This window comes from Hipposideros armiger, unplaced genomic scaffold (genome assembly GCF_001890085.2).
Source record: "Hipposideros armiger isolate ML-2016 unplaced genomic scaffold, ASM189008v1 scaffold_65, whole genome shotgun sequence".
NCBI lineage: Eukaryota > Metazoa > Chordata > Mammalia > Chiroptera > Hipposideridae > Hipposideros > Hipposideros armiger.
The window spans coordinates 2,727,461-2,799,549 of NW_017731415.1; the positions used below are offsets into that span (position 1 = coordinate 2,727,461).

Sequence of the window (72,089 nt, forward strand, 5' to 3'; positions counted from 1 at the left end):
ATTACCTTGATTGCAGTGATGCTAACATGGGTAGTATGCATATGTCCAAACTCATCAAAATATAATTTTTTGTATGTTAAGCATATGCCAATAAAGCTGAAAAAAGAAAATAATATTTTAAAAATTAAAAATAAAACAACCAGTTATATCCAATAGCACATTTTAGGTCTTAATAAAAGATTAATACTATTATTAAGTTGATAATATGTGTATGTGTTATGCCAGTTTAGAAATAAAAATGTTAAATCAGATTTCTTGCTTCTACAAATATTTTCTTTTCCCTGCAAACTGTTCTTCATTCTTCTTTCCAAAGCAAAAATCTCAGAAAATTACCCCTAATGTACCCTGGGTCAACATTAGTGTATCATGGTACATTAGGTGCCAATGATTAAACTGACACCATCTGGACTGAAACACGTTGTCTTTGCCTCATGTGAAAAGAGCAAAGACAGCAGAAGTCACATTTAGTGTGCTGGAAACTTCTAAGTATCCATCCACAGAAGGCTGCCGAGGTTGAAAACAGTAGAATCCTAATAGTCAGACAGCTGAGAGTCCTGGAATTAACCAGTAAGCCAAATGGAGGAAATGGACAGAGAACACAGCTTGCAGTCTCAGGAGACATCACTTCCCTCTAGGTGAGAAGTAGGAGAGCTGCGTTTCTCTTCTGCCGCTTGGCACAGACAGCCCCCAAACAGGGTTTGTGAGACATGGGGCTAAGTGGTGACCTGAATCTAGAACTTGCTTTGGGATTATTATCAGACTATTACTCCAGGCCCCAGTGGCCTTCATCCAGTGTGTAGCAACTTCTACTTCCCTGTCTTGGGTTGTTGAAATGATTTTAAACATTTCATATTGAATGTCATAAATAAATATCTTCTTTTTAGTGTTTATTTTGTAAGTGCAGAGTGTCCCACTGCATATGAAATCTCTGACTTCCAACAACTTAACTTCTGAGTCATCAGAATCTTGTATCATTCTGAGCAGTTGACTTCCCCATGAGACTCATGCGGCCTGTGCTCCAGCACTAACATTTTTGAGCGTTGCCTGAGTTTTGTACAGCGAGTAAAAATACACATCAAATCATAGACAGGTCTTAGAGTCGCAGGATGGAGGAAACACTAAACATTCCTTTTCCAAGTAGCCATTTTTAAAGTCCTAGGACTGAAAGATAATTTTAGCTGTTGGTATCCACATTCTTCTCTTGTATTATATTCAACAGAGTAAGAAATAACAGGGTTTTGATGATCACCTATCCCTCTGACAATTAATTTATCTTTATCTTGTCTATAGCTCTGTCGCCAAATGTCTAGACACTTGGCTATATCAATTAATATTGCCACATAATGCTATGTAAAAACCATCCCAAAACTTAAGTACCTCAAAACAATAACCATCACGATTTCTTAAAACTTTATAGGTCATCTGGGCCCTTCTCCTCTCCCAGCTTGGCTGACATTGATTAGCCTCACCCTTCAGTCTGCTGGGTAGGTTGGCTGGGGACCCCTGGTCTAGAATGGCCTCTCTCCCATGACCAGTGTTTCATCTGAGATAACGAGGTTGAGTGTTCTGCTCCATGTGTCTCATTGTCTAGAAAACGAGCCTGGGAGAAGGTGGAAGAAAGAGGGCGGAAGTCCACAAGACCTTTGAAGGGCTAAACTTGGAACTAGCATTCTTTAGCATCCATTACCTTCCATTACCTAAAGCATGTCACAAGTCAGTCCAATTTCAAGGACTGGAGGAAAAGACTTCACCTCTTTATAAAAGATGCAAACAGATTTATTGTAAAGGGCATGGTTACCATAAACTATCGATATGTGCTACAATTGGTAAAGTTATTCTTCTGTGTACTGGAAACCTTTACAGTTGTCTTTTTATTTAGATGTTGAAATCATTTTTCATTACTCAACTTTTAGCGTATCTTGACTTTGTCAGTGACTTTCAAGAATGGGACTTACAAATCCCCAAGGCTCATAGTTTGTTAGACCCCAGAGTGGAGCACCCTGATAGTGCTGAATAAGATACAGATCATGCTCAATGGATCAGACTGACAGGGCCTTGAAAGAGAGAACTTGTAAATCAAACCAACAGCTTCAACTCCTGCACTTGAGCATGAGTGCTCATAGTGATTTAAAGAAACGGTACAGCCTAACTTGGTCTTTCTGTGTTCTTGGTCTTCTCTTTCAATCACTATATAAAGAGGGTGCCAAAAAAATGTGTCCATGTTTTAAGAAAGGAAAAAACTGTATTAAAACTGTAATACTCAATATATACCAATAGCAAAAAATGAATACAAGTCACATTTGACTTCTGCAATTACAACAGGTGCTAAAAGTGGTTACCATCAGCATAATTGTAATACAGTTTTTTTTCCTTTCTTAAAATGTCTATACATTTTTTTGGCACTGTGTGTGTGTGTGTGTGTGTGTGTGTGTGTAATAAAATATACTTATATTATAAATAAGTATTTATAATAAATATATTAATTTGAAGGTTTAGATACAGTATAGAGGGGTGTTTGTGGAAGACTCTCCCATCTCTTATCTGGTTGAGAACAGCTGTAGAAACATTGTGAGTTGTAAAATCTATAAAGTAAATATATAAAAGCTATATAAGTGTATTTAGATGAGACATCCTCCTTATAGATATATAAGCACATATGTATGTTTACATATGTTGTGTTTGTATGTTATATTTGCATATGTATGTATGTTTTTAGGTATAGAGGGTGCCCAAAAAATGTATACACATTTTAAGAAAGGAAAACTGTATTAAAATTGTAATACTCAATATATACTGATAACAAAAGATGAATACAAGCTACATTTGACTTCTGCAGTTATAAGAGGTGCTCAAAGTGGTTACCATTAGCGCCAGACACTTCTGATTACGGCAAACTACTGCTTGAGCAACATTGGCCAAAGTGTCCACTTGTGTACATTTTTTGGCACCCTTGGTATATTCATGCACATGTATATTTGCATGTACCATAAATTCATCTCTATAAATTACCTACAATGGCAGTAGATACTGCTAGATATGAGTTTCAGGCTGAAATTCTGCTGAGATAAAAGCTATTTGTAAGATGTAAAAATCAGCATTACAGTGTGTCCTAAGTCCAGAAAAGGTGATCAGGGAAGCCCCACAGGTAAATAAGGCAAATCTTGCCCTAACCTGAGTCCAACACTTGGTATTGAAGACTTGGACCAATCACTTTATCATCATACCAATGTCCAATTGAGTGGATTAAAAATTAAAACAAGCCATCAAGATGAAAAACATGTATGTGCCCCTCGAACTTGGAATTCTATAAGAAGCTTGGACCTACCCCATCACCAGGAATAGGGTCCTCCATCTGAAAGCCACAAGTGAAGGAGTTTATAGGAGAGGACGGATGACAACCACTTGTGAAGAAGCCCACCAGTCTCTGTGTTTGTTCTCCACTGTCCCTAATAGCCCTGGGGCAAAGTTGTGTAGTGTGAAAAATGGTAATTTTGAAAATCAAACCCCAAACAGGAGGCTATATATTTATACATAAGGATGTATTATATGTGTTTCTATCCTTTATGAGGTGAATTTTTATGCACAGCAGTAGACATAAGAAACTCACCAAAATATTGCTTCCTGCTGACCTGCTAGTTGGTGAAGCTGAGCTCTTTGGAAATTTAAAAAACGAAATAATTTGCAGACTAAATAGCAAGGGCTTCATGTGATTCTCAAGTACAACTTTTCAATTTACAAGTCTTTCATCTGTCCTTACTTTTCATCTGCCCTCTTCCCTTCAACATTATTTGAACCACAGCATTTCCATTAGCATGAAGATTCAGAAGAATTGCTTGAAGGCTTCCTAAAGGAGTACAGAACCATCTATTTAGATATTTTAAGGTACTTTTAATTATAGGATAATAGTCTCTGGATGCCTGCCATATGTCATATGGATTGGCGAATTTCAGTCAGCTCAGGAGCAACCTGAAGTAACAGTAAGAGTAGGAGTAGGAGAAGGAGTAGGAGTAGTAATAGTAGTATTAGTAACAACAATACTACTACTACTGCTAATACTGTAGTAATAATACTGGCCATGGTGTTGATCACTTTACATACACTGTCCCACTGAATCCTTTTGACAGCCTATAAGATAGTTCTTTTAAAAGATGAAGAAACTGGCTCAGATTTTCCTAAACTGCACAGCCAACACATGGCTGAGGGGCAGGATTAAACCCAAGTCCATCTGACTCCAAAGTTCATGCTCATAACTCCTCTATGTTGTTCAAAGAGAGACTAACATGCTCATTTGCATGTTGCGCAATTGCTAGGCTGAACCCACTGGACCAAGATTTTTGGTGCTTTTCCTACAGATGCTGAAGCCCCTACTCGTAGGGAACCAGCATTGCAAAGGGCAGGCCAAAACACTGATTATGGGGGACCATACACCCAACTTGAAGCAGCATGATACAGCTTAGATCTCAGCTTGGCAGAAAGACACGTTAGGTAGAGTATGTGGTGATTTGAGATAGGCTGACCCTGAGAAGAAAGCATTTTGACAGCTACTAGGACAAAGGAGCAGAACAAAGTGCCAGGTGACATGCAGCAGTAGGCACAGCTGGTTATCGAGCACATGGCACAGAGAGGTCAGGTGCTGCACTCATGGCCTTGGGCTTCATCCGCACTCAGATAATTCTAAGTAACAACACCCCTAAAGTGTCAACTTCTAGTTGAGCTCATCTATATTATACATGCATTACTAATAGTAGTTATTTGTTCTTTACAGAGCAGATGGGTGTGTAGAACAGAGAATAGCCAATCTTTTAAAATTCTTTTTAATTAAATAATTTCTGCATGCTTTATGTTAAATTCAATACGTTTCAGCCACGACTCTGACTTTGAAGACTGTAGAATCTAGTGGGGAGAAAGGCACATCAACAGCTACTGGGATTTATTAAAAAATGTGTTAAAACATGTTTTATTTAAGTAGAAGAATGTTAGACATATTATAGCTGAATTTAAAAAAATACTTTCTTGAATTATGATTAACATACAAATAGCTGTACATATTTAATGGATGCAAGTTGATGAGTTTGGAGACACGTATACACCCAGGAAGCTATTACCACAATCTATGCATAAACCCACCTTTCACCTCCAAAAGTTTTTCCAAAGACTTGTGATATTGGGCCCCTGCTGATAGATTATGAACTGTGTTTATTATCGTGGGACACAAGGCACCAATCACAGCCCATGGTGGGCTTGCATTGATTCATTCATTTAATAAGCCAATATTTCTCGATGCCTCTGTTAAGTGTCAGCTACCATGTTCATCACTGGCATATACTTACAGTCCATGAAGAGTGTTAGGAGCAGACATTTTTAAAATGCAGAAATTTATTTTTAATTATAAATATGATTCGTGCTACAAAGAAGAAGTTCCTGTAAGGAAGAAGGTGGGAGTCTTCCAGGCAGAGGAATAGAACATGCAAAGTCCTGAAGGAGAAAGCTGGGGCTTCTGATGAATAAAAATACGGCTGGGTAAGAACAGAGGGAAAGAAGAGAGGCCCCAGAGAAGGCTGGAGAGATGAATCATGAAAGACATTGTCAACCATAGTTCCCATTTCATACTTTATTCTAAGGGTACTGAGAAGTCACATGAAGGACTTTAAGCTGGGATGTGATGTCATAATAAGTCAGAAATTCTTCTAAGCACTTCATATATGTTGACTCTGCAACCCTACCAGGTGGATATTTGAATGATCCCTCTTTTACAGATGGGAAAGCTCAGTCTTAGAAAATTTCAGTCACAGATGCCAGGCAACCAGCAAAAAACTGAACTGGGAGTCACACATAGGTAGCCTGGCCCCAGAACCCAGAGCTGAGACTGCCTGTAATGATGAGCTTTGTGTTTCAGAGGAGAGTGGATTGGTAAGTGTGTTCCATACATCAGTCATATCAGTTCACGTGACACCATATTGTTGACGTGAATGAGCAAGAGTAGACGAAGATTTCAAGAAGGAATCACTGGTCATCTATCTGCCTTGGGCACGTATAGCTGTAGGAGGTCTTTTGACAAATGTGGACATCATGGGCAGAAGTACTTTCTGTACCTCGAAGACATTTTGCACTTAAGAGGAGCTGCAAAAATGGGAGGCAGTCCATATTTCATCCACTTCCATTAAGCTGTCTTATACCTTCCCAGTATCTCCTGCCTCACAGCAAGCCTTGGAGTAATAATAAGATCTACTTTATCTGCCTCACCCGGGAAGAGCACAATGATAATACCAACATGGGTCAGTGAAGCGACGTCCTCCACAACTAGACTGAAGAACATAAAGACAGCAACGTGTCTGTTCCTCTTCCCCGATTCCCCAGCGCTGTTCCCCTCCCTCAATTCCCCAATAAAATCTTTAAAAAAAAAAAAAGATCTACTTTACTTAGTGAAAGTTCCCCCCTCTCACCTGCCCAACCATCCTGTATTCTGCTCCTGATATCACAGTCTAATCATTTTAATGTGAGATGCACAAGGTCAAACCCAGACCTTGGGCCCTTGGGTGGTTGTGAATCATTTGACAACTACAGCCAACCTTTAATGATGGCTAGAAAGCATTGAGAGTTTTGAGCTTTTCTTCCCCATAAATGATATGTGCAATTCAGTAGCGATATGCAAATGTGCCTCATATGCAAATGTGCCTTTTCTGAAATTCTAGGTAAAATTCTGCCCCACCCAGTTCCTGAGAATGAGAATAAAGGGAATACAGGAGAAAAAGCTAATTATTTAATTTTGTTCTGCATATGTATGTATATGGAAAATTCAGAACTATAGACATAGAACTCTATGGATATAAGTGTATTTTAATTAAGCATTTTAAGCTATTGAAAGTGATTGCCTTTCAAAATTTATTTTTTAAATAAGTAATATATCCACAGTACAAACACAAACACAATTTTCCATGTATCCCACTAAAATTTATATACATATTTATACACATACATGTATAGACATATATACATAAACAGACTTCTGGTGCCCTATTCTTTAGGTAGAATAAGTTGAAGCATATTCAAGACTAACAAGTTTCTTAGGACATGCACCATTTTCAGGACTAGAGCATGTGTGAGCTGCATTTACAATTCTATAGCTAATGAACCTTGATAATATTTTGACTGTTACTCAACAGCTGGGAAATTTTTCTCTGATGCTATGAAGTCATCATTCTCGCCATTACTGTTAGTAGATAATTGGCTTTCTCCAATGAGGCAAAATTCACTACTCCATAGGGTGGTGGGCTCAGGAGACAGGATGCAAACGAATAGCATTAATTTACTTTCTTTACTTCTAGTGTGCTCACTGTAGCACAGCTTCGCTCCTTTGTTGCCGAATGAGGGAATTGAAGGCTCCATCTTGCCCATCAAGTCATTTTTCATGTTATTCAAGCATCCATGATGAGAAATGAGCTGGGAGAGGAGTGTAGCGTAAAGTTTTAGAGCATGTGTTTTGGAATGACACAAACCTAGTTTTGAATCTTACTATTACTCATTAGCTTTGGGCGAGTCACTTATCCTGTAAAATGGACTTGCCATACATACGAAAGGTCAGACAATTAACTTCGTGAACTTTCCACCCTGTGTTTACACAGATGAAAGTCCGCAAAGTTAATTATCTGACCTTCATACATCATGAAGTTTTCTTAAGGGTTAAATAAGAAAATGTATTTAATTTCTCATCCCAGCACCTGACAACTTGCCAGGCACTATTATCATTGATATTATATCAACAATACATCACTATCATGATCATCATTTATAATGAGGAAAAGGTTAGGCCCTGTTCTCTCCCTCCAGCAATCAGCTCAGTATCTCCTGTCTCCTGTCCAAGACTTTTGAAGGGATATGCCAAGTTAGGGCTGTTATTGCTATTTTAATTATTTAACATTCACAGAGCACTGAGATAGTAAAGCATTTGTGAGAGCACAGAAGGAGGGGGAAGCCTCTCCCACTTTGAGTTGAGCTGGGAGTGTGGAGCTGGCTGGATATGTGGCTAAGAACAGCACAGCCAGAAAAGACCATCTGGACCAGTGCAATCAGGGCTCCCAGGAAACCTGTGGGGCCTCTGACTAAACCAAGTTATTTGGCTTCTAATCAACTTAACATTGAAATTCTCCAAGCCCTCCTGTCTAAGACACTAATTCCTCCTAAAGAGGCATGTGATATATACTCATAGGAGCCCACATCAATCAGGCTGCTAATTTTTCTTCTGCCTCACCTCTCTTCTGTCAGCCAAATTGATCCAATGGAAAACAGAGAGTTTTCCCTTATAATAAAGCAAGACCTGAATTTGAATACACACCACTGCCAAACCTTCACTTTATGAGGCCTACACATTTGGGGGTTATGGCTTTGCCACTCTGATAATACTCCTGGAATAGGCACCAGCTTCCCTTTCTTATTAGGAAAGTGGGCAAACTTTTTTTGAATGAACTGTGCCTTATAGAAACACCCAGTCTTTAAATTCCAACCCTTCTAAAACTTACCTGATGGCCAAGGTGTCCTGAATTCCAAGCTAACATTAGTACAGAAGCTGTCTCCTCCAACATGTTAGTGATAGGATCCTCTTCTAAGTCACAGAAAGCATCCTGTAACTGCCATCTTTACCCCATTACCATTTTCAGCCAGGTAAAAGGAATTCAGAGAAGTCTAGCTGTGTTCACACTCCCACAAGTTAAGCGAGATCTTCCTATTAAAACCCTGCATTATTCCACATGTAAGTGAGATCACATGGTGTTTGTCTTTCTCAGTCTGACTTATTTCACTTAGCATAATATTCTCTAGGTCCATCCATGTTGTTGCAAATAATGAGATTTCGTTCTTTTTTATGGCACAGTTAAACTCCATTTATAAATGCACTATGGTTTCTTTATCCAATCATCTATTGATGGGCATTTTGGTTGATTCCATGTCTTGGCTATTGTGAACAAAATAGTCACTGGGGATGTGAAATACAGTTTGGGGAATATAATCAATATGTTGTAAAGATTATGTAGGGTGTCAGATGGGTACTGGACTTATTAGGGGGAATCACTTCATAGACTGTGTAGCGGCCTGACCACTGTGCTATCCACCTGAAGCTGAAGTAGAATAATATTGAATGTCAACCATAATAAAAAATATATATATATATATATATATATTTATTTATATGTACAGTATAGGGCATAGAGTCAATGGTATTGTAACAGGTATATATGATGTCAGAGGGATAGTAGACTTGGGGGGAGTTATCACTTTGTGAGGGATGTAAATGTCTAATCATTGTTATTTTTATACCTGAAACTAATATAAAAAATTAATTTAACCCTGCATTATAAAGTTTGCCTGCGGTGCTGGGGAAAACTTGAGGTCCGACCCTCTGCCTCATTTTTCACTGAATTACCGTGAGCTCCCCAGATAACAGTGCCAGGCATACAAAAGCTGCTCGGTCAATGTTTGCTGAACTGAGCACCAGAGGAATTATTTCTCAGCTTCCATGGCTTTGGATTTGCAACCTCACAGTCAAGTAGTCTTACAGGGAGACCTCAATAAGCAATTCTCCACAATTCAGACGAGCAAATAGTCAGTGTATAGATGAGCGTGTGTTTTAGATGTGTTGGCGGTTGGAGAGGAGGAGCAGCTCTATACATCCTGTGGAAAGAGGTAGATCTCTTATATAATTTTTACAATATAGTGCCACGCGGTAATCTCTGCAGTCAGTAATAATGACTGCTGATTATGATGGTTTACAGTTCACAGAGTGCTTTTGACTATGCTGTCCCTTTTGATCTTCATAACAATTAACAATTGAAGGCAGCAAGACAGGTCAAGATGCTGAGTCTCATCTTACTTGTGGGGAGACAAACTCTAAAGTCAGTCATGAGTAATTTACAATGACAATTGGCTATGTGGACATAGCCTGTTAACACTTTCTGCCACCTATTCCCATCTGCCTCATTTCCATAAGGGCTCAAGCAGGGATCTGTGAGCCACACCTATATTTTAAAAGTTGACATATTCTGTAATTATTCAGCAAACTACCACCTGATCACTTAGATCAGTGGTTCTCAACCTTCCACAGGGGTCGCCTAAGACCATCGGAAAACACATATTTTCGATGGTCTTAGGAACCGAGACACTGCTCCTCTGTCTCCAGGCCCACCTGCAGATAAGCCCACATATGAGTACCCGGTGACCCTTGTGAAAGGGTCGTTCGACCCCCAAAGGGGTCGCAACCCACAGGTTGAGAATCACTGACTTAGATGCTAGGCACAATAATGGCTTCTGGGAGAGGATAAAAAATTAAATGAGATAAAGACCATTGCTTTTGAGGGACTCAAAACCTAATTGGCAAAGTCAAAATTGTAAATAACTATTTTTGTGGAATATGACAAATGCCTACAAAGTGTGGAATAAGCAAAGAAGATGGAGGAACTAACTCTTCTGAGGGAAGGAAGTCAAAGAAGCTTCAGAAAGAGTCAATCTTTGACAAGACCTTGGAGGATGAATAGGAGATTTTGTTTGCACACCGACTTCTCATCCACAAACATGCCCGGCTCTTCCTTTCTTGGGCTTCCTTTCATGCTGCCCTCCCTGCCCCTCCACCAGTTTGCATGGCTGGTTCCTTTCTAACGTTCAGGTGCAGCCCAAATATCATCTATTCATAACCGCTTCCCTTGATTCCCTGCCAGTCATTACCATGTCATCTGGATTCATTTTCTTCTTCCCACTACCTGAAAATGTATTATTTGGGTCTCTATTTATTTGTTTATTGCCCATGTCCCCCCGCTAGAATGTGAGTGTCATCATCACTCCTGGATCCCCATGTCGACCACAGAACCTGGCACTTACTGGACAACCATTAAATGCTCATTAAATAAACAAGTGGATGAAAAAGTGAAGGCAGTTTCAGAGTGACTTAAATGCTGCCCTACATTGGCATTGGTATTTAAAACACCCCAATTTCTGTTGGGCTTTGCTAAGTGTGGAGGGAAATGGCCATCTAGTATTACACTTGCATCACATTATTTCAATGTCCTCCAGCCAAGATATGTGTAACTGATGAATCAGTTTTCCTCGATCATCCTCAGCCTCTTTCCCTTCTCTCAGCCCTGTCTCATTCTCCATGCCATGTCATCACTTTCCTAGTTTATCCCATTTCTACACACAATAGAAAAGGAACTTACATGTATCCCATTATCTGGGCAAATGCCCTAGCACACTAGACACTATGCTAAGCCTTTTATACGCATTATCTCAATGCAATTTGCTATAGACACCCTCCAAATGTTGCCAGGCCCTACCAATTTGCATTATAACTGCCCCACTTTTTTTTTAACTACTTTTTTCCCCCTTCTATCTTTTCCACTTTCTATTTATTTCTACCAACTTTTGAAAATAATTGTATATATTCAATAGAATGAATCTAATTTTTAAAAGTCCTCTGATATGGGCCAGAAAATTTGTCATGGTGTATTTGACCATTTCACACTTCAAATAAGTCCAGTAATCTTTATGTTTTAAATAAAAACCCCGTATCTTCTATGATGCCATTGGTGTGGTTCACGAGTTCATGTTTTATAAAAGCAGGGATCTAGCTCAGAGAGAATGAAACTTTATGTTCTCAGTCCATGGAACGTGCAACCCACAGGGCCAAGGGTGTCCCATTAATTATCTAATAATTACAACAATCTTGAGATATAGGTGTCATCATCCCCATTTTATTGTGAGAAACTTTGCTTCATAATGTGGTAAAAACCATACAGCTAGAAATATGTGCTGGGTTAGAACCAGGGGCTGAGTGAATCTAAGGCTAGAATTTAAATGCAGATATTGAGTGTTTACAGTGAAACATAGGGAAGAGAGTTAAAAGGCCTCACTATCTTAATAATAACTGTTAAGGTCAGCTAGACACGAGTATCTTACTCCATATAAGGTAACTCACTGAATACTATTTTATACTAGTCCATATGCTAGGTGCTATTGTTCAAAGATAAATAGGGATGGAAACAGATTTTCTTGTTTATCATGGCTGAATAATATTCTGTTATATATATACACATACTACATTTATATACAGAGGGCACCAAAAGAATGTATACACATTTTAAGAAAGGAAAAAATGGTATTAAAATTGTAATACAATGAATGACGCTAGCATTTTTTTTATTACACATTGCTACCGTAATTCAATTTCAAAAAGTAATACATAGATAATATCTCTTAAAATGTGTACATTTGGGGGGGCACCCCTGGTATAGCTACACTATATATATATATATATATATATATATATATATATATATATATATATATACACACACACGCCACATTTTCTTTATCCATTCATTTGGTGATGGACATAAAGGTTACTGTCATGTCTTGGCTATTGTGAATAACACTGCTATGAATGTGGTCGCATAAATATCTCTCTGAGATCCTTTTTTTCATTTCCTGTGGGTGTATACTCAGAAGTGGAATTTTTGGATCATATGGTAGTGCTGTTTTTGTTTTTTGAGGAACCTCCATACTGTTTTACATAATGACAGTGCAAACCTACATTCCCACCAACAGTGTATAAATGTTCCCTGGTTCCCTTTTCTCCACATCCTTGCCAATTCTTGTTGTCTTTGTCTTTTGATAACGGTCATTCTAACAGGTGTGAGGTGATTTCTCATTATGGTTTTGATTTGCATTTCCCTGATGATTAGTGAAGTTGAACATCCATCTTTTCATATACCTGTTGGATATTCACATGTCTTCTTTTGAGGCCTTTTTTCCATTTTTTTAATTGTGTAATTTGATTTTTGCTATTACATTGGGTTCCTTATGTATTTTGGATATTAATCCTTTATCAGATGTATGGTTTGCAAATATTTTCCCCTATTGTTTCCTTTGCTGTGCAGAAGCATTTTAGTTTGATGCAATCCCACGTGTCTATTTTTGCTTTAGCTCCCTGTGCTTTTGGGGCTATATCCAAGAAATTCATTGCCCAGACTAATGTCAAGAGCTTTTTTATTATGTTTTACAGTTTTAGGTCTTACCTTTAAGTCTTTGGAGTTGATTTCTGTACATAGAGTGAGGAAGGGTCCAGTTTCAGCTTTCTGCATGTGGATCTCCAGTTTTCCCAGCACCATTTATTAATCAGACTGTTGTTTTCCAATTGTGTGTTTTTGGCACCTTGTCAAAGATCAGCTGACCATAAATGCATGGATTTATTTTGGGGATCTGTATTCTGTTGTAGTGGTCTGTATGTTTGTTTTTATACCTATACCATACTATTTTGATTACTGTAACTTTGTGATGTATTTTGAAATCAGGAAGTGTGATGTCTACAGCTTTGTTCTTCTTGCTCAAATTCACTTCAGCTTTTCAGTGTCTTTTGTGGTTTCTTATAAATTTTAGGATTGTTTTTCTTATTTCTGTGAAAAATGCCATTGGAATTTTGATAGAAATTGCATTAAATCTCTACATACCTTTGGATAGTATAGACATTTTAGCAATATTATTTCTTCCAATCTATGAACATAGGCTATCTTAAATGTGTTTGTGTCTTCTTCAGTTTTTTTCATCAATATCTTATAGTTTTCAGTGTACAGGTTTTTTACCTCCTTGGTTAAATTGATTCCTAAGTATTTTATTCTAACCTTTCCAGCAATAACATTCCAAGCCCCTCTAACCTTCAAGTCATTGGCCAGTATTTGCTCTTGTACATGAGAGGCACATATATCTTAGTAACTGGAGAAAGAAGTGAAGTGAAATATTCCAGGTTCTGGAACAATCAGTAAAATTTCATGGGGAAATGTGACCAAGTTCATGATTTGATTGCACCTAAGCAATGCCTTTATGAAATATGTTTTTAAAGGGAGAAGCAATGCAAATGTATTTACTCCTCAGAGTTGATGCCTAGCACATGAGTATTAGGAGTTTTTTTCAGAACCTACAGTGTTTGGTTATTCAGACATTTCTTAATCCTATTATAAATAAAAGTCTTACAGACTAATATAAACTTACTTAAAGCAGCAGTATACCTTTCTGACTCTGTGTCTGATATGTAGTTGATCAATAAATATTAAGAAAATGAGTTGAAAATGAATTACATGAATTAATGGGAAATCTCAGGGTAGAGGACTAGAGGTTTTCTTCAAAACCTATATATTGAAGCATCTCTCCTATTGTGCAGATTTTTATACTCAGGTAAAATATGCTCCATATTTTGGGTATAAGTGGTCATTTCTAGGGTATTTAAAAGCTATCAAAATAGTAATGATGATGATAAGAAGGAAGAGAAGAAGAAGAAAAATAATTGCATGTCCTCCTTAGGTGTGCTTGATCATAGTGCCTCCCTCACAATCTTTTATTTAGTTATCATTAAACATGATCTAATCTAAGGCCCTAAAAAAATCTTCTTGGTTTTATGTTTATAAATGATTGGAGGTTGAATGGAAAGAAGATCTGCTTCTTGTTTAGTGATTCAGAGCTTACTGAGCCGGGGAAATCTGAACTATTCATACAAGGTGCTGAACTATATGAGAAAGTGGAAACCAGTAAAGGAGCCTTCATCTTTCTGGGCCATTAATTATTCATAGAAAGTATTGCTCTAATAAAATGTCAATATAAGGCACTCAGATTTTTCTGATTGTGGACTTCTGCCGTGTCAGAGAAAAATTTGAAGTGGAGAATGGGACAGGAAAAGAAATTCTTGTTAATAAAGCCCATATATATGCCAAATAAAGTGCCCTAATCATCTCTGAAAAAAATAGGGGAAGGGGAGGAAAAGGAACGGGGCATTCGTTTCTTAAGTTCCTACTGATTCCCATTTGAAGAATGAAGTTCAACTTCAAACAAGACCCCAAAGGCACATCTGGTCCTGATTCTATTGTACAGGGTAACTCACCATGGTTTACAATATCTTCAGGACAGCTGGTGCCCTTTCTTCTTCTGGAATACCCCAAAACACTCCACAACTCTATAGACCTAGGGAAATACCATTTGATGGTAGCATTGGACTGTGAACAAAAACCACATGGTTTTAACAGATGCAAGTGGGACAATTATGTCTTTAGCAAATGGTTACCCCTTTGAAGAAAGGAGATATAGGGCAATTATATTGATGCATTGTCTCTCAGGGCTTGACTGACACACCTCAAAGGGGTACAGTTCAGCTTGACATCACTTCCTGGCCTTTCTGGTTGAAGAGGCACAGGTTTGTTGTTTACAACCATCGAGGGCTACCGCTGCCTTGGACCTCCATCCTCTTCCCCCATTGGGGGTTCACACCAACGACCAGGGTGAAGTCATAAGCGCCCCTGATTCTTAGATCACCTTCAATTTCTCTTAATCCAATCTGCTCCCCAAATGGTTTCTTCCCTCCAAGAAAAGATTGAGAGTGGAGGAGTGCGTTCTCGTTACAGTCCTGATTGGTGTTATGCAAAACATTTTCTATCATGATTTTAGTGATAAGATGATGACTTACCCCAAACTCCCTCTTTTTCCTGACTTTGTTTTAAACAACGCATTTTAACATTTTAAAATAATTTAAACAGGTGCCTAGGAACAGAATGACAAACGTTAAGTGTGAAATCTGAAAGTTAGGAAACTGAACCACATATGGTCACCTTTTTCTTTTTTCTTAACATCCGCCTGTGCTGGACTATTAAGTGGTTTCATCACTGTCATGCCAAGCAGTACTTGTAAAACTTTGGGGGGGGGGGGTTGGGCATTCAAAGGCAACATTTGCTTGGTGCCTTCCATGATTTTTGTAATTAGTCATTTCAACAGCTTGCCCTGTGAACCCAAAACAGGAATGCAGGGAGAGGAGCTGAGAAAAATCATTTTCTGAAGGCACTTTAAAGCTAATAGTGGAAAAGGAGCCTTGTCTCTTTACAGTCGAGCTCTCTGACTCATATTTCATTGTGTGGGGATGGAGCTGGACAGCAACGTTCTCCAAGAACCTATAAAATGTATATGCCCAGAAGCACTTTTTTTTTTGACACTGTAGTGCTAAAGGCCTTTGTTGGCTTGCAAAACTTAACAGATAAGTAAATGATCCAGATATGCCAATGACAATTGAGAGAGCAGGAGAAGGAAAGTAAGTTGTGGCTACATATGAGCAGGGGAAGAAAGGGGGAGGTAGAGAGATAAGGAAGGGGTGGGGGAAGGAGAGAAATCAGAAAGTGATATTTCACAGAAACAGGCTAAGAATCCTGGGAGATCTACGACTCTACCTTGATTGAACTGGACAGTTATACTTTGTTAATAGATGCACTTTGAGTGACTAATTCAGCTTTTGCTTCACAGGTAAAAGTAGAAGTTTCAGAGCATGTCAGAAAGAGACTCAGCTATTTTAATGAATTCATGACTCCATCACTAGGTAATGCTCTCTCCCGATAACTGCCTTCATCTCATCAAGCCTCCAAGTGAGAGAAAGGGCTGTTTAATTCTCACCATAATTCTGTCACTCTCTGATGAGAATAATGTTGATGACTCAAAACCTTTTAAATGTTGGGATGATATAAATCTCTGTGTTTGTCCAACACATACATACGCACACACTTTGTTTATAATAATAAATAATAGTTAATATTTCCTAAGTGCTAACTACATGCTATGCACAAGCCCAGCCTCTCTAAGTGTCCCAATGTATTACATTCTCATACATCTGAATAAGGAGGTTGTACTGATCAGGAAACAGAGGGACAGTGCATGTAAGTAACTGGCTCGAGGTCATAGAGCTAATAAGCGGCAGAGCTAAGATTCATGCTCAGGCAATCTACCGAACTGATGTTCAAAGTACAAACATTCTTTCCTTCGTGTCCTTCAGCGTTCCCATTTCACATCTGTAACCAAACATATGGAACACATAAATTTATTTTATGGGTCCTAGCATCCCTGTAGAGCCCGAGATAAATGCTGACTGGGTGCTGGATGGAGAGAGGCATATTAAGGATGGAGGGGGGCAGTCAAGTTGGTTGATTTCAGTTCACTGAAGAATGAAGTGTGTTGCTTTGAAAGACATGAAAGATCCTTAATGTTTTGAAAGCTGGAGAGAATACAGTGCCACACAGTAAAAAATTCGACTGTACTCTTCTAGTAACTTCCATGACCTAGAGTTCTGACCATGCCGAGGAAGGGCAAAGGGAGACGCCGACCTTCAAAACTGATGCCTGGCACATAAAGTCCCTGGGTGACAGCTGCTCTTTCATCTTAAATCGTTAAAATCTAAAATCCCTATCGCAGATTGTTTTGTCATTTGTCACAAAAACATCTACCTTCCCGAGTTTCCAGTCTAGCCAACTAAAGAAGTCGAATTTCAGGGCAATAACAAACATGGAGCTTGGGGGCAACTCCTTTGGTTGACCTCTAAATCACCCTCCCTCATGATAATTGGCATCCAGTGTATTTCTGACATAAAATTAAAGATAAACATTACTTCAGAAAGAAAGCAGAGCAAATGATTACACTAGAACTTATGTATTTGCCAGGTCATCTGGTCTTCAGGGCTCTGTCCTGCAAAAAAATATGGAAAAGCACAACTGTTCAGTGGCCTTTGGGACGGGAGAAAATGACTTGGTGTGAACTGTCCTTTCCATTTTGAGAGCCACCTGAGGCAGGAGGCATTAGGAACCTGCGTGGCTCTAATTCTGGTTGCTGAAACGTGCTTATAGCGGTGGCGGACAAGTCTATTCGTCTCCACTGAGCAGGGCGAGCTGTCAGCAGAATGCTAAGTAGCTATTTCAATGGTGCTGATTGATTTGCAGAGATAGCACAGATGTGACCTCCTCCGTCAAAGTCAGTGTTTTCTTGGCCCTCAGAATTTCAGAAAAATACAAATGCAAATGAAAAATAATGACAAGGTCCACATATCGCTCCAGAGTCATTTGCCTTCACAATTACTAATGCCTGCTAGGTTTCCTGAGGGTTGCTGACAATGACATAGAAACCATTGAAGACATAACTCCTGTCCTCTATAATATTAATAATATTAAAGTAGCACAAATTGTATAGTTTTAAAAGCCACAGAGTTGAAAGTTTCTTTTGCCACACATATTCTGCTTTTTTAATTAAAAGCTAACAGACAAACAGAGGATGCCTTACACATAGTCTTCTTTTTATCTAAAATGCCCTTTTCTTTATCCACATGGAGAACCTCCATATATAATAAAAAAGCCAGCATGGTTGTCACCTCAATGACATGAAGCCTCAGTGGCCATGCCCACACTACCAGCCTCATCACTTCCTCTGTGCTCCTGTCATACCCGATCCGCAACATTGCAACATTGCAATTCAAGATGGTATTGTAGTTATCTGGGTACGTGTCTGAATCCCCCTCTCAGTAGGGGACAACCTTTGTATGAGGTTCTTCTAGGCTCTGGCTGTTCTTTAGAATCATCTTGGTATGTTTAAAAAAATACAGACACTCAGGTTCCAAACCAGGCCCATTGGCTCAGGACTTCCAGGGTGTAGAACTGCACATCTTTATTTTAGTTCACTCTCCACAGGTGATAATTGACTTTCATTCAGAGCTTAGAAGCTCTCATTGTGCCTAGTTCCTCTTTATCGCTCCAATGCCAAGTACAATGCTCACATGAAGCTTGTGTACTGAGTGAATTACTTGCATCCACCTTACGTCTCTATGTAGGTAAATATCTCAGTTCTCTGTGTACCCACCAACTTGCTGGGGTCAATTCAGATGGTTTGTAGGTTCCTCTTGAAGATCTCGGGGTTTCTACAACCACATTCTTCCATTGGTCCCAGTGCCTTAGCACTCTTGTAGGTGGAAATATTTTCTCTTGAACAGCAGTAATTGCACAAAGTTTTGCAATAAACAGGTTAGAATTTAAAAGTAGGAAGGATTTATTACCAAAGTATGACAAGGAAAAAAGATTAGTTGTAAAAGGCCTCTCTGTATATTCACACACATGCCCAAATTCAGACTAGAAAAAAAAATCCCAAGAAGTTATTTATCCTAAGGTCTACGACCAAAATTTGAACTGCCCGATTGTCATTTACACACTCAAATAACATATTCAAAACTCACTATATCCTTCCTAAATGGCTCCTTCTCCTTGTTAGAGGTAAAGACTGATGTTTAGATGCTCGTAAGATGGTATTATATGATCAAGGATTCAGGATAAGGAAATCTGGCCTTGCCACTTGCTCCTCTCCCCCATGAAGAGAAATAGCGATACAAAGAATAATAGCAGAAAACAACTCGAAATATCATATCACTAATATCTGAGTCAGGTTCCAATAACCCAGTGAAATACTGCTTGGACTGGAGGCTGAAGCGAACCGTTCTATTTCTTTTCTATTTCCATCTAAATCTTGAGAGCAGCAAATTCAGTTCTCCCCATGCAGAGAGGGAGTAAGATGTGAGATGGATGGTAAGACCTTCAGAGAAGGCCTTGGCCTAACTTACCACTCACCTCTGTGCTCAGAAGAGCTGGAAAAGAAAAGGAGAGAATGAGGCTCGGACCTGGATCAAGGTGACACACTCTGCCTAGGTTTATCTACCAAAGGGACACAAAGAGAGAAAAAAATCAATCAATAATAATAATAATAATAATAATAATAATAATAATAGCATGTGTTTCTGGTTATAACACCGTACCCCTGTCTAGGAATGAAACAGAGCCCAAAGAATGTCCTAGTCTCACACAAATCATATTAAATACTCCTTGATGGAGGATATGGGAAGTGAGCAGAAGTGGACCTGGAATGAAAGGAGCAGCCTGAAGTTACTTCTTCTCCTGTCTTCTAGTCAAAAGGCAGCCATCTCAACCTCCAAGTCTTCATATCCCAATGATCCACAACAACGAATGACGCAACCCAAAATGTCAATAATACCAAAGATAAGAAACCCTGGATTGAAAAGAACATGTATTGAGCACTCACTTATATCACACACCCACAGAAAAAAAGATTCTTTACGTTTATTATCTCATGTATTGTAACCGTAACCCCTGGATGAAAATATAATCCCAGTTTTTGGAGGAGGAATTTAAAACTCAGAGAAACTGAGAAACAGTTCAAGGTCGCAGATCTGGGAGGGAGCTGAGAGGCATTGAAACCATGGTTTTTAATTCCCTCTCATGTTCATTTCTCTACCACAGAGTTCCCTATTTCCACCATGTCACTCATGTCTGCCTTTCATATCCCCATTGTCAATGGCATAACTCAGATTCTCTGGGGGCAAGGTCTTTTGTCAGGCCAGCCCACAACCATTTCACGTTTTCTCTTTCCTTAGCCAGACTCTTGTGTAGAGATGGTACAAGCTGAGTGCTACCAGCATAGTATATGTGAATAAAGCACTGCCAGTCATTTACCTTTTTTTTTTTTTAAGCTGGGGAACAGTGTGTTTTTCCAGGACCCATCAGCTCCAAGTCAAGTAGTTGTTTCAATCTAGTTGAGGAGGGCTCAGTTCAGTGGCTCATGTGGGGGTCGAACCGGCAACCTTGGTGTCATGAGCCTGCACTCTAACCACCTGATCTAACCGGCAGCCCCCAGTCACTTATTTTATTTTTTATTTTTAAAAATTTATTGTATTTTTTTATTGTTAGTTTCAGGTGTACAGAACAATGCAATAGTTATCCTTTTCACCCTCACAAAGTAACAACCTCCCTCCCCCCATCTACTGTCCTCCCACCCCCGATATCATGCTTATCTATTACAATTCCATTGACTCCATTCCCACTCTCTACTCCATGTCCCGTGACTATATGTATATATAATTATAGTTGACATACATTATTATTCAACATCAGCTTCAGAAATACAGTGTGGTGGTCAGGCCTCTACACTGACTATGAAGTGTCTCCCTAACAAGACATGAGTCCATCTGGCCCCCTAAGAAATATTTACAACATTATTGATTATATTCCCCAGACTGTCTTTTCTATCCTTGAGACCCCAGTCACTTACTTTTAAACTCAGCAATTTATTCATCGCATTCTTTTGAGAAATTAGACTTATATTTTGCATGCAGTTCTGAAATAATGGCCATTGGTCATGCAGCACACTTGGTCAAAAAGAAACAGCCAAAATAATAAAAGTGTTCAAAGATAAAGCATAGATAGGATTTTTGATAAAGTAGATTTGGGTTTCAACTCCTTTCCAACTTGGACTTGCTTATCTCTCCTGATTCATGTCCTTTAACTCATCCCCTCGCTTAGTACCCTCCAGCCACAAGGGTCTTCCTCAGTTCCTGAAACACACTCCGTTCTTTCTTCAGGGTGTCCACTCATGATCTTGCTTCTTGAAGAACCAGCTTGCTCCTACAGCTCATTTTATCATCACCTGTCCTTTCTTTTCAGGTCTCAACTCGGGTGCTGTTTCTTCAGAGAGGGTCTCCATTAACCTCCCCCAATCTAAATCAGCCTCTCTTCTCTCTTTATCACTTGTCACTATTTGTATCCATTCTTGGCAGTGTTTGTTAGTGTAATCCCTGTGTCCCCCACCAAAGGAAAAGGGCTCTGTAAGGGCAAAGGGTATATCAGCTTGGTTCACCAATGCTCAGCCCATAGCTTGCATCAAAAAACAGTTTCGAATGAATGAACAAATGATATCGTCTAAGTTATTTAACCTCTATGAGGCTTATGTCCTTAGCTACACCATGATGGTTTTAATTCCAACTTCTCAAAGTTATCTTTAGAGTGAAATGAACTGCCCTATTTAAATAGCCCAGTATAACAACTGGACAGTGGTTGGTGCTCCATAAATGTTATTCAAGACCTGGGAGTTCTTATCGTAATTCTTGGACTAGATTATTTTCCATGTGACTTGGGATAGGTTCTCTGCCTCTCTGTGCCTCCTCATTTTCTTTTATTATTAGGTCATACCATAGGAAAACACTCAAAAAGCAGTAGTTTCATAGTTTTTCCTTTGTCCATGACTTTATACAGAGACATAAACTATAATTCAATAGTTTCAGACTTATTACAACATAATTTGTATGCAAGATAGAGACAGGACATTTCTCCATTTAGTGAACAGCAATGTTGATAGGGAGTCAAAAGTTACTACCCTAAATCCTATTACATCTTGGTCAGTAAGTCAAGTTCTAATGGGGTGTGATGCCTCCAGATTCTTTTTACCCCTGACTTAGCTCTTCTTATTTTCACCTTTCAGGTTTGGGGAGAATTTTGTGACTCTTTTCTTTGCCACTGATTCCTGATCAGAATTTCCTGAGTTCATCTTTACCCACTCAACCTTGGGCTGCACTATTGAAGGGTGATGGGATTTTTATTGTGTTTACAAACAGCTGTTATTTCAGCCCCTGTCGGGAGTGACCTATACACACATTCCTATAATTGAACACAGCTGCTGATGAGTTGCTAATCCAGTGGATGGATGAATCAAAATGCATCTTCGTTCATGGTGGATGGAGGTAAATAAAGAAGGATAAAAATGTGCATTGTACCATATCATGAATTTCTCAGACTTCTTCCTTCGGTTTCTTATTTCTTAGGTTCCAGAAACTGCAGAATAGCATGCAGTGGCCCATCGAACTCAGGAAGCTGACGGTGTGACTGAACTAGTTCTGGGGGTCTTCACAGAAAAGGCAGCCAGGGTCCTGTTCGGCTGGAGATTCCGTCTGAATGGTGAGTGAGTGCACAGGGAAGCTATTACTAAGGGCTTTAGCAATCTCTCTCCGAATGAGCTGGCTGTCCCGGCTGGCTGCTGTTGAAAAAGAACCACAGTGAGATGAGCACTGATGGCACACACATGGGCAACTAAGTACCTTGTGGGGAGGGGCCCAGGCAGAGTTCTCGAAGGAGCCAGGTTGGCTCTGACAAGCAGCAACACCCACACAGACAAGGCAGGGGCAATGCTAGTGCAGCAAAGAGCCCTGTCCCTATGGGACCTCTTCCTGCACACAGTTCTGTCTGGGGCCTGGCACTCCTAGGACGCAGAGTATAGAAGGGGAGATAAGCCCTGGAAAAAGCCAAGACAGAACTGTTATTTCTTGTACAGCCTTGCTCACCAGTCCCCAGGGATTTCTGGGTCACAGCCCTTGTTTCTAATTAGAATTTATATCAAGGCTAGTGACAGGAAGAAGAAGCATTTAGAGCTCCCCAGGTTTTTCGTAGTGCAGCAACCCTCACTGCCACCATTTCTCTAGTCCCAAAAGGTATCAGGAGGCTGTGACGTTGCCTCCATAGTAACCTGATGACTAGGTTTTTCCATGTGCAGTGAAATATTGGTGTAGTGGATGGTGTGTATTCTCTGTAGCCAGATCTGAGCCTCTCAGCGAAGATGAGGGTGTCTGAGAAAGCAAAAGTCCTCAAATGACTGTCACCGGTGTTCCTGTACCCTGCCTCTGAGTAGCTTCTTGAGATTTTTTTTAGCAGCCTAACATATCGTGCTTCACCTGAGCTGTCTCCCGGGGCAGTTTCCCAGCCCTAGGACAAATCGGGGACAAAATCACCTTCTACTTGAGAAAGGAGTTTTTACAATAAACCCAATATCCTAAGAATCATCGCACATGGTTACAGAATTTCTAACCATCCAGTAAAAAAGACACCATTAATTTTTATAGCATAGTTTTTAGCTTGTTAAAACCTTATGGGTGGAACCTGAATCTTCCTCATTTTTCTATCTTCAGTGATAGGCAAAGCATCTTATACACAGGAGATACTCAATGAAGATTTATTGTTGAAATCATCCCTATTACTTAACTAACTGATTGGGCACCAAGTCAAACAAGCAAAATCTAATTTTTAGAGTCTAAGGTCTTGAAGTTTGGGTGGCATTTTATCCCTTTATTCTACTCTCTACCCTCTTCATGAGGCCTCCAGAGATGTCATCAGTATCATTGTTGCCATGACGACATTGACAAGGGGGATGGTGTTCGAAGGCTCTTGGTAATATAATACAAAACATTTTACAGTTTTGAAAGGCCCCAGACACTAAAGGCAGCTCCACGAAAAGGAGGAAAAATTACTGATTTTACAGAACAAGGACTGAATTTTGTCCAGGGCATTTATAAAACTCACTAACCTGCAGCAACATGAGCGGAGACAATCACTTGGTTCATCGTTAGAGACCAGACGTGCAAGCTGTGCACAGACACCACCCCATCCACTGCTAACATGAGCTCTTTCATAGTGTTGTAGTTCAGGCTCTTTGGCACACCTGACAAAAGGGAGGGGAGGGCTATTGTTATTCAGCTGAATGTAGCTCATCAAGATGGCTAACTGGAGCTGCAAAGCCCTCATCCAAATATCAACTTGCCGTCTTCCATTTATGCTTTCTTATTTCAAATGCTTACAAATCAGATTCACCTCCTTCAAAGGGTTTTCCATCAATTAAAAGTTCATGAAACATTTTTTGCAGATTTTACTGTGCAATAGTCAACAGCAGTGATCATTTTTCATTTTCAGGGTGTAGTAGTAAAGCAATTGTGCTTTTCCCAATTATCTTTGCATACACCCTGGATGCAAAATGAAGTAACATGGGGTTTGGTATCAAATAATCCCAGGTTAGCATGGTGGCTATCATTATTTCAAATTTACCCAAATCTTGGATCTTCTCTGATTCTTAGCACATTTGTAATAAAATAGGGGTGGTAAGAACAATATGTATGTAGCCCACAGGGTTCTTTGAGGAGAAAATAACTGTGCTTTGTAAACTGTAATGCTATACAAATGTTAGTTATCCATCAGGTCACTTAGTGAACGGTATTAATAGGTGCTCCTAAGATTGTGCTACCATCTTCTTATTTGGTTTATAAATTTTCTATTAATTTAGGTACATTAGTTAGGGTTTAATGTCCAGGTTACAGAATGTAATAGTTTGACCATCATCCTTGTTTCTAAAGGAACAATATGGAGCATAGAGAAAGGCGGGGAGTCTGGCAGCCAATCAGCTATTTATTCTTTGAGGCCAAAGGAACTGGGGTGTTTCTAGCCTGGAGAAGGGAAGGCTAAGGGAAGTAGGACCACTTTTTTCAAACACTGCAAAGATTGTCATATAGAATATGAGAGGATATGAAAGTGTGAATTTGCTTGTTTTGGCTAGCTAGCTACAGAAGGAGCCAATGGTTCATTAGAATTGTAAAAGACAGGGTTGTTGTTGTTGTTTTATAGAATTTTTTTTTAATCAACTCAACCAACACAGCAATGGTAAAGCCATTAGATGCAATAGTTAAATCCCTATTAACTGAGAGTGATCCAAAGAGAATGATGTAGAAGAGATTTCTAAGAATGACCACCTTTTAGCCTCTACTTCAATCATGTGTGTGTGTGTATGTGTGTGTGTGTGTGTGTGTGTGTGTGTGTGTGTGTGTACCAAAACACCTGGTGTGTTTGTAAAAAATAAATATGCCTTGGCTCCATTCCTGTCTTCCTGAAGAAAATTTCTATGGATGAGGCTCTGAAATCTACATGCTTTCAGAGTGGCTCTCAACCTTAGTGTCACTGGAGAAGATTTTAGAAATCCCAATGACCAGGTTACACCCAAGACCGATGATGAAGTCAGACTCTAAGGATAAGACCCAGCAATCAGTATTTTCATAGCTCGTTTGGTGATTCTAACACACAGCCAGAGGTTGATAACCATTGCATTAATATTTACAAGCCAATGGGTAGTGGTTCTACTTTACAGTGGTTCTCAAGCTTGGCAACATGTTAAAAAACATCAAAGCCATTCCCACCCCTGTCAATTAAATCAGGATCTCTTGGTAAGGGGCCTGGTCATAAATATTTTTTGAAAGCTTCCCAGATGATTGTCATGAGCAGAGAGTCGAAGCATTTACTTAAAGGAACAGGGCATCCTTAATCCCCCTTGTTTTAGGATTTAAGAAACATGCCCTTGGGGATTTCCTCCTTGGGGCTAATTAAAAATTCTGTAATTTTGAGTTTCATTTAACCCACTTCATATTGTTTCACAGGGATAACAAATTGCTGATCAACATGATCTTTTATTCTGTGAGCTGCACAAAGCTCATGATACTAGAAACAAATTAAAGTTTTCGTCTCAGATTTGCCATAGAATGTATATGAGTCATGGCTGAAGTTGTTATATTGTAATACTAATAACATACCTTTATTGAGAACATACCATAAGTCAAGTTTTGTGCTAAGCACTTTGTACTTTATTTATAGTGATTATCTTATTTTAATATTTGTAAGAACTTTAAGAGCTAGTTATCACTGTTACAGTCAGAGAGGTTAACAAGCATTGCCACGGTCACATAAATAAGTGAAATGTCAGAACCTGAAGTTCATGCTCTGAGTGTGAGGTGTTATGCAAATGCTAGCCTCTGCGTATTGCAACCCAAAGTTAACAATTATGCCGAGTGTGTCACCTCTGAGGAGTTTCATTTGACCCTTTGAAGACCTGCTGTCATTCATCCAGGACCCTTGAGATGAAGTCATAATCCCATTACCCTTTGTATCTCTTGCCTCATTTATTTCTTTACTTTTATGGAGAATACAAGTCTGCTAGAGAATATGTTCCCATTGACCTCAGTGCCCCATCACATTCTAGAAACCTTTTTGTTTTTCCTAAGGGAAAGTCTACAAAAATATTAATGCATTGAGCAAAATACTCAAATTAGTATTTAAAAAATAATTTTCCACATTAATAAACATATGAAACAAATCGATATCATTCATAGTTAAAGAATTACATATGGAACCAATAAGATAAAATACTTCACCTATCAGATTAGAAAAGAATAAGCAATTTGATAATACTCAATGATGATGAAGATGTGAGGAAATGGACACTGTCATATGCTAGTGGCCTGAAAGAAATCGATATGGTATCTTTGGTAGAAATGACAATAACTATCAAATTTTAAAATTCACATCACTTTTGAAATAGCAGTATCATTTTTAGGAATTATTCCATAGATATAGAAGTGCTAAAAATATATATGTATAAGAACGGTAGTTACTCCATTCTTTATAATGTCCACCAATAAGCAAGTACACGCATACAGTGGAATACTTGTAGCTATGTAAAAGAATGACGTGTTTCTATGTGTGTAATAATATGGAAAGATCTCCAAGTGAAAAAAGCAAGGTACCAGACAAAATATATATCAATCCAGAATCCCATTTATATAAAAATATTCATTCATACACATACACTATATATCACATACACACACATATATCATATATTGTAGTATACATGTGTTATATATACACATGTAAATATATAAATATACATATATATAAATGCATAGATATTTTTTGAAACATATGTGTCAACTTATTAGTAGGTGTTACCCCTGATGAATATGACTCAGAATTCAAAGATGGAAAAATGCGGAGACTTTTAAAGTTCATTTTCTCCCTTTCTGTATTATTTAAAAATTTTACCCAAAACGAGTATTTTTTATGGTGACCTAATTTGAAAACCTAGTTTAAAAAGTAAGCATCTTCCTCCAGTTTCAATAATTAGCTGTTCTTTTTTAACATAAAATAAGAAAGATAGTCACCAGAGAAAATCTGTACTGAGAGACAGAAAAAGTGGAATATAGTTATCTCAAATTGTGCACCAATTTGTCTTTTGTCCCCCTTTAAGTCAATAAGTTTCATAACAACTACAGCTGCAGCTCAGCCCTTGGCCCCCAGGAAAGGAAAGGGATGCGTTTGTGACTTGACAAACCAAATATAGTCACCTTCAGAGTGGGGAAGTTCGCTTGTTACTCAGTGACATTTGACTCCATTTTGTTTCACTATTGTCAACACTGTCATCTGCCAACAATTACAGTGCCCAGTGAGAACAAAACCCTTAAATGTGTACTTAGCAGTGACCACTAAGGACATGTGAGCTGTTTTGAAGGCTACTACACTCTGAGACAATGTCTACCTTATATCAAAATGTGCTAGACAAAAAAGAAAAGTTCAGCCAATACCCAAATATTTTCAATCTTCGGAATGTTTGATATGATGCAAACTTCTAGTCGTGATTGAGTTTTCTCAGTGCCATTCCCAGCGCCCTCATGTAGGAGTCTCTTGACTGGCATGAAAAGACTAGCCGAGTGGTGCTTCAGGTGTGGCCCCCAGACCAGCAGCATCACCATCTTGTTAGAAATTCACATTCTTGGGCCCCACCCCAGCCTACTGTCCCAGGAACCATATGGGTGGGCCCAGCGATCTCGGTTGTAACAAACCTTCCAAGTGAAGCTGATGCTGGCCTGGTCTAACCAGGATTTTAGGAAAGTCCTTCAGAATAGTTTCAATGCTGCCTGAAGGATAGATTTGTGCAGTCTTTCTTAGGCCTTTTCCATATTTGTAGGGATAAACTAATATTTTTGCAATATCTTCCCCCATGTCTACCTTTAGTGTTTGTACGCATTGTTCTTTTACACTGAGCCATATCATTTAATAGTTGCTGGAGGAAAAATAGAGGCCAAAAACGATAATATTTGGTTTTGCAAAAATTCCCCATCGCTTTAAATTTTCTCTGTGATGCAAATTACTAGTGAGCGTGCCTGAGGCCATTCTTTTTTTGTGGTTATAGGGAAGAGAAAACATGGCTCCTACGAATAATAGTAAAATCACTCCTACCTTCCATGAGTAAGATGGAGAAGTCCTTTAAGACAGTGATGGTGCTGGCCAAAACCAGGATAGAAAAGACAAATGTACAGATTGGGTCAGCCATTTTATATTCTGGCTAGAAAATACAAGGACTTTCGTTAATTGAATGTATGCCTCCTTTGCAGAAAGTCTCATTAATAAAATAAGTAAATGTTTCTGTTTCTTTCCCTCTCCATCACCCTTTCAGCCTCCTGACACTTGACATTCAACTCAGAGGCAAGACCTCCCGAATACTCACTCCTTTTAAGCTTTAAACTACCAGTGACTGAAGAAGAGCAACTATAAGGCATGCCCTCCTCATAATTTAGGAGGGAAAGGGAAACATATCCTTGAGTGTTTTCTTAAGAGGCCTGATTTAACTTCTCTGGAATTAATAGAAATACAGAGTATGTGATGAAAATATGCACTAATTTGCATAATATTCAGTGCCTTTTCAGACTTAATTGTAATGAGAAGAAAGCTTGTCATCTGTTCAGAGGTGGCGTATGACCGAGGTGCAGCTGGAGCTTGGCAGACTGGGGTGCAGCTTGGTCTTGGCAGACTGGGGTTAGTTTGGTTTTTTCCCTCCCAAGTATGACACATATTCGAGGTAGCCATCTTTGATGCAGCCCTAAGAGTACGAGGTGAGGCTTCGTGGTGCTTGCACCTCTCACCACTGGAGCCCTTAGCCTCAGAGTGAAACATCTATTCTGCTTCTGATGAAGTTTTGTGCCACACAGGTCTGTGCCTCATTGTCTCTAAGTAGCTTTGCATCAACCTAACCTTTACAAGGGGAGTCTCAAACTCCACTAACCCATACAATTTTGAACTATTTTATCTTAAACTTAAAGCTTTCAGTGAGCATTTGCTCACAACCAAATTCAGAGAATGTCTTTGTAATTTATATCTACATTTTTATTTTTTAGTAAAAGTAACATAGAATCCCTGCTAACTGGACAACCATGATGCAAACAGACATCGCTAAGTGCTCTTGTCCATTACCCTTCTACCGCCACCCCAATCCTCCTCTGTTAGTTCTCAGCATCACTATTTAGAGATCTGTAGTGAATATTTGTTTAGGGCCAGAGGCCTACCCAGGATTTATTCCCACTTTGCATTAACACTGACTTTTTAGAGAGAACTTACATCTCCCCGATTGTGGGTGATATTGGTGGGATAATCAAGCAGATGCTGTACCCTCCGCCAACCAAACAGCAGGTAAAAGACCCAAGTTAGTTCAATTAGACCCCTTTTTCCAGAAATGTGAATCTTCAGCATAGTGACAAGAACAGGAAAAAAATTAGTTGAGTCACATTCATTTTAGCTTGGTGTTTAGGATAGAAGTTGGATAGTTTCTGAAATCTAGATACCAAAACTCACTCTTATTTCTACCTTGATTTCTGTCTGAAAGTATGCCCAATAAATTTCAGCCAATAAATTCTTTTATTGCTTAAATGAGCTTTTCATTGCTTACAACCCAAGAACCTTAAGGTATTCATCGTTCTATTCTGATTCGTCTTGACCCCATGACAAAAGGAACTACTTTCTTGAAGCACTGGCAGCCCTACAGTTAAGCACACAGCTTTTAAGAATTTGGAAAGTCTAAGGTTTCAGACTTTGAATGTCTGTTTGTTTAAACCTTAGGAGGTAGTTTGTGTAGGAAAATGTAGGCAGTCCAGCCTTGTTTATTTAGGTTAATATTGGAGTGTGTCAGCTTCTGTGCTACCTAATTCACAGAATTACTATGACAGTGAATAAACTCAAATATGCTCACCTTAAAGTAGATAACAAGTGCACTGGTTAACACACTGATGCTCTGAAATAGATCTCCAAGGGCATGCACAAACGCTGCTCTCACGCTGGCGTTAGCTTGCCCTTCCTTGTGATTATGGCCAGGGCATCTCTGGTGCAAAATCACACTTAGTCTGAAAGAGAAAATATTCTCAGCACACGTGAGATTAACCCTGAAAAAGCTGTGCAGCATAATGGAGGAGGTGACAATAGCATGTGTTATTCGAAATGGCAGATAGTTGAACTATTGATGCTTTAAAATGTACTATCTTGGACTAATGTTGAATACAAGTGTATCATAGAATTAAAAATTTTTCACACAAGGATAGACAAGGAAGATTCACCTCAATTTTCTCTTCCACCCACCTAATGTTACTCTTTTCTACAGTAAAACTGGAAAGCATCACTTCTTAGGTGAAAGCTAACCATTTGACAGTAAGGAGGGGAAATATTTATTGAGGGTCTATTGAATGTCAGGCACTGAGCTAGACTTAAAGCTGAGCTTTGATGAGAGCTTAATTAAATGTATTGGTTTCAAGTGCAAAAAGCAGCAGAAAGGGATAAAACAAAATAAGAAGTAGTGAATTTTATCTGGATGGGACTTTTAAACGTTTATTTTACTTAATTTTATTCATTTCCGTGAGGATATGAAACTTGAATAATTTCCTGATGGCCAAAGGTGTGCTTATATTTACATGGCTATTCATCAAGAGACTAAAATATACTAATGTATTAAAAATGTATATGTGTATATATATATATATATATATATATATATATATATATATATATATATCTCTGTCTATATATATCTATATATATATATATGATATATTGCAAAACTTAACAGCTCCTATCCAAGTCAAAGAGATCAATAGTAGGCACTATGAATTATGTACCTAATTTATTTATCTATAACTTTAAGAGGTATTAGACCAAGGGTAAAATGAGAACCTTTTTACTGACGGCCAACAAGAGGTGTTTTGCCTAGAAACCCTTCCTGTACATTGTGCAACAAAGATTTTTTAAAAATTATTGTTCGGTACCATGTATTGCAGTCTATTTTCAGTGAGGCGTCTGTTAAATCTCAGGCCATCCCCACGAAGTAGATTGAGCTATCCACCAAGATTTGATTATTACATAATGTACTGTTTTTAGATTGTCAGTGGTTGGGCAGAAATTCACCCTCAATTAGGAGTTACATTTATATATAGTATAATAGGGAGCTCGGATTGAGGTAGAGAAACAAAGCAATTGAGTAGGATTTGAAAGGTTATGTGGGAGGTAAAAAGGCTAGGAGAGGAGGGGATGTTTCAGGCAGAGGAAAACTTAGCATGACGTAGCCTTAGGCTCTGTCAATCATCTTCATCCTAGAATCCCTTCGCAACCGCTATTAGCACCTCGCAGCGCTTGAAACCTGTAATCCCAGTTCTGGAAGAAAAGGTTATAGTCACTCAGTATCCTTATCCATAAATAACTACCTACTTGCACAGGGAAGTGAACACTTTCCAATTCCCATGTCTTTCTAAGCACCAGCAAAGTTCAAAGTTCAGGTCAAATTGCTCATGACAATAAAGTCAAAGTTCAAAAGCAGTTAGTAAAAAAGAAAATGTGGATATCTACTTAGAAAGTCAGACTCCATCATCGAGGGTCCAGATGTCTATGGCATTTAGCTAGATGTATCCTTCATCTTCGTCTAACATTGACACAACTTATGTGACATAGGACTCTCCAGAAATTATTAATATTTTTGTTTTTCCTGCTGCCTTGTGGACATATTATTCTCCTTATGCAAAGATGATGCTATTGACCCCCAGTCAGCAGGACATGCGCTCCGGCTTGTCTCCTAGTGGTGATAGGTTAGCATCGATGTCCCAGTGTCAGTGTGAAACACATTTTCAATGTATCTAGGTGGAAATAGGCACCTAGTCAGTGAAAGCAGATGAAATTCCACTCTTCTAATTGTTTAGCTCAGACATTTTTGAGCAACAGTTTGTAAACTAAGGTGGGAGGAATGGAGGCAGGCACAAGGTGAAAGTATCCGAGTGACCTGCGGAGCTTTTTCAGGATGTACATGCTCAGATTTTCCTCTAATTCCAGAGATTCCATTGTGCCCTCTCTTAAAAAAAAAAATTTAAAATGCCATTCTGCTATCATCATCTTCTTCATTTTCATGTAAAAACCTACTGCATAGTGTATATCATGTTGCATTGCAAGATAGATAGATGATATGTAGATAGTGTGTGAGTTTCCTATTGACGCTGTAGCAAATTACCACAGAACCTTTGTGGCTTAGAACAATAAAAGTGTGTATCTTATAGTCCTGGAGGTCAGAAGTCTAAAATGGGTGTGCAGGATTGCATTCCTAATAGAGGTTCTAGGAGAGAATTCATTTTCTTATTTTTTCCAGCTACTAGAGGTCACTTACATTCCTTGGCTCTAGGCCCCTTTCTCCATCTTCAAAGCCAGCAATGCAGCATCTTCTCTCTAACCCCATGCTTCCCTTTTATAAGGACCTTTGTGGTCACATCAAACCTATTTAGGTAATCCAGGATAATTTTCCAATCTCAAGGTCCATTCTTAACTTAATCACATTCCCAAAGTTCCTTTTACCATGTTAATTAACATATTCAGAAGTTCCAAGGATTAGAATGAGGGAATCTTTGAAGGCCTGTTATTCTATCTATCAGATATTAGGTAGGCAAGTATGTAGGTAGTAGGTAGATAGAAAGATGATAGCTAGCTAGCTAGCTAGCTAGCTAGATAGATAGATGGAATACAGTGTTAAGCAGGGTTGCCCAGAATTAGACTATCAAATAGGAAGGAGCGAATTAACCTAAAAGTATCAAAAGCCCTGGCCTGAAAACCCCATTGTCATGGGCAATAAAGTGGTTCATTTGGGGAAGAGCAGACCAATATGGCAATAATCACACATCTAGTAGGACTTGATGACATGTTCCATAAGAATGATTTAAGACTTCTTGAATGAGAGAATGGACCAATAGGTAGAAAATTAAGACAGAGTTTAGCTAACACAGGAAGAATTTTCATGCAATCAGAATGATGCAAAAATAAGAAAGAATGCTTTTGAGAGAAATAAATTCCCTGTTACTCTATTAAAATATATGAAACTAATGACCATTTTATGGGGATGTTGCAAAAAGAGTTAAAAAGTAGAAAGAGAGCTGAAGTAAATAAAATTTAAGATCCTTCCCAACCCAGCTCGCTGGGAACCCATAATATGTTCATGTAATAAAAACTGAGAAAGGGTAAGTCACATCCCACATGGAACCATATTGTGCATGAGAGAGCAGAATGGCTAGGAGGTCGATTCTGAGTCTGGTGGGTCTGGATTCAAATCCTGGCTGTACACTACCTCACTGGCAATTTATTTAACCTCACTGAGCTTCAGTTTCCTAACCTGTAAAGTGGGAATGTTGTGAATATTGAGCTTGATACTGTAGATCAAAAGATCTTAGCACAGCCTCGGGCACATAGGAAGCATTCAAAATGACAGCAATTAGAGCCGATATTAAAGCACTGTTTCCTTTAACCTAGCACAACCAGCCTTATTTTCGGTCTTAGGGTCATTTGAACACTGTGAGGTCCCTACCATCTTTCCAAGTAGAGGAATTAAACAACAACGAACACATCTATGTCCAGACAGAGTAACAGACAAGCTCTATAGTCAGGGTGTAGGGTGACTTACACAATGTTGGCTGCCACTGCACAGCCCGAAACGATGATCATCATGGTTGCCTGGATCTGGTAATCAGGGTGCAGCAGGCGCTCACACGCCAGGTACACCAACACACCGGTCACCACCCAGATGCATAGGATGGATAGCAGAGCACCAAGGATCTCTAAGGATTCAAGCACACAGACAGCTGTTACACAAAGAATTCGTGAATCACCTTGACCTCCTCAGGAGTAATAAGACATAATGTCCCTTTCCCACCTCTCTAAGAAAAAGAGGCTTCAACCTTTCAAACTAGTTCATTCAGTGATTCACAAAGCAAACGTGGGGAAGGATTTCAGCACGAAGATAAGGTGCTCTGATATTGCATTCATGAAGCATCAGCACCTGACTTCATTATGCTCCAGGTTACTCAGTAATTCCCAGCAAATTTTGAAAGCATATTAATTACTGCCTACCCTTGTTGTTTTCCTTGGGGACTTTAAGTTAAGCAGGTGCTAATGTGATCGAAGCTTATTGGGAGAAGAAATAATGAGGCACAAAGAGTAAAAGGTATTTAGAAACTTAATTTTGCCATAAAATGTTTACAACTTGCCCGTACCTGTGCGAGCACCTTCTGTGGATTAAAATAGTAAAAAGGGAAGGCTTCAGAGGGTACTTGATGAAAAATGAGTTTCATTTGCTAACCCAACCTACTATAAACACAGAGCGAAGCTCAGAGGTAGATCAGCACTCCAACTGCAGTTTTAAGAGCAACAGTAAGGAAAAGACGCATCAGAATGAAGACCTTTACATTAATATTTAAAGATAAGATAGTGTTCGATCTGCCTGCTGAGTAAACCACGTTTGCTTACTCAGGAGTTCTTTAACACCTCACCCTGATCTGTAACACAACCTTATAGATGGGTTCTAAAAGCCTACGGGGTCTAGAAACATTCTGTGAGTGATGGTCAGGCACATTCCATAATGTTGACCTTCACCTCCTTTGAAGCAGAGCAAGGAAACATATTGTTTCCCAGACTTTAGTCATTTACATACAACGGCCATGATTTTTGCCATATCCACATGCCACCTGTCTTAGTAGACACTTAGTATTCTCCTTAAATAAATTAACTTTGTATACTTAGCTTCTTCCTAAATGAGGTTATCCATGAAAGTATGTGTTTGACGTGCTAGTTGATTCCCACCTCTATGTCTATAGTGGAGTTGCCTAATAGGGTAGCCATCAATCACATGAGACTGTTTAAATTTAAATTAAGTAACATTAAAAATGTAGCATTCAGCACGTTGAAAGTGTCCATAGCCACAGAATACTCTGTACATTATAGAGTGTCTCCCTTGAAGCAGAGTTCTATTGAACAGCACTGGTCTTCTAGCATAGAGTGTTTAAGGGCTTCCGTGGCCAGGATGAGAACATACAAAGCAGTATTCTAAATTCTGAGTCCTCCCTGTGTTTACAGAACATCCTGTGTTGACAAAACAGCTTTGACCAATGGTATCAGAAGGGGTAAAGTACAAGTAATAATTTATACAGGCAAAGGACAGGTGCTCAGCCAAAAGTACACATTTTCCAAGTGTAGCTCTGTTAAGGGACTGAAAAAGCATCTTCGGACCCCATTGTCACAAACTCTTTTTACTGATGTTCATTGCCTCATGTCTATCTCACTTGAATGTTAAAGGAAAGGCAGTTCAAACCACCCACGATGATAAGCTGTTTGGTATCAAATTAGAACTTCCTATCATTCTATGCTTGAAACACCACAGCTCACAGTTGTCAATCTACAAGCTGGGGTCTGTCTAGCAGCACCTTTTAGTGAAGCCTGGTCGTGTTAGCATGTTGCCCACCCCTGCTCCACCCTCAGTTCTCCGTCTCTTTCTATTCCTGACTCCCCCGTGGGAAGTTCTTCCACCTCTACAACTTTCTTATACCTTAATTTGTAAAACAATGGGAACTTTACCCCATATTCTCTCTCAGATGCAGGGTAACTGAATGAATAATATCATGGCTGTCACCACACACTGAGACCATTGGGCTGGGGTGGTTGCCAAAGTGATGCGTGAGTTCCTGTTATCCCATTGGAGAGGAGGTAGCATGATTAACCTGGTTTTTCACTGAATTAACATTGTGAGCATATTCCTGCATGCACGTCTGTTTTTTATCCCATGCACCAGAGAGATGTGCCTTTGAGGGATTTTTGAACAAAGCTTTGCTTTGTCCCTTTGGTTTTTATTCTTGATTTGACTCTGAGGTACGACTGTGCCACGAATGCTCCATCGGTGAATTGTACCTGCTCGGTGCCATCCAAATGTCAGCCGCTTGGAGGGGGGCTTGGAGGACAACCACAAGGAGAAGAGGCTGAGCAGGAAACTGGTCAGGTCAACGAGGAGGTGGGCAGCATCTGTGACAACAGCAAGACTTCCAGCAATGTGGCCACCTAGGGGGTGCAGAATATTACACAGGTTAGGGCCCCAGTGCGACTAAATTCCTATGCACACCAACAAGAGTTGGTGAAAACGCCATAGACACAGAGCTTTAGAAGATAATTAACATGGATGTAATCCACCTCTTCTTCCCAGTTTCACAAGCAGAGAAACTGACACCCAGAGAGTGGGTAGGATTTGAACAGGTGGAAATGAATTTTGAGGGTGAGGCTATTCCTAGGGGAGCACAGGTACAGAGATTGGAAAGTGCGGGCACACTTGGAGAACATCCCTGTTAGACAGGGGCATAAGGATTCAAAAAGGGCAATATGAAAAGATCAGGCTGGAGAGGTGTAGGCCCGATTCACAGGGTCTCACTCTCCAATCTGAGGACCGTGGCTTTTGTCTGTAAACTAGATGACAACCTGGCCTGCTGATGAGTTTTTATTTTATTTTATTTTATTTTATTTTACTTATAATTTTACCATAGGCTTTACCACTTCCTTCTGCTCTACTAATGTATATTATCCACCTGAGCTTGAGATCCCTATTATATATAGTGGGGAGCAGTAAGGAGAAAGGGCAGGTACCTTCCGATGGGATTCTTCGGTGAACAATAATCCAATAATGCAAGCATAAGAAGAGAACACAAGCCATGGATTCCTGCCTGACTTGTCTCTCCATGTGCTGGGCTCCCTCCGTGTCTCTCTAGTTCTCCTTTGAGAAAAGACCTCCAGCCTCCAAAATTGAAGTCAAAGGAAAACTGTGTCGCTCCCTTCTTGAACAGGGCTTGTTGTCTGAGAGCAACAACCTTTATTGCTCTCACTACATCTTCCCAGCACAGAGCTTTCACTGACTGATCTGTCCTCCCAGCAGCTGTTTATTGCCTTCCGTGCTAAAAAGCCATGGAGACTGTCAGTCATCAGCCCCTCCATCATCAGACTCACCTTGTCGACTGATGATTACAAAAATTTACGTCTATGGCTCATAATTGCAATAGTCCCCACATACTGCTGGCTCTAGCTGTAGTTAATAAGTAGTTTGTCAAAGTTTAATGGTCTGAAGCAAAGTGGTCTTCAAGCTTGTTACTAAGCTGTCAGTGCAAAAATCGGAATGATTCATTAGCCAAAAAGTAACATTTTGCTAACAAATCAGCTCTCCTTCCAATCACCCTCTAATGTTGCTCTATCCGCCAAACGAGGGCCTGATAATTAAGCTGTGTTAATAATGCATTATTTCTTGCCTGGAAAATGACTCCATGCAGATAAACAACATGCCACAATCTCAGCAATGAATTATGGTTGTGATTCTATGTGCTGGGCTAAAATCATAGCCTAAGGCAAGGAAATGAAGTCTTCCAGGGTTTCTTCACCAGGCTCAGCTGAGTCAGGGGACAGCTGAGAATGGAAAAGGGCTTGCTTTGGAAGAGGCATGTTAATATAGAGGCCCGGGAACCAAGAACCATTTTGCAACCATCAGAGCTACTTAGAAGAACCATCCAGAGAACTGTGGGCAGTCATGCTGAGTGATTATGGAGCAAGCTGCTTGTAAGAGGTAGTTTGTGACTGAACTTGCATTTGCTTATGAGCCCATGGGGTATTGCTGACAATTAATTCAATCATCCAGCCACTATTTATTAAGCCTTTACTGTGCATGGTAGGGGGACAGGGTATACAAAGATAAACAGAGGCAAACAAATCACAGGCCCTCTCTTCAGTGATCTCATCATTCAACACTCACTTTACTGAAGATATGCATAATGGGCTAGACCAGGGGTCGGCAAACTGCAGCTCACAAGCCACATGCGGCTCTGAGGTACAATTGAAAATGAAAATAAAACTATCGCAGTTTCATTTATAAAATTTTTAAAGGATGTTATTCATATAATGGTGATTTCATTTGTTTTATGGCTCTCGAATAATTTTTAAATTGTTGTGAGGGACAAGATTGGCTCTTGCGTCTGAAAAGTTTGCCGACCCCTGGGCTAGGGGATTAGAAAACCACCCTCGCTGGGAACACTGAGGAACTTTTCCCAGGAGAGGGTAAGAATTAGCTAGAAGAGTAGGGTTTTTCAAGAAGAGGTGAGAGCAGGCACAAGAACAGAGAGAAATGAAAGAATGTGCCACCTTTGTGGAAAACCAGGAGTTAGGGGGTGTTGGAGGCATAATGGAAAATGAGACTGGAAAGGTGGGTTTGGGGTCTTTGTGTGGGTCTTTGTATGTCATGCTAATGAACTTGAATGTTATCCTATAAGATAAGGGGATCTACTTATGATTTTGAGGCAAGATTATGACATGTTCGGAGCTGTATTTAAGAGAGAGATCTTTGCCAGTAATTGCCAGAAGCTGACTTGGAAGGAAGAGAAACTAGAGGTAATGACCCAACATTAATAGAGAAAGGAAATTTTGATAAAAGCGTGAAGTAAGGCGGTAGTCCTCATATTTCTGGAATACTTGGTAAGATGTAGAAAGCAATGTGCTGATAACAAGGTAGGAGACTGACCCTACTTAGGGCCTGTGGGGTGAAGATGACAGTAGGAGATCAGGGGAGCCACTGGGCCTGGGTCTCATATTCACCTCAGATTTAGAGAGTTGGTGTTAACTACACGTGGCGCTGTCTGTGGAGAACACAGGTATACTGACAGGATTGAAAGAAGTTAATGTTTACCTGACAACATTAGCCTTGGTTCCCATTACTGGACTATTGCATGCTAGTAATTTATATTTTTAAAATTGTTTAATTGTCTTATGAATAGCACTATTATACTATATGCCTTGTCAAAAACTTATGGAGTTATTATTTAACAAGGATTTAAAACATACCAGAGTTTGCATAGGCATATTTTGACATTTCTCAAATTTTTTTTAATTAAAATTTATTGGGGTGACAATGGTTAGTAAAATTTCATAGGTTTCAGGTGCACAATTCTGATACATCATCTATATATAGCATTGTGTGCTCCCACCAAGAGTTCTCCTTCCATCACCATATACCGGGGTGCCAAAAAATTTAAACACATGACTTGTATTCATCTTTTGTTATTGGTATATATTAAGTATTACACATTTGATGCAGTTTTTTCCTTTCTTAAAATGTGTATATATTTTTTGGCACCATCTGTTTTTGATCCCGTTTACCCTCATCTACCACCCTCTTCCCCCTTACCCTCTGGTAACCACTGAACTATTGCTCGTGTCTATGAGTTTTTGTGTCTTTATTTGTTTGTCTTGTTCCTTTGTTGCTTTCAGTTTTATATCTCACATGTTCATGTCATTTCACTATAGCATATGTAGAAGAAAGAGAGAGCTTATTACCCAGCCTCCCTATACAACGTCCCAGAGACACTGATGAATCCAGCCTGGCATCTCACACCAAACCCTGCCTATGAGCATGAGGTACTGGGGCCAGGAGGATCAGAACTGTAACCAGCGCAATGAGGATGAGAAAGCTTGCTGAACAGGCAGTGATAAGTCCACTACCAACAGAGGCACCCAAATCCAGTGACACATCAGACTCACTTGAATTGCTTCCTACGAGTACATGTGCCCTTTCCTATTGAAGACCTACCCACTCAAAGTCTTTCCCAGTAAAGCTGCTATTTCCTACCGTCTGGACCACAGCAGTACTCAGTGCTGTTCATTCAGCCCTCTCCATCTTAAAGGCCTTTCTCATCTTCCTGTTAGCCACCTCTCAATTTCTACCCATCGCCCACGGCCTTGCTCAAATCCCATATCCTGCAGAAGTGATCTGAGAATAATAATTGCTTTCTCCAATATGGTCAAAAATGACTGTAGGGAGGAGGTGAGCTGTGGATTGGGGTCTTGAATCATGGCCAGGGTTTTGATGAGTGTGGGGAATGAGGAAATGGCTTTTGCATTCAAATATGAAAGCATAAGCAAAAGCTACAGAGACTTGAAGGTACAATGATTATTTTGGATGAAGTGAATAAATAGCTGAAACAGAAGAGTCATGCAGGGAAATGGTAAAAGAAAAAGACTGATAGTCACTTTGGCAGTCAGATGGTGGAATGACTTGAAAGCTAAAGTAAGGAATTTTCATTTCATCTGGGATACCAGAGCTTTTCAATATATTGATCTCTTTTACTTGGGGCAGCTAAGCAGGGCCTAGCATGGAGGGAACCAGCCTCTTCTTGCTACAAGCATCTTTGTCAGCTTTTCCCAGTGCTCAGTAAAATTTCCAGTGTCTGCCATGATGGGGAAAAGTTTGCCTAATTATTCGGAATGAGAAAGAAAGGAGGAAATTGATTTGCTCACTCCAAGTGAATAGGTTCCCATTCCCCCCCTAAAAATATTAGTCATTGTAAAAGCCAAGTGACAGGGTATGAGAAAAGGTACAAGGAGAATAGTGAGCTTTGTGAATGGACGGCCATCTTGTTTCAGACTATTGATTAGACATCAGCTGGGGAGAAGAGGCCATTGATTCTCAGCATCTACCTGGATTCAGGAAAAAGCCGAGGAAGAAAGTAGTAAAGGAAACAAGCCAGTTTCTACATCTTCCTGAGCTGTGTTTGCGTGGGATGCTGCCAGGACTTTATTTGAAAGGCTATGCATTTCCACAGCATGACCTTTTCAAATCATGTTTTGAATGGATCCTGTTTTTTGGATTTTGTATTTTGTCAGTCTCTTACATGAGCAATTGAATATTGTCTACAATCCTATGAGTTTCAATAAAAAAAATTAAAAAAATACCACTCTGGCAGAGATGTCAGTGGGTTTCCAAAGGGACTTTTCCAGATTGGAACTGCTGAAAGTAAATTATTGCAGTTCCAAACAAGCTATTAAGTCAGTTCCTTCCAAAGACTTACTCTGGCTCTAGAAATTATGTGTATTAATTATTTTTGTAAACTGACTGGGAGAAGATTTTTAACAACCCTGGCTTTGTCTTGGACTAGATGGGTCTAAGTTCTTTTCCAGTTTTGAAAAGCTATAAAAGTCTTAGTGTATATGCCATAAGACTCCATAGCTTGAAGAAACCAATTAATTCTGATTGCTAGCTATTGTAGTACAAAAAAAAAAATAGCTTAGCAGATTCCATTTCCTTCCAGTCTAAGATTGTTATTCACTTAGTCCTCCTTTTGGGTAATAGAGAGAAAATGGAGCAAAAATATTGGTAACAGAGTATAACAGGTAACAGTAGTAACAGTGGTAGTAGCTTATGATACTGTAATGTAAGGTAGCTTATAGGGAGTTTTAAATTTTTTTTGGAAAAAAATAATAAGATGACATTACATATCAAAACCTTTAGACTAACTTCTTAGCTGCACATAATTTTACTATTAATAAAAAGAAAGGATAAAAATAAATAGGAATAAAAAAATAAATAGGAATAAAAATAAGTAAGTAAATAAATAAATAATAAGAATACACCCAAAGATATTAAAATATGCAATGAGAATACAACCCTGACAAAACAAAGATGGAGGAAGTAAAAAAGACTTTTAAAGCCAAACTGGTGAATTAAAAAACAAGAACAATTAAAATAATAATATATTCAAGAAAATGTATACAAATAATATATCAATAAAATAGGTAGACATCTATCAAGTTAAATCAGGAAAAAGAAGAGAAAATGTATAAATATTCAAATGAAGAAGGAGCTAGAATACATAATACTAATATGAAACTCTCATATTTCATTGCATGGTAATGAATTTGAAAATTTCAATGAGATGAATGATTTTGGAAAAACGTAAATGACCAAAATTTACTCAAGAAGTCGAAATTTTGAGTATGTCAATGAAGGTGGAAGGAGCTAAATAACATATCAAAGAATTATTCCCAAGACTATCTCTAAAGCCAAACGATTTATCAGGAGTTCTTCAAAAGGAAGAGATAATTGCAATGTTATATATACTCTTTCAGTTTTTTAAAAGGTATTATTGAAACTAAACTTTCCACTTTTACATGCATAACTGACTAAAAAACTTAGGAAAAATTGCTCCACAACAGAAAACTATAGTCAAATTTGCAGTATCAATAAAGCTATAAAAATCCTAATGAAAATATGCGTGGCTCAGATTGATCCACACATTGACAGATGGTCCATCAGAGTCAATTTGAGAGGCGCCACAGTAACAGTCTAAGAACCCGAGCCCTGAATTCAGACTGCCTGCTCACCTGCAGGTATGTTACTAAAGCAGAGTGCTTTACTCTTTGTACTTCGAGGTACCTCGACTATGAAATGCAATTGCACTTTATAATGGGATCTCCCTCTCAGGGATTTTGACAGGATTAAGAAAGGCAATATAATGGAAAGCACTCATCACAGTTCTTGTTACATAGTAAGCATTAAATAAGTATTAGTTATCATCACCATAATGCCATAAATGCAAAGATCATATTATATTAGGAAATCTCTGAATATAATACACATCAACAATGGGTCAAAAAAGTTTAACAGAATAAATTTAAATGATATTTGATAAAAGTCAACATTCATTTGTTAACAATTAAAAATCTAGGACAAGGAAAACATTTCATTAACATAATAAAAATACTAAACCCTCAGGAAACATATTAGTTAAAGGTTAAATAGTTGAACATAAGATTTGATTTAGCACAAGATGTAATTTGACATGATGAAAATATGAAACATACCAAAGAGGTATAACTATTGAAAATGATGAGAGAGGTGGTTTTTGCACAAGAAAGTGTTACCTCCTTGGATGGAGAGAATGGAAGAGAAAGGAATAAGGAAAATGAACTGAGATACATTTAGAATGATAATATTTCAAATATGTACACTGTTGAGTACAAAATGAATATACAAACTGAAAACTTTCCAGAATACAGAAAGTAACCATCTAGAAAACAGGACATGAGAAAAGGAAGACCCCATTTACCTATGGAAAGAGTATAACAAACACATAAAATAACTATAAATAACTCTAGCAAGAAATAGGCTGTCCCTGTGTTAAAACAAACAAGTAAACAAACTAAAACCACAAAACTTTGATGAGAGATGTAGAGTATTTAGACACATGGAGAAACCATATTTCTAGAGGAAAAACTGAGTATGTATTTTAAGGAGACCTGTGTTCCCAGATAAACTTATATACCAATAAAACCATACTTAGATTTTGGAGGGAAGTGAACAAAATGATTCTCATGTTTAATTAGAATAAGAAACAGAAATGAATAGCGCTTACCTTTTGTCTGTAAAACAGGAATAGTAAGGAAGAACAAGAGATATTATAACACAAAAATTTGCACTAATTAAATATGTTACTACTGACAGAGATTAGCAACACAGGTGAGTGAAACATCTTAGAATGAAACCCTATTGTTTATAAAAATTTGATAAATAATAAAAGAAACATCAAAAATCTATGGAGAAAATAATTATTCCATAAATGATGCTGAAAACTTTGTTACCTATTTAGAAAAAGAACTGTCAATCCTTAGAGCATGTCTAATTTCACATTAATTTTAAATATAAATACAAAAAAATGAGCAACAAAATGGTATTTACCTTCTCAGTAGCTGGGGAAGGCTTATTAAGCGCTAAAATACTGAACAAGTAGTAAAAGAAATCAGCTCAAAATGAAATCTTCAATATAATTATTTATGTAATATTTGAAACTTCTCTAAGTCAAACCCAAAATTAAACAAAAATTAAGAAGTAAACAACAAACTGGAAAAGTACATGTAACAAATATAACAAGTTTAATACCCTAACTATATAAAGAGCTCTCAGAGATCAATATAGAGAATTACAAATTATCTCAAAAAACAAATGAGCAACAGACATTAACAGGCAAGCAGGAAATGCATTAACAGGGAAATACAGAAATAAGCATGCAAAAATATTTTAGCAGTAACAATTAAAGAAATTAATATTAAAATGAGCACATTCACCTATACATTAACAAAGATTTTTTAAAGATTAAAATGAGTTCTGGTAAAGATTTGGAGAGAGAATCATTCTCATGTAGAGTTGGCAAGCATATGAATTGTTTCAAGATTTCTGAATAGCACTTTGTCAAGATGCATCAAGAAGTAATAAAAATATTGTATGTCCTTCAACCAATTATTTCCACTTTTAGGAATCTCTTTGAAGGGATTAACCAGACAGGCAGGCAGAATTTTATTTAAGAGTTTTCATTGCAGCATTGCCCATAAACAGGAAAAAAGTCCCTAATTTCTAACAATAGAGAGATGGTTATGTAAATCACAGTGGAGTGTACTATAGAATATTGTTCAAGCATAAAAATGTTTTTGTGGAGTATTTGATGGCATGGTCAAAAGCATTCAGTACACTTTCAGTTTTGTTAAAAAAACAAAATAAAACTGAGCTATGAGTAGAAAATATATTGTACAATAACACCCCATGATTTTATTGGAGGTTATCCCTGAAATGTGGAATAGTGATGAAAGTTTTTGTTTTCTTCTCTTTTCAAACTTATCTACCATGAGCACATTGTTACTTCATACTTACAGAAAGTATTAACTCTTACTTTAAACGAAGAACCTGGGTAACCTTCCTGCAACAACACGGGGTTTTGTTCGCCTGTTTAATCAGAGAAGTCTCTTTGAGAAATACTCACCCACAACCTCTGCGATCATGAACACAAAGCATATTCCCGAAGCAGCACAGAGTTTCCACTTGGCGTGTTGTTGCTCATTTGCCCTGTTCTCTGTGGCCTTGGAGTTGCCATGGCAGTGATAGATGGCTCCTGACTCCAGCTCCCCTGGCTTCTCTCCAGGACATTGATCTTTATTCAAGGTCTTCCGCTGGAGTTCCACACTATGGATGAGTTTGACAGAGGCGAAAAGTGAATGTGGCTGCAAACCCCTCGCTGACAGCCTTACCCATTCTCTGAATCACTATTAGGACAGTTAGGCTAACTAGCTAGAAAGCAGTGATGTTCAGAAATATCAAGTATAAGGAAAAGCAAGAAATTTTCTTACGAAATCTCAATTACCAAAAGTTTTGCTTTTATTCAGTCAAACTCATTACATCTCAACCACCAGCGATTAAGAGATATCAAAGGAACAGGAGAAAGGAAAACTATACATTTTGATGCAGGTCCTTCCCAATTACTTCACTTTGAAAAGATATTGGACACTGTCCCACAAATAAAAAGGGGCGGGAACAATGGTAGATGTGCGTGTATGAGCCAGCCTGATGATTCAAATACCCACGGTTGCCTGCCATCACTGTCACTTTCTTCTCCACAACATTGTTATTATAATAATAGATCATAGCACTTTGTCCTGCTGAGTCCATATGGGCCCCACAGAAACCGTCTTAACACAGTTTGGCAGTTATTCTCTGCCAAGGAAAGTTAGAATGGGAGTTGGAACTTACTTATACTTCCTAAAGCAGGCAGTACATATCAGTTCTGTTCAAATATTAATAATTATTTAGAGCAGTTTATAGAATTACAGAATGTCACAGATGGAAAAAGTTAGATAATATTTAGTCTAACCTCGTTGTTTCTTAGCTAATTATGATACAGAGAGGTTAACTAATTGACTAAGGTCAAATAGCCAGGCAATGGCTGAGCTGGGATTCCAAGCCTGGGGTTTTTTTTCACTACGCCCACACTGCCTCTCTACCTAAACGTTAGTACACCTAAAACCAATGTCTACTGATGCATGTCCATAGGTCTACAGATCTTGAACTATTCAGATTTTAGTTTTTTGAATAAACTTATTAGAAGACATTAATAAGATTCTTAGAATTAAGAATTTTGTATTCATGGCTTTGAATGGTATAAAAACAGGAATAAATTAGTCTCCACTTGAAGAGCTATTTCATTTGTCTTATCACCATCAGGAATTAAAGATCTGAAACCTTTGTCTTAGATGATGATGATGATTGTAACTAATTATCATTAGATATTTGTTTTTTTCTAAATAAAGTAACATGTAATCACTATAGAAATTATGCAATTACAGAAAAGCACAAAGCAGAGGGAAAAATCCCTGGTAACCTTACCTGCAAGAGACAACTATTATTGATATGCCGTTGATTAGCTTTGCAATATTTAAACACACTTTTATACATAATTAGAGGACATATTAATTAGGATGGTTTTGGTGGCAAGTACAGAAAATAAAGCTCATGTAGGTTAATTAATAAATGGGGATTATTGGTTCTGCAACTGGAAACGTCAAGAGGTGTCAGGTTTCAGGTGGATTTATTAAGGCACCAGATCCATTGCTTTGCAGTTCTCACTGTGCTTCAACCTCAGGCTGGTTTTCCACGTCATAGTGAGACGTTTGCCCAAGGTAATCAGAGCTACAGATTTGCTTTTCTTATACAGGGACAGACAGAAGGTCCCTGTTCCCAAACTGCGAAATAAGAGTCCTGAGTTTCATGTGATATGGCCAAATGAGAACCAACCATACAGCACATGGATGGGCTAATTGGCTTAGACCTTGTTGCAAAAGAAGATTGGCTGCACCCAGCCATGCTGACTCCTAGAGCTGAGGAAAATTCTCCCCAAATCACAGGGCTGCTACTCAGTGGGGACGGGCTGGAATGGACTATGGATGAAATGACAGTGTCACAATAGACTCTTACCAAAGGTACAGCTTAGGGCCCTGATTCTTAGCCATGTACATTGTTAACATTGTCTCAATTTAGTAAATTTCCCCATTATTATTTCTAACATGCAGACATCATTATATTTAATGTAGATATGTCACAACATAATTAATTTCCTATTACTGGACAATTCACTTTTTCCCAGTTATTTGCTTACATAAGCACCTCTGTGATTCATATCCTTATAGTTCATCTTTGCTCAATGTATTATTATCTTCTTAAAATGCAATCCTAGAAGGAAAATTACTTGGTCAAAGAGTACCTGTGTGTTTAAAGACTTGGATGTGTATTGCCAAATTGACTTCAGAATGTTTGTACCAATGATGTTACTAGCACTCAGGTTTTTGAAAGTTCCAAATAATCTTCGTGTTGGAATAAGAGCTACTTGACAAGAGGCTTGTAGAGTACTTATATCTATAAACTTTTGCCTTTGTAAAGTACCCTTTACAAAGTGTAGTAGGGGGGGGGGTCCCCGATGGTCATCAGCTCCGAGGAGCCTGAGAACTAATAAGAAAGCATAGTGGAGGTCCCCCTTTCCTTGTGCTGAGAAAGCAGCATGAGAATGACAGGGTCATCGATTGTTCCGGCACAACATGAGTATATGACTTCTGGCTTACTGTGGTCGTGGAAAGCTTTACTTCTTTTCATATTTTTCATGAATCTTGTGGCCAGAGAAAATCAGGTGGTAAGTGACCAGGAGCGAGAACTTACCCTAGAGCAGTTTAGAAAGCAGAGCAAGGCAGGAATACCACCGGGAGCATAGCCTGTGGGGCATGCCACCAGGGGAAAATGCAAGACGCCTGGCCAATTTTGACTTTCAAATACTACTCCATGTCCTAGACCTATAAGATTCACCGATGCTGATACACTCTGAGCTGAGATTGCTTCCTGAAGCACTGAGCAAGACATCCAGAAGTGGGCTTCAGAGGGTCCATTGAAATGGATGCAATGTGTTCGTGTGTGTGAACATGCGTGTGTGTGTCAGCATGCGAGTGTGTGTGTGTGTGTGTGTGTGTGTGTGTATACACGTGTGTATGTTTTCTTGGGAAACAAGGGCCCACAGTGTTCACTGGGTTCCCAAAAAGATCTCTAATTCCAAAAGAAGTTAAGGTCCAAAGTTAAAATACATTTTATGTCCTCTCATTCGAGCAAAGTGGTCTAAGTGTCCCTAGATACAGTACAGACTTTTGAGCTGAAAGATGATGTGATTTCCAGTAATTTTTAAAAGAAGTTTCTAAAAAGCAAATGCTATGATGCATCAAAAAATTAAATGTGAGTTTGCTGCCAATTAATAAATCACCATAGATTCCCATGCATTCAAATATTGCTAAGGCTTTGAAGAGCAGAAACAGTAGGCCAGAGTAAAGAAATTTACGGTAGCATCCAAGAGAAAAAAAAAGGAGAGGAACAGACCAGAAATAGGGAAATATTAGAAAATTTGGTGTCAATAACCTAGAACTTTGCATTCATTTTCTTTTTAAATAGGAATTAGAAAATGGAGCTTTATTTTGTGATCTTGGAGAAGCTTTTATTTTATTTTGTATTTTATTTTTGTTTGGTGGTAGAAGTCAAACCCCTTTGTTTCTATACCTGTAAAATGGAGCTGGGGAATGTTTCCACTCTCTTATTTCACATGTTGACTACGTAAAATCACTTTTTTTTTCTTTGTGCTTTCACATCACTTCTCCCACTATTGCTGTTAGAAAAGGAGATGAAAGCTTAGGTCCACTGCATCTCCAACATTTCATGTACACTCATTCATTCAACACCTATGTATTGCAAGCCTGGAGTGTGCCCGCACTGTCAGAGGTGCTAATGACACCATGGTCTCTGAGACAAAGTTCTGATCTGAGAAGCAGAGGGAGACAGACAGTAAATTGGCTGCCAGTGACAGTGGCTGTGTGATGTCATGGGCAGTGACTGGGAGAGGAAAGGTGAGGCTGCTTCAAATAGAGTGGAAAGAGAAGGCACATCTGTAGAGGTGAGGTCTCAGCAGTGAGTTAAAGGATAACCAGAGGCAGACTTCAGTAAAGGAGAAACATCCCAAGCCGAAGGCATGACTGGTGCCAAAGTCCAAAGGCAAGAAAGAGCTTGTCATGTTCAAAAGCTTGTCATGAACAGAAAGGGAACTACCTAGGTGGCTACTGTGGCATGAAGAAAGTAAAATTGGATGAAGTCTAAGAAGTCGGCAGAAGTCAGATGGTGCAGACCTCTGCAGACCATCCTAAGCAGGTCTTCCTTTAAAGTCTAAAGGGAGGAAGTTGGCACATTTTGAGAAGGAAGATAACGTTCTGTGGTTCATATTTCTAAAATGATCACGTTGGGTGCTGCTTGGAAGGCCACGGTGCAGAGGCAAAACATGGAGACCATCTGTTTGATTAAGCGTTTGTGAAATAAATGAGTGATGTGAAAGAAATGTTTTGAGGAGAGAAAGCCGAAGCGAATAGAGACTAGAAATGTTCACAGAGTAAAATGTAATCTATCATCCCAGGCTAGGGGTCCTATGCCCTGCCCCCCTTTTTAGGCAGTTTCATCAAGATATAATTCATATGCCACACAAATGACTTATTTAATGTATACAGTTTAATGGGTTTTAGCATATTTTCAGAGTTGGGCAACCATCACTACAATCTATTAGGACACTTCTGTCACCCTAAGAAGAAATTCTATACACAACCGCAGTAAGGCCCGGATATCCTTAATGTGACCCTACCCCCAGGCAACTGCTAATCTACTTCCTGTCTCTAGAATGTGCCCATTTTGGACATTTCATATAAGTGAAATTATACAATATGTGGTTTTGTGAATGATTTATTTAGCCTAAAGTTTTCAAGAGCTTCATCCAGGTTGTAGCAAATATTAGTACATCAGTACTTTGTTGCATTTTATTTCCAAATAAAATTGTATGAATAGGCAATGCTTTATTTACCTATTAATAAGTTGGTGGCATTTAGGTTGTTTCGTTGGTTTTGGCTACTCTGAGTAATGCTTCTGTGAGAATTTGCATACAAGGTTTGGTGGAAGTATGGGTTCATTTCTATTGTATGTTTTCATGTGCTGGTCTCTAAAAGCTGCATCTGCAGCTTTTATTGTTATCCTTGGGTGCAGTTTTGGGCATGTGGACAGTCTTTGTTACCCAGACCCTTGCCCGGGGATGGCGATCATTTTAATCATGTTTGCTTTGACTATCTCTTGCCAAGGTCTCACTGTTAAGTATTGGCATCACACCCAGCTGTTGGTCTCCTCAACAGCTTGCTGATCGCTCTACTGATGTTCTGAAGCATAAATAGCTCCACAATCTGATCCAATGCGAGTTGGGTCCTGTATTAGTCAGCTCAAGCTTCTATAACAAAAGACCACAGACGAGGTAGCCTAAATAACAGAAACTTCTTTTCTCATGACTCTGGAGGCTAGAAGACTGTGATTAAGGTGCTGGGAAAGTTGGTTTCTGGTGAGCACTCTCTTCCAGGCCTGTAGATGGCTTTCTTCTTACTGTGTCCTCACATGGTAGAGAGAGTCAGAGATCTCTGGTATCCCTTTTATAAAGGCACCAGGTCTATCATATCAGGGCTCCACCCTAATGAGCTAATTTAACCTTCATCACCTTTAAGACCCTGTCATCAATACGGTCACATAGGATTTGGGGCTTCAAAATGGGAACTTTGAGGTGAGAAAAACACTCAGTCTATAACAGGCTCCTTTGCAAGGGTAACATTTGAAGCCAATCTTTGTAGCTTGTGCCAACTCCAGGGGCCTCTTTTGACCTCTCTGTTTCCCTGGCTGTTTCTGTTAAACTTCCAGCTGGTCTACCATTTCACTGGTTGCTCTCACGGGGCAACCAGCTTACTGCCTTGATTGCTTAAAAGCAAAATCGTCTATTGTTTTCAACAATAAACTGCCCTTATGCTTGGAAATCCCAGTGTTCCATTCCTAATAAACTTTTAGCTAATGTATTATCAGTTCTCTAAGGGGAAGATGCATAGCTGTCTGTTCTCATGGCCTGCTTCTGCCCATGGGTAGAACCTGTTCAGTGGCACCGGAATTAGCAGAAGAAACAGTGACCTAGTTCTCTGGCAGTGGCACTTCTGCTCTGTACAAGAGAACCTCCACCCTGTATGTGAGTCAGGGCAGGTGTGTTCAAGACTAGACTTGCAGCTCCTGGACTAGAGATTTTACCCTATGTGTAGGGACTGGGTGGAGGGAGGGGTCCCTGGTCCTCTTGTCCATGTTTGCACTGAATGGAGGTTCTGCAGTATGGAGCTGGAGCAATGAGAGATGCCAGCAGCCTTTGCTCTAGGGGTGATCTGTAGCCCTCAATTGGAAGCTGTAAGGAGAGGGATCCCTGTCTTTTGGCCATACCCACCCAGAGTAGAGCTTCCATCACATGAAGCTTGGGGAACAGGGAGATTAATGGAACAGGTCAAGGTTTAAATGCCACAGACTCTTGCTTCATACTGAGATTTAGTAGATTTCCTTGAATAAATAGTTCTCAAAGAGCTGCATGCCTTAAGACAATTTCCAGAGACTTTAAATTGTAGGATTTTAAAAAAGATATAATTTTTATCAGTTAAATAGTTGTTTTACTGGGGAAGGAGGTTCATCGAGCTCCTCACATCACCATTCCAGAAGTCCTGCCCTCTCTCTCTCTCTCTCTCTCTCACACACACACACACACACACACACACACACACACACACACACACACCACTTGTAAGGCTCCATACTTAAAAGACACCATTAATTTGTCCCTTTTATCTGTCCCTGCCCTCACATCCCTGTACGTCTTTAATATACGATTTGGGAAAAAGAGAAACCATGATGTCGGTGTAGGTGACCTTTATACAAGTATTTCTTTGCTGAGAGGAGCCCAAAGCAGAGGGAATCCCATCACTGGGCTGGGAATTGGAGGGTGAGAGGGTAGAGGAGTCTACACAATAGTGTTCACAGGACCAACAGGGTCTAATATTCCTACTTTCTGTGGTAAAATGTCAGTAAGATAATATCCAGCATTTCCTGTATACATGCCATCAAGAGCTGGAATTTATCATCCCATCCCTTAAACCTGGGATTTGGGACTCACTCGCACCCATCAAATGTGCCAGTTTGGCTCTTAGACTGTCTGAGACCATCAGAGAACAACAGATCCCACTGTGTTCTCTTGCCACCCTGAACTGCTATATAAAGACTTCCAGGCTAACCTGATAAAATGAGACACGAGAGAGAGAGAGAGAGAGAGAGAGAGAGAGAGAGAGAGAGAGAAGCCAGGGGAAGGAAAGCAAAGACCAGCCACATCCAACACAGAGGCCCCAGACATGTGAGTGAAGCTGTCCTTGACCTTCTCGCATAGCCCAGACACCAGTGGAATGCAGCCTCACACAGGAACCTAGCGGACTCCACCTGGAGCCCTGCCCATATCCTGACCCACAGTATTTTAAGTGATAAAATGATTGCTGTTTAAGCCACTAGGTTTGGGGGAGTTGTTTTACATAGTGGTAGATGCATGAAACACTCCTTTTGTGGAATTAGAGAATAAAGATTCCTCCAGATTAAGTTTCTTAATAGCTGATAGCAATTTAAACACAAAGCTGATGCATAAAAAAGAGAAGGAAGGAGGAAAGAAAATAACTAGCCCTAGACAAAATTATCTATTACATAATACATGAAAAAGGAGATGGGGGGAGGTGAGGAAAAGAAGTGAATAAGTGAGGAATCAAGGTACATGTGACCTCAGGGGGAAATAGATTAAGGAGTCTAGAGGCCGCATGCTGAAAGTGTGTGTGTGGGAGAGATGGAGGAGGAAGGGGACACTAAATTCACCATCAGGAGGCATGGGTCCAGGTCCCAGCTCTGCCATAGTCAGACATCTGACCTGAAGAAAGGCATATATTCTCTCTGGCATTTAGTTTCCTAACTGGTAAAATAAGGGATCAGAATAAATAATCTCTTCCAGGTTTGTTTTTATTTGAAAAGAAACTGGAAAAGAGTTTGATATTTTTTTTTATCATCACCATATCCTGAAAAGCATACCCATATATGAGGCAAATGAGACCCTGTAACTATAAGTGGTTGGCTTCATTTGTGTAACAGAGCACTAATGGTCTATTTTAATGAGAAGGGAAATACTGTAATTTCAATAATATAGAGATGCTCTATTAACAATGTCCCTAGTGTTCACAGTTTGTTGTGCAAAATGTCTGCCTGACCTAACATAAAGCATTGTTGTTTGTGATCTCAATAAATCACATGTAAAATTATTTTCTAAGAAAAAGAATTTGTATAAGGTGAGATAATAGATGTGCTTGATTCTTTGTCATACCTTTTTAAGCAAAGTTTTATATCTATATATCTATATATATAGATAGATAGATAGATATATAGATATCTCCTGAGAGAAAGTTCCTTTGCAATTGCTCAAATATTTGATGCTATCAAACAGTCTCGCTCCATGAAACAGTGGCTCCATGAAACAAACACAATCATTACACATGTTATTAATGCGTAAATATTCTCTTAAATTCTGCTCCTAACATGAATCTATTTCAGATTTTCAATTGTTCATCAATATGTACCAAGTGTGTTCTTTGTGCCCCCACTTGGATTCAATTCCCCAAACACACCAAAATTTCACTCTTGCATATCTCTTTCTTTATCAGGAAATTAACTCTGTCTGGAAAACTTTCCCTAACTCTACTTCCTGTGTGGGTTTTTCTAACCTTACTCTAACTTCTTTTTTATTTTTCAGCTTTTGGCCTTTCCCTTCTGAAAAGCTCTTTCTGGCTCCCAAAGCTAGGTTCCCCTGAGGTACTCTCATTGAATGCCCCCAGAATGACACTTATATGCTATTTTGTAATTGACTTTTTGTTATATGTATTCCACATTAGGCTAAAGTTTCTAGAGGACAGAGATCTGGGACTAGGAATATTTTCATCTCCAATACATATCCAGGCATATTCAATCAACGATTTTTAAATAAGGGAAAAAGAAGGGATATAGTGCACATGGCACTGTAAGAGATATTAAAAAGTACTTGAACTACATAGTACATTAAACTCAGCTGTTTATATTACAGGTGTATACATGTGATAATGTTATTACATGATTAAGAAAATAGCAAATAATTTTAAAATCAGTGTAACAGTTTTGACACATAGTTGAAAAGCCTTAATTCTTTCTAAATGTAATTTAATAGAATTTACTGTCTACCTTAAAAGTGGGAATAATTGAGGAAAAATAAAGGTAAACACCTTAAATTGTATATGTCTATTTGCGGTGAGGAAATCTACAGGTGGAAAAAAAAAATTCATGAAGTGTGTCCTTCATGCTCTTAGGCTATTGAAGCAATCACAGCAACTATATATAGAGTATTGCGCATTTCAGGATATGAATTATACAAGTCAGCCAACAGTTTATAAAATTTTACAAAATGCCCCCAAGTTGTACAGCAGAAGTTTCCAATTTGAAGCTGTAGGATTTAGGGATTTATTGAGCATTGAAGACACAGAAAATGGTGAAGTGGAAACAGATGTCTGTTACCTGTCTAGTGTGAAGGCATACATCTTGGTGGCTTTGTCATTCACAAGATAAGTTCTTTCAAGAAATTCCATGGTGGCCAGGATGAGAGGGCTTTTGCTATTCTTGTTGTTGTTCTTCTTCTTGTTGATGCTGCTCTTTAACTCACTGTCCAGGTTTGGGAGCAAAGCAGCATCACAATTATTCACACTTTCCAAAAGAAAAAAGAAAAATTCTTCCTGGACTTAAAATAACAAGCCTGTTACATCAATGTTCTTGGTAGGTCTGCTAAAATTGCAGCCTCCTTGGAATATCACCTGGCCTCATTCTCTCACCCACAGAAACTCCTTTTCTAGGGAGACTTGCAGGTAGGGTCAAATGAAGTGTGTGTGTATACACGTGTGTATGTTTTCTTGGGAAACAAGGGCCCACAGTGTTCACTGGGTTCCCAAAAAGATCTCTAATTCCAAAAGAAGTTAAGGTCCAAAGTTAAAATACATTTTATGTCCTCTCATTCGAGCAAAGTGGTCTAAGTGTCCCTAGATACAGTACAGACTTTTGAGCTGAAAGATGATGTGATTTCCAGTAATTTTTAAAAGAAGTTTCTAAAAAGCAAATGCTATGATGCATCAAAAAATTAAATGTGAGTTTGCTGCCAATTAATAAATCACCATAGATTCCCATGCATTCAAATATTGCTAAGGCTTTGAAGAGCAGAAACAGTAGGCCAGAGTAAAGAAATTTACGGTAGCATCCAAGAGAAAAAAAAAGGAGAGGAACAGACCAGAAATAGGGAAATATTAGAAAATTTGGTGTCAATAACCTAGAACTTTGCATTCATTTTCTTTTTAAATAGGAATTAGAAAATGGAGCTTTATTTTGTGATCTTGGAGAAGCTTTTATTTTATTTTGTATTTTATTTTTGTTTGGTGGTAGAAGTCAAACCCCTTTGTTTCTATACCTGTAAAATGGAGCTGGGGAATGTTTCCACTCTCTTATTTCACATGTTGACTACGTAAAATCACTTTTTTTTTCTTTGTGCTTTCACATCACTTCTCCCACTATTGCTGTTAGAAAAGGAGATGAAAGCTTAGGTCCACTGCATCTCCAACATTTCATGTACACTCATTCATTCAACACCTATGTATTGCAAGCCTGGAGTGTGCCCGCACTGTCAGAGGTGCTAATGACACCATGGTCTCTGAGACAAAGTTCTGATCTGAGAAGCAGAGGGAGACAGACAGTAAATTGGCTGCCAGTGACAGTGGCTGTGTGATGTCATGGGCAGTGACTGGGAGAGGAAAGGTGAGGCTGCTTCAAATAGAGTGGAAAGAGAAGGCACATCTGTAGAGGTGAGGTCTCAGCAGTGAGTTAAAGGATAACCAGAGGCAGACTTCAGTAAAGGAGAAACATCCCAAGCCGAAGGCATGACTGGTGCCAAAGTCCAAAGGCAAGAAAGAGCTTGTCATGTTCAAAAGCTTGTCATGAACAGAAAGGGAACTACCTAGGTGGCTACTGTGGCATGAAGAAAGTAAAATTGGATGAAGTCTAAGAAGTCGGCAGAAGTCAGATGGTGCAGACCTCTGCAGACCATCCTAAGCAGGTCTTCCTTTAAAGTCTAAAGGGAGGAAGTTGGCACATTTTGAGAAGGAAGATAACGTTCTGTGGTTCATATTTCTAAAATGATCACGTTGGGTGCTGCTTGGAAGGCCACGGTGCAGAGGCAAAACATGGAGACCATCTGTTTGATTAAGCGTTTGTGAAATAAATGAGTGATGTGAAAGAAATGTTTTGAGGAGAGAAAGCCGAAGCGAATAGAGACTAGAAATGTTCACAGAGTAAAATGTAATCTATCATCCCAGGCTAGGGGTCCTATGCCCTGCCCCCCTTTTTAGGCAGTTTCATCAAGATATAATTCATATGCCACACAAATGACTTATTTAATGTATACAGTTTAATGGGTTTTAGCATATTTTCAGAGTTGGGCAACCATCACTACAATCTATTAGGACACTTCTGTCACCCTAAGAAGAAATTCTATACACAACCGCAGTAAGGCCCGGATATCCTTAATGTGACCCTACCCCCAGGCAACTGCTAATCTACTTCCTGTCTCTAGAATGTGCCCATTTTGGACATTTCATATAAGTGAAATTATACAATATGTGGTTTTGTGAATGATTTATTTAGCCTAAAGTTTTCAAGAGCTTCATCCAGGTTGTAGCAAATATTAGTACATCAGTACTTTGTTGCATTTTATTTCCAAATAAAATTGTATGAATAGGCAATGCTTTATTTACCTATTAATAAGTTGGTGGCATTTAGGTTGTTTCGTTGGTTTTGGCTACTCTGAGTAATGCTTCTGTGAGAATTTGCATACAAGGTTTGGTGGAAGTATGGGTTCATTTCTATTGTATGTTTTCATGTGCTGGTCTCTAAAAGCTGCATCTGCAGCTTTTATTGTTATCCTTGGGTGCAGTTTTGGGCATGTGGACAGTCTTTGTTACCCAGACCCTTGCCCGGGGATGGCGATCATTTTAATCATGTTTGCTTTGACTATCTCTTGCCAAGGTCTCACTGTTAAGTATTGGCATCACACCCAGCTGTTGGTCTCCTCAACAGCTTGCTGATCGCTCTACTGATGTTCTGAAGCATAAATAGCTCCACAATCTGATCCAATGCGAGTTGGGTCCTGTATTAGTCAGCTCAAGCTTCTATAACAAAAGACCACAGACGAGGTAGCCTAAATAACAGAAACTTCTTTTCTCATGACTCTGGAGGCTAGAAGACTGTGATTAAGGTGCTGGGAAAGTTGGTTTCTGGTGAGCACTCTCTTCCAGGCCTGTAGATGGCTTTCTTCTTACTGTGTCCTCACATGGTAGAGAGAGTCAGAGATCTCTGGTATCCCTTTTATAAAGGCACCAGGTCTATCATATCAGGGCTCCACCCTAATGAGCTAATTTAACCTTCATCACCTTTAAGACCCTGTCATCAATACGGTCACATAGGATTTGGGGCTTCAAAATGGGAACTTTGAGGTGAGAAAAACACTCAGTCTATAACAGGCTCCTTTGCAAGGGTAACATTTGAAGCCAATCTTTGTAGCTTGTGCCAACTCCAGGGGCCTCTTTTGACCTCTCTGTTTCCCTGGCTGTTTCTGTTAAACTTCCAGCTGGTCTACCATTTCACTGGTTGCTCTCACGGGGCAACCAGCTTACTGCCTTGATTGCTTAAAAGCAAAATCGTCTATTGTTTTCAACAATAAACTGCCCTTATGCTTGGAAATCCCAGTGTTCCATTCCTAATAAACTTTTAGCTAATGTATTATCAGTTCTCTAAGGGGAAGATGCATAGCTGTCTGTTCTCATGGCCTGCTTCTGCCCATGGGTAGAACCTGTTCAGTGGCACCGGAATTAGCAGAAGAAACAGTGACCTAGTTCTCTGGCAGTGGCACTTCTGCTCTGTACAAGAGAACCTCCACCCTGTATGTGAGTCAGGGCAGGTGTGTTCAAGACTAGACTTGCAGCTCCTGGACTAGAGATTTTACCCTATGTGTAGGGACTGGGTGGAGGGAGGGGTCCCTGGTCCTCTTGTCCATGTTTGCACTGAATGGAGGTTCTGCAGTATGGAGCTGGAGCAATGAGAGATGCCAGCAGCCTTTGCTCTAGGGGTGATCTGTAGCCCTCAATTGGAAGCTGTAAGGAGAGGGATCCCTGTCTTTTGGCCATACCCACCCAGAGTAGAGCTTCCATCACATGAAGCTTGGGGAACAGGGAGATTAATGGAACAGGTCAAGGTTTAAATGCCACAGACTCTTGCTTCATACTGAGATTTAGTAGATTTCCTTGAATAAATAGTTCTCAAAGAGCTGCATGCCTTAAGACAATTTCCAGAGACTTTAAATTGTAGGATTTTAAAAAAGATATAATTTTTATCAGTTAAATAGTTGTTTTACTGGGGAAGGAGGTTCATCGAGCTCCTCACATCACCATTCCAGAAGTCCTGCCCTCTCTCTCTCTCTCTCTCTCTCTCTCTCTCTCTCTCTCTCTCTCTCTCACACACACACACACACACACACACACACACACACACANTCCTTGGAATATCACCTGGCCTCATTCTCTCACCCACAGAAACTCCTTTTCTAGGGAGACTTGCAGGTAGGGTCAAATGAAGTGTGTGTGTGTGTGTGTGTGTGTGTGTGTGTGTGTGTGCGCACGCGTGCACTTCCCATGCTGTCTGATTCCATTGTGCTAAGAGATAGAGGCGCTCAGGCGTTTCCTACTAGTTGCTGATGTAGATGTTTGGTCTTCAGAGCACACCTGGGTGATCTGCAAACAGCTACCCTTTGGTGTGATAATCTTATTTTCCCTTTTATTTTCCTTTTCTTCTCTCTCTCTCTCTCTCTCTCTCTCTCTCTCTCTCTCTCTCTCTCTCAACCTAAAAGCAGCTATCCTGACATTTAGTTCTAAGACAACTCTGAGTGGGTGTCAGCGTTTACTTCTCTTTTCCTAGGATGATTTGGGGGTTTCGGTACTGCACAGAGAATATGGGTGATTATTAACTAGGTCTCTAATCTGAAACAGTTCCTGGTGCAGCCACTTTGAAACCCTTTGACAGACAGGCAGAGGGCAGACTCAGTTTCTAAATAAGAGCCTGCAACAACCATAAAAAACTGGAATGATCTTCATGAGCAGGGACCCCTCTGCTGAGGATAAAAGACTCACCCAAGGAAACAGTGTCAGGCAAACTGATCACAACTCAGGAATAGAGTTTTCTGAGCTGATCCCAGAGAGCGTCAACCACAACCTCTTAGGAATTGACATTTTATTTCATTGCAAAGAGCTTTCTTTTCCAAATGAGAAAAGATATGCTAGTCCAATAGCAATATCCTGGTCAAACAGCAGGTATTTCTGTGAGGGTCAGAGTGTCCATGACCTGTACGGACATGTCCAGGGGTGAGCAGAGTGGAGAAAAGGGCACACATCAGCCACCAAGTCCTCCTTTCCTTTTTCCTCTGTCAACACTAACTTCCTAGTGACAAAACACAGAGTAGTGTAGTCCCAGAATCGCCCAACAGGCCAGCATGTTGACAATTTGTCCATCTTACTGAGCAGAGACCTCCCACACAACCTAATAAATACTGTCCCCAGAAGGAGAATGGGGACTCAGTGGCAAATGCAATAGGTAGTGAGAGGAGAAATCACCTTTGACTGAGAGTGAGACTCTCAGGTCACTTGTCATATCTATGGTGAAGCTGTACTTCTTGTGTAAGATTTCAAGCACTCTCATCTCTAGCATTAATTCTAAGGTCTTTACAAATGACCCCATTGCCTGACTAATTATTAACTCAGCTCTAACAATTGGAAACCAGAGAGCTGGCTCTGGGAGGCCATTTTTCCTTGCAGGAGAAATTCTGGGTCTTGTGTTCTCAGAATAAAAAACAAAGTAATTCCTTTTCAGATACTTAACTTTGCAAAATAATAATTTGTTCTGTAGATGCAAAAGTAGGAAACCAGAAAAGAATTGCTAATCCATCTATGCGACACATTGCCACACATTGCAGCTTGAATTATTTGTCATTTCTAGGACCTATGAGACAAACAGAATTCAAGTAAATGAATATCAAGAACTGAGGAAACTACTTAAGACTATGTTGAAATCCATCAAGGGTAAGTGCAAAGAAGAAAAGATAAGCAATATTCAAATGTAAGAAAAAGAGTATTTGGCTATCGATATCAATAGGAAAAAACAATCTGGAAGTTTAAGATTTTATACAATGAGTTTTGTCACTAGCATGCATATGGATGCAGAGAAATATATCTGTTTATGATTCTATGACTATGGAGACACATACGATGTTGTTCAAGTGAATTGCGTACTGAGGCAAGGATAGAATGAGGCTATATGGGAAGGCAAAGTGAGGATTAATATAGGACAGGGTAAAGTAGAGACGGGAAAAGAGGGAATGGGGACCCAAGCAAAAAAGGACAAGAAAATACTGCACCAAAAAAAAATGTATTGTATCATCTCTCCTATTTATTTATAACTTGAACCATATAAATAAAATTGCCATTTTTGTAGGCCCAGTATGGCCTACAACAAACAATGTCATATTATTTGACTTAAATATATGTATATATATATATATATATATATATGCACACATAACTACACACCTATAAACTATGTATGTGCATATGCATGATACACTTAAGAATTAAAAAATAGATGTGCATATTTTAAAAGTATTGGGAAATTATGTACTATTTTCATCAAAGATTTGTGAATTTCCAAGTGCTACCCTTGAATGTACTTGACTATAAACCAAAGCTCCTGGTACAAGTAGCATAAGAGTAGGTAATAGCAGATGACAGCAAATAAAACTTTTATGTTAAAAAATATAAGTGTTGCTGGAATACATTTAGATGTAGATCAATTATGATCATGACCTTGCCTGCATGTTACGTTATGTAAACTGCTCATTTGTTGGTAAGCTTACCCTCTTACAAGCTCATTTTAACTACACCATTACCAACTGCCCCCAGTATATTATCAGGGCAATGTTTATGAAAAATTCCCCACCCTCCTGGACTCAACCTTTGGCCCACTTTGGCACACATTGCCAACCAAGGACTGGTGGCCCCTAATCAGACTCCACAAGAGGGTAAAAAAATTTGTATTTGGAAAGCAACACAGATAGAAAAAGAACATCTCCTCTCATGTTGACAGTTGATTTTGGTGAGCATTATGCTGCTCATCCCAGTTTCCTAGGCAACCGGTTTCCAAGCCATCCTGACTTACAGGTTGTCCTCTCCGCCCACTCTCCATCACCAACTTGTAGCCACTGAAGGGGCAAAAAGCAATTTATAACAGTTACCTCTAGGAATAAATATTCTGTCAGCCCCAAGAACATCTCTGCCACAACCAAGGACTAGTTCGGCTCCCTAGTGCTAGCTGTTGTGGACAGCAATTACTTAATAGGGTTTCACAAACAGTAGCTAATACTTGTGCAAAAATAATTTACACCCGTGTCTTGCATATTGTTTGCTATTTCACTCACAGCAAGGATGTGTGTATTTATGCAAAACCACCTGATCATCCCCAGACACTAAAGGACCAAGTTCTCAGGATTTGCATTACCAGAATTCCAGCTCGTATTTCAGAAATACTTCATGTGGCCATTGTTGGCACCTACGTATCTTTTAAAAAAGACATGAAAATATGCTTGTTTTGAAATAACGTGGAGTTTTCATCCTGTTTGTCTCTTTCTTGTTTGTGTGGAAAGGCAGGCAGTACAGTGAGATGGTTTAATGATGGACTTTTAAATTAGACTTAATTTCAGTTTCTGGTTTGATCACTTTCTTATATGCATGACCTCAAACAAGTTACCTGGCCTCAGTGGTTTTCAGTTTCTTATCTGTAAAATGGGTGCCTTAACAGAATCCATCTTACAGAGTTCTTATGAAGAATAAAAGAGATAATGTGTGTAAAAATTCTTCACATAGTTATCTGGCATATAACCTGTTTTATATACAAGTGAGCTGCTATGGACTTTTAGCCTTGTTTATTGAAAATGTCTTGGCTGTCCCTGAGAAAATGGCCCCAGGCTCAGCAGAAGACTAAGAATTACCCATGAATGGGTAATTACCCAAGAATCCAACAAGAAAGGCAGAGGTTATTGGAAAGAAGACCTGGGGATTTGAACCTGCCATAAGCCATATGACTTAGGAAGAGCTCTCAAATTCTCTGGGCTCAACTTTCTACAGTGAATGATTTGTGCCTGCTTCATATCCCCTGCTTAGCAGTACAGTGCCATTCAGAATGTGTCCTCTTTGTTGGCACAACAGGAGACGAAATGCAAACTCAATCGGTGTAATCATCTACTAAAGTTTCTGGATTTATGTATCCCCACACAGACTCAAAAGATGTTATTCCTAAATTGGGTACCATTTCCTTAGCAAGGTGGTTTTATGGTTATTACTACACTGTGAGTTTCTCAAAAGTTCCATCCAGGAACTTGAAAACAAAGACACTGGAAATTTAATTGAATTGTATTTTAAAGAGCATTATGAAAATTTCATTTTAATCTAAAGCAAATATAAACCATTCCCTGATAGTTCATGTTTTTACTTGAAAATGGACTGAAAGTCATCTGAGTTTTATTTTCTTTTTGATAAATTGGAACTATATAACTCCTTTCTTTTTTTGCCATTTTGATTTCTAAAGCGATTAAGCTGTGGAAACATTCCAGTGCAAATACAATTTGTATTTGTTGCAAAAAGAAAGATGTGATAAAATATTGATACTAAAACAATAAAAGAAAGATTTTATTAAGACTGATAGATGCAAATAAATAATACAAAAATAAACTAGCAGTGTTTTAGCAGGGGAAATATTAGGGCTAGGTGGTTAAAATGTTTATGAAATACATATTTGATTGATTAGTCTCCACATCCCACACTTCCTTCTCCAAGCACTGCATACTTAAACTAATTAACCCTTAAATGCACCCTCTGAGCTAGATATGCTGAACCATGTCTTGCAAATTCCACAGCAGTTATTCTGCTGGCTTCACATTATCACAACGGTGTATGTCTCTCTTCTTTATTTTATTTACACTGGCAAGCAAGAGAGAGTTTCGAGAACCAAAGTCATGATTTTAAGGCTTTAACATAAACACAGAGAAAAACCTACTTTTTAATATTCCATCTTCTTGATCTGCAAATGCACAGAGAAGTCACTGAAAACTAAAGCACTAAATTCCTGAATTTAGAAAAGAGAGTCCTCTTGTCATTATCTGGGCTGCCACCATTTAATTATCATCAGTATAGTTTACTTTCCTTTAGTGGAAGGTCTTGAGGGGCCCATAATTCCTCTTAGGAGAGAGATTTTCACAGCACGGTCCCCAGATGAATGCCAAGAGAGCAAAGGCGTACTCATCTCTAAATCTCAAAGCCCGGATTTATTTGATTTGAGACTGACAAGACCGCTTCTCGGGAGATAGTCCAGAAGACAAGACGAAAGCCGCCTGGAAGCTTTCCCCAGAGAGACTGAGCCTTTTGCTGCTCATGTCAAACCCAAAATGCATCAAGGGTTGGCAACTGGGCTTTCTACTCAGAAGCACAGCCATGAGACATTGCAACTGATTCATTTCTTCTTTGGGTGTTAATGAATTTGCTTCCAGTGAGTCTGCATTTAAAAATGCTGCTAAAATCCAATTGTAGCAAATTCTCATGCCCACCACCAGGGGATAAGTTCTTTGAATTTGTGTCCAACGCAAACAACTGAGGTATCATCTTATCTTTTGCAGCCGTCAACTCTACTCAGTTATCCATATATTGGTCAGTGAGATGATGGGCTCTTTCATTTTCTCTCAGTCAGCTAACTCCAAAAGAGAAGAAAAGTATTTATTATTTATTTATTTATTTATTTATTTATTTATTTATTTATTTATTTATTTATAACAAGAGAACACGAAACACGTTCTTGAAAATATACTTGACGTGTTTTTCTAAAAACCTTTTGTGCCTAGGATGATATGCCCCTTGACCCTTCAGAATTTGAAACTAAGATTTTTCTCTGAGCCTTCACCAGAGTTGCTATACTTCATCATTCAGAGAATAAGTTTAAAACATTATGAACGTTCAGATTAAACTGCTACAAAAATAATATTTAAGACACAGACAATAGCAATGTCCTCCTCTATTAGTTATTTTTTAATGCAACAAAAATCAATATGACAAAACAGTATGAACAGTTTTTTATAGAATTTGGTTAGAATGGGATTTGGCATAACCTGTACTTCCTAATCACAAGTTAGTTGCCAAGAAAGCTGAATAAATTGTAAACTCAGATGCCCCTTAGCCATTTTCTATTGAGGGAAGCAAGAAGAAAGTCGATTCTGATTATTGTAATATCCCAGTGAATACTAAGTCTCCATCACTTCTTAGAACCATCATTTTTATGGATGTTACCGTCAGCAACTGAGGAATAGTTCTTTTTAATCTGCTTTTTACCACATAGTTATTTGTCCTTCACTTTTTAATAAAGACCAGGCCCCTAAATAAAGTGAGGTGTACTTATTTGTCTGAAGGTTTGAACACATTGGATTCATTGTCTGCTCAAATACACCCTTTCCACGGTTGAATGACCAGATTGACAGCCCTTGGGCATGCCACTTTAGTCCACATGGTCATTTGCTACTAATTCTACCTCTTTGCTGGGTAGATGTGACTATTTAATTTCAACCCAATGGCTTAGACAATATGGCATATTTTTGTGTATTAAACTCTTTTCTGAGGCTATTTCTCCTCAAGGCTAGCTTATTTGACACCTAAATCCAGCCCAATCACCATTTTAGTTGATACCACCGCTGAGTTGACCATGTTGTCATGCTGAATGCAGCCACTTGGTAAACTGGGGGCTGTAAGTTCTGATTCTGCCCTTTTACTGACCTTTGGTGTGTCAATGAATGTGTTTGCTTCTGTCTGCCCCAATTTCCTAACCAGAAAAATTTGAATGACAGTACCGGCCACTGCAAAAGACTGTTGTGAGTAAAAATCATCCTTTTCCTCCTTCAGAGGTAACAAAACACTTCCCCAAATTTAACATTGTTAAATACGTTAAATATTGAGAAGTCATTGATAGGTAAAAATTTTTTAAATGTACCATAAGATAAATAGCACGTAAATAAATATTTCCAACATACCGGTATTTTTAATTTAAAAAGCAATACATAGACACAGCAGAATATCTTTAAACTTCAAGAAGGTAAATAATAAGTCCTCCTACCAAGATTAAGACCCAGGGAATAAGTCAATTTTAATAATATCCTGAATATCTTCATGGAATTCTTTGTGCATTTCTGGGCACAAAAGGCTTACACACACATGTTTTTGTTTTGTTTTGTTTTGGTTTTTCTACAGTCCAATTTAATTGTATTTTAGGAATGACTTATAGGCCTGTCAACAGTTAATTACTTACATGTCATTTCTTAATTATTAATAGACTATATTATCTACAATAGTTTTCGGTTCACAAAACATTGAGTGGGTGCAGAGTTTTCCCGTATACCCCTTCCCCGACCCATGCACGGCCTCCCCACCAAAGTGGTACATTTGTTAGGATGAGTCTACACTGACACAGCATTACACCCAATATAATTTACATTAGGGCTCATTCTTGGTGTCTGTACATCCTGTGGGTTTGGACAAATGTATAATGCCATGTATCCACCAGTACAGTATCATATACAGCAGTTTAACAAACCTAAAAATTCTTTCACATACACCTTTTCAAACCAAATCTGCCCAATTTTTATGAGGCTGCTGTCTGGTGGATCTTAAGGCAACATTGATGCTGAAGCTATATTTTTTTCCTTTTGCTTTTGCTGGAAGACTCCCAGTCCTCTACCTACTGGACCAAGAAGATTTGATGGTTGTGGCCACTATTCCATAACTCCTCCATGAGTCAGCACATACAATTCCATATCCTAACTCCTGTTTTGATTACCAGCAAATTGAACAGGCTGAAAAGTTCACAGAAGTTGCTTTTCATTGGCATAAAAGTGAACGTAGAAACCAAGATGCCCATGGAGATGTTGCTCAACGCAACAATTGGCACATCAACCCCAACCTCCTCTTCTTTCCAAGTCTTGACAAATTCCTACCATTAACACTTAGCTCTAAGCCCATGCCAAGCTCTAGTGACTTAGACAGATGCAATTCCTGCTCTCTGAGAATTTATAATTTAAGAGAGAACTGCTTTGAAAAGCAATTCATTCGGTACTGGGTGACATACCATAGTGATCACAAACTAGTGAACAGTACTGCCAATATATTTATACTTGGAGTATATAACACTCATTCAAAAAACCTGCACAGAGTGAATATCAAAGTGAGTATTGTCAGCCCCAGTTCTCTTCAATGCCAACATTAGAAATTAGAAGCTCCTATCTGAGCCCCTTGCATTATGAGATCTGACTCTGTCAATCAAAGACAATATCACAGATCACACATTATCTTAAAGGTTCTCATGGCTTTAAAAAGAAAATCTCACTCTCAAGAGACTGAAATTACAGACACCAGAGCTTATAACACTGTTCTGAACAGTTAGGCAACTTAAAAATGAAACATTTACTTTGTCATGTGAATCCAAATATTTTCCTGTCTTTCACAGCTATGTTACAAGAAAGCGAATCTTTTCTGGCTTAGCCTAATAGTTGAAGCAATGACAGTGCAAAAGAAATAATATCCCTTCCAACACCCTAAGGACAAAATTATCCTTGTCACTCTACATTGAAGATCTCTTTTACAGAAAGTTTCCGTTCTTACTCTTCATCATAATGTTTGCAAACATTCAGTAACTTATTGTTCAGTAGATGAGAGGAAATGGGAAGGCTACCAAAAAACATAATTTAACTAAGACATTAAGTAATGTGCAAAGACTAATTAGAAGTATGACTTGCCCATAATTTCCCTTTAAGAGCTTCCACTTGAGACTTCTTTCTCCTAGGTTTCAAAAATAAATGTGGTACATCTCATGAGCAGACTTTAGAGTTCTTTACCTAAAATAAACACCTGAATGAAAGAGTAGCCTTACTGTAATCAGCAAAAACCAAAGGACACGTCCAGTGGCCCCTCTTCCAGAGAGCAGCATGGTGAATAATTGTGGTTAGTTTCCACTGAACTAGTTACCTGGTTTTCGAAATGCGCACTCACGTCAGCTTTGATTGCCTGCAATTGACTCTATCAGACACCTTCTCCATGCTGCTTCCTTTTCCTGGAACACTTCTCCTTCTGACTGGACACACGGATGCCACCTTCTCATGCTGAAGGCCTCAGCTGAGATATCACCTCCTCAGAGAGCTCTTCTCAGATGGCCCTGTGAAAAGCGGTGTGATTGATCTCAGCCATATCCAGCTTTTCCCTTTCACAGTGCACTCTTCATTCCCTTCAGAGCCATTATCACTGTCTGTGTCACCGTCTGTATTGTTTGTTTCTTTGTTTGTTTCTGGTCTCACTTCTACAAAACTGTAAGCTCTTGGTGGGTGGAAACTGTGTAGTTTCACACTGTTGTATCCCCAGTTCTTCATATAGAGTATCTGGTATATCATGGGTTCATAATATAATTTTTAGAAATCCGTGAAAAAAAGAGTGAATGGATGGATGGATGGATGGATGGATGGATGGATGGATGGATGGATGGAGCATACTGATGAGAAATTATTACATAGTGATTCAGAGTAAACCTTTGAACTCACATAGACTTGGGTATGGCTCTACTCACCAGCTGGGTTATCATAACCTTTCTGAACCTGTTTTCTTATCTGTGAAGTGGGATAATTAGATTTTTGTCATAGGATTGTTATAAAGATTAAATGTAATAATTTATATAAAATGAATTCCACATATAAAGATAATAATTACTTAATAAATAAAGGCTATCCATATGAATACTTCATATATAAACCAACCTGTAATCAGATAGGCAATTCTGCCTGGTCAAATATGAAAAAAAATCACAAAGGACGTTCAGATCTAGTCATCAGGTCAACTAAGATGCAGGGAAAGCTGTAAAGGCTGGACTTTTCTGCCTTAAAAACTAATTTGGAGCTGGCAAGCATATTAAGCTTGAAATTACATTGCTAACTGGAGTTGTCTTTGCTATATCAATGCTTCCTTGAAGGGGCAGAAGACAGCAAGAGAAAGGTCAAGGTCATGCAAGCTGATGCATTATGGAAGCAAAAAAGACAACTCAGACATTTATTAAATTAAATTATTACACACCTCGATTCTATTTTAATTATTTTTTTCTCTCAAAATATGGAAATGTGTTGTTAGATATTTTACTAAAACTTGCAGAATACACTTTATTCAAGTGCTATTTAAATTTATAAGTGCATTTGGATACTATATATGTATGCATTTTAAAATATATGTAGTGAGAGCCAATTTACTATAAGATGAGAAGTTCTGCATTATTTCTTATTGGTGAAAAATTAATTGGCTTTCCCCAGGTATTGCACAAATATTTATTTTTCTGTTTTATTGTCCTTATAATTGCAGCTGAAGTTAGAAGAGGGCACAACCACTTGGCAAAATTTTAGCAGGAAGCTTTATACTTCCAAGCATCCGAGCCACATTGGCTTTCCCAGCCTCAAGTACCATTGCTGATAGATGTCCCTTACTCTCCATGTTGCCATCTCATTGATAGCACCAATTCCCGGTGCACATCTCCATTCACAACAACATTTGGTAATTTTTTTCCCTGAGCTAAAAAGAAATTCCTACAATATACAGGTTATCTAGGGCTCCAGAAATAGGAATGAAATTGGTGGCAACAACTGGGTCTGCCGCTGACCACATTAAATGTGTGCAAATCTGAGCAGGTTTCTCTTCATGTGAGATGAGAAGGAATGATGAAAAGTAGAGGAGAATTAAAAAAAATAAATAAAAGAAGAACCCAGACTCATAAGACCGAGTTCCATTTCCCAATCTGGGGTCCAAATTCAAGAATCTCAGTAAATGCAACAAAGAGCTTTCTGAAACACCCACATTTCTCATCCTGATGAAAATCTTAGGTATATGCTGCTAGAATAAAGTGGGACTCTACTGGCTTCTTGAGATATTTGGCTTTAACTCCAAATTCCATTGTCAATAGAAATCCAAAGCCTTCCCTGTATTTTGGCAACTTTCTTGGGGAGCGGAAAGGATCCAGGGGGCAAGGAGGATGTCTGCTTCTTGGCGCTGCTTCTATGTAGCGATATATTACATCAGAAAAGAAACTTTCCTTCATTTTTTCACAGCAGAAATCTACGCACACAGTGCACAGATGAACGTAGCTGACTTACTGAAGGTTGAGGGCAAAGATGAAGGAGGAAGTTAAATTGCAGCCCCGTAAAAAATCTCAACTGGAACCAGTCATCTTTGTTCTGAAAAGATGCTTCGGTCTTCTTAGTAGCAGGCTTATGGTTTTCCCTGCTCTTTCACTTACCTTGTCTCAGCCTCTCCATCTCACTGACTTCTATCGTTTCACTCTTTTTCTGTTCTTTTCTCTTCCTCTTGGAATCATAGCAAATTTTTAAACTTATCACACTCAGAGTAATTCAGGAGTAATCTTCAGTTGCCTAGTTTGTTAGCTCTCAACTCTCACACTAACATGCTTATCAAGATATTTTCCCAAATAAAAAGAGTTCTCTCACAAAAATGAATGCTAGAATTTTAGTACCTTGACCTTCCCTTCCCCCTACCCCTCATACCCTTACCCCGGTCCCTTCATTAAATAGTGCTATATACGTGGCAGTATTTACTGCCATTCACTGATTTTTAAATTTCCTCTCTTCCTGAACATGGGAGAGGACTTCTCTGCCCCCTTGAGATTGGATGTGGTCATGTTGTAAATCCTGCCCAATGGGTAGAAAGTAAAAGTCACATGAATTACTTTCTGGTTGAGGTATTTAAGTGCCAATGTGAGATTTTCCCCATACTGATTTTGCCCTGCTGTGGCAACCACATAAAGCATGTGTAGAAATTGAGTCTGCGTCAGCCTGGGTGCCTCACTGACAACAATGATTGAGCACAAGCCTCCCTACTCACCTGCACTCAACAGGGGAAACGAATCTTTGTTGCTATAAGCTTCTGAGATCTGTGGATTCTTTGTTCTTGCAGCGTACTCTAGTCTCTTCTAACTAATGCAATATTCTCATTGAAAAGGCGCGACACAACCCTTTGTGCTCCTCTTCCTATGGCCAAGATTGCCTCCCCTCAGACCAGGTTTGACTGTCAGCGGAAGGAGCACTTACAGCAGGTTCTACCCTCTGAGGATGTTCTCTGTGAGCCTCAGGGCCTGAAAAGGCACCGTTTTGGGAGAATTTGATCATGGCAGTCAGCTGGTCGCTCTGCTCGTCCACTCCCTTCCCCAGCTTTCCCTCTGCTTTGAACAGCACCTAGCAAGAGCCTAGCAACTTGAAACTAGCCAGGCACTTGCGTCTCAAGTGCGGACGGAAAAGTAGAGAAAGGAAGGTTCCCCACAGCAACTCGGTACACAGCTGTACCAGCCAATACCCAGTGCAGGTTCTTTGTCCAGTTTCTTCACCAGTAGCTCCCAATGTCTTCAGTGTCCTTCCTGTGGTTTGTACCATCGTATCTTAAAGTGAATGGAGAAATTAAAATAAGCAACTATCTTGTATGTGAGCTACATTAACAGTGACATACTGTGTTCCGAAATTAGAATGTGAGGCTATTGCACAACTATGTAACTGTACTAAATATCCTTGACGTATACACGTAAAACAAGTGAGTTGTTTTTTTTATTAGTTTCAACAAGTGAGTTAATGGTGGGTAAATTATATCTAAAAAACCTGTTAAAAATGACAAGGTGAAATACATGATTGCTTTAAATAGAGTATAATTTTAAAAACCAAACATTGCTTTCTGTTATGAAATTTTCATATGACTCTGCACACAAAAGATACCATAACTTTCATTTCAGTATTTCAGGAAGTAGGATCATGTCCCCAAGATATTAATTGCAAATAATGAAATTAGTTCAGGTTTCTAGTTAATGTTATATTTAAAGGTTCGTGTGTTATTTTAATATTGATAGCCTGTTTATGCAAATGTCATTATTAGTCTCATTCTGATGTCTGTTTATGCATTGTGTAAAATAGGGATGATCATGTTTTTAAAACATGAGGGCCAGGAGAATAGACCTTTAGTCGCTGAGTCATCTGAGTAAATGGGGGAGTTTAAATGTTCTGTCTATTGTCATATATTAAAAGTTAGTCCCAGGATAGGATGGTTAACTTCCCAATGGCAAGGCGCAAATAGTGAAGGTGGTGGGGGTGGAGCCTGGCCTGAAGTGTGCCCTCCAAGGTGAGACAAGATACAGAAGCTTCCCATTAATTCATTCAACAAATGTTTGTTGCATGCCTACTCTGTGCCAAGCAACGTGCTTAGTGCCAACACTGCAATGGTGAGCAAGTCCAATAGGTCACAATTCTATGGAATATATATTCTAATGGTAGAGAGGAATGTCCAGTACAGTGTCAAAAAACCATAACAAGATCAGTCACGATTTGGGGAGCCATTGACTCAAGGATTTCCATGCAGAGGCACAGAGATTCATGGAGGGGAATGGAGACTGAGGTCCTCCGTGGAGTAAAAGCAAATTGTGGTCATCAACAAGGACACCAAGACCATTGCAAGGTTCTGTGATACTCATTTGTCAGAAAGGAGACTTAGGCTCCAGTGAGGGACAAGGCAGCTCAGAGGTCTTCAGTGGAACACTCACAGCTCGAGTGTGGTGTAGAACCTAAGACCAAGTCTTACTAAATGAGAGTATAAGAATGTTTAAAATTGCCTGCCTCAACTACGGGTTTATTTGGGGCCCACGGCAGATGTCAACCTTCAGCTGAAGACTCCTTGTAGGTGGTGCGCCCATCTGTTGGAAGCTGTGATAATTACTGACAAGGAGAAGCTGTATGGCAGCAGTCAAACATCTGAGTCTGGAAGCAAAAAACCTGGGTTTGAATCCCAGTTCTGCCA

At 39.0% G+C, this 72,089-nt stretch overlaps 1 protein-coding gene across 1 annotated transcript; it reads right to left on the minus strand.

Moving 5' to 3' along the window:
• Positions 1-21,887: 21,887 nt before the first annotated feature.
• Positions 21,888-54,691, minus strand: SLC30A8 (solute carrier family 30 member 8). The gene is made up of 8 exons (XM_019642093.1): positions 54,565-54,691; positions 45,023-45,222; positions 36,324-36,470; positions 34,048-34,201; positions 30,322-30,472; positions 28,539-28,644; positions 24,013-24,147; positions 21,888-22,692 (listed from the first exon to the last, which is right to left on the minus strand). Exons 1-8 carry the CDS (start codon positions 54,633-54,635, stop codon positions 22,547-22,549), a joined length of 1,110 nt encoding a protein of 369 aa, XP_019497638.1. The 5' UTR covers positions 54,636-54,691; the 3' UTR covers positions 21,888-22,546.
• Between the last annotated feature and the right edge of the window lie 17,398 nt (positions 54,692-72,089).

Excerpts from the sequence above, each read along its gene's own strand:
- SLC30A8 (XM_019642093.1), bottom strand. The coding sequence starts at position 54,635 with ATGGAATTTCTTGAAAGAACTTATCTTGTGAATGACAAAGCCACCAAG. Across the intron at positions 30,473-34,047 it reads GCAGTGGCAGCCAACATTGT|ACTAAGTGTGATTTTGCACC; the intron begins GTAAGTCACCCT and ends TTTCTCTTTCAG. Across the intron at positions 28,645-30,321 it reads CACTTGTTATCTACTTTAAG|CCAGAATATAAAATGGCTGA; the intron begins GTGAGCATATTT and ends TGTATTTTCTAG.